Source organism: Gadus chalcogrammus, chromosome 9, assembly GCF_026213295.1.
Source record: "Gadus chalcogrammus isolate NIFS_2021 chromosome 9, NIFS_Gcha_1.0, whole genome shotgun sequence".
Classification (NCBI taxonomy): Eukaryota; Metazoa; Chordata; class Actinopteri; order Gadiformes; family Gadidae; genus Gadus; species Gadus chalcogrammus.
The window spans coordinates 4,578,174-4,650,262 of record NC_079420.1 but is presented as its reverse complement, the minus strand read 5'-3'; the positions used below and the strand labels follow the sequence as shown (position 1 = coordinate 4,650,262).

The following is a 72,089-nucleotide window of genomic DNA, read 5'->3' as shown; positions in this document are numbered from 1 at the left end:
TTGAAAGCCCCACATTAAGACGTAAGTTACAAGTCAAATCACAAATGCGTGACGTTGGAACTGTGTCCATCGTGATCGTGAGGTGATCAATGGTGATTTTGGAGGTCTGCTATTTCGATGGGGGACTCTTGTTGGAAGTTGTTGGGCTCCAGCGAGTCTGACTGCGCCACGAGCTGTTCCTGTTGGTTGTCATGGCAGCTGGGAGAACACTGCTACGCGAGCCCTTGGCCCTTTCCTGATCTTGTTAAGCCCGTGACTCGTTTCCTGTTTAGTTCTCAGCGAACCCAGATGCAAGACCTGTTCCGTGCTTTAATGCGCGACCGTAACTCTCCACAAGATGGAAGAAAGCAGTTTTTATGTCTTAAGGAGGAGGAGGAAGGAAGGAAAGGAGGAAGAGGTTATCCTGCATGTGCTGCTCACAAAGAGAAAGGCAGCAAGGGGATAAATTGTTAATGTTGTGAGTTTAGTGTCAGAATTTCTCCTGATGCAGCAGAGAAAGACGAGCGCAGCCAGATGTTCTGTAAACGCTGCAACTGCACCAAGCGAGACGACCAACAGGATTTACGTTCAAAGATCGTAAATCGCATTCAGCCGATTAAGATTTTATTCAAACTATAGATTTATTTATGACTTGTTGTGCGTGTTGCGTCAGTCTGCTTTGGCAGTGATCCACCCCAAGGATTAATATTACCCCGGCACCACTGCCACCGCCATCGATACCCGGCAACAGTAAATTATCCTGCTTTAACTTGCATTTGCATTCAATTTGGAAAAGGGTGCATTTCTTCATGCAGTGCTGAGGTTGAGTTAGAACCGGTGTCATCGTGTGGGTGTCTTCACCTGTAGTTATATTAGTGGGGACCTTTATTTATATCCTACTCTCCCCAGCAACCAGATGAACTGCCCCCAGCCAGCTCCCCCCCCCCCCCCCCGGTTGCCCTTTGGTGCCCAACACGCGGAGATCACATCCATACCATACCCATCTTTTATGTCAACAGCCACCCACACACACACACACACTCTTCTCCACGACTCTATCTGTAATTTCTCCAGGCGCACAGCAGAAGAGATTTAGATAGCGTTGCTCTTAAGGCTGACGGATTCAATAAACCACGGAAACGGCGGCAGGTATGTTTGCAACCTAGCAGTGAACCCAAAGGAGAACTATACAGGGTTTGAGAACGAAACCAAAACATCATTTCATTGTCCAAGGCCATGTCAGGGTTAATCGTTGGCGGTTCCTGCATGCATTATGCATCTGTGTTGCAGGATTAGATGCAGTTTCATGGAAGGGAATTATGCACATAATTAGCTGGGATAGATTCAGCACCTTGTTATCAATCTTAAGGCAGGATTTGTGTCATGTGACGTGTACTTATTGCTGACAGGCTTAACGTAGCAGCAGTAAACAAAGTGCAAGCATTTCATGTTGGGTTGGAAGGGGGGTGCATACAGTTGGTCGTGATGGCCATCATAAAGATATGTTACCTGACAATAGGACAAACAACAACATGAAAACCAAAGGGATTCAAATTAAGTAATATGTGGGGTGAAAAAGACTAAGGGAGAATACAATCAAATACGATAATCATAATAAACGAATAAAACAGCGGTTACCAATGGGCAACATGAGGTGACATCTGCCTTGGGCAATGCATTCTGCTCCCCGTCGTTTCGTTCTATCTAGTGGATCAAGTTGACTATTTGAAAAGATAAACCATATTTTGTCTAGCAGCTACAATTTTAAGTTTTGTTTTGTTTACCATTCAGTAAGATTGAATGGTTCTCAAATGTTTTTGCTGCCCTCCTGAAAACAGACCTCAAACATTTCCTTTTCTTAGGCGTGTTTTATTTAGCTGGGTTTTACCTGCTCGCAAATTGAAACTTGTTTTTCATTTAAACTCCCTCCAGTCGACAATGCCTGGCTGCATACAGATATGAGCCTTTGTAGAAAAATGAAGACCCCAAAAAGAGCTTTGATGGGAAAAGGATGGATAGGAGCTGCTTCCTAAACTGGTATTGCATGGAAAAAAGTTTTGTAACAAAATGATGACATCGATTCCCTAAATGTTGAATTTGCTATCGCAATAACTCGGCTAAAATGTGCTTTTGCGGTTAGTCCTTTTTCTTTTTTCCTATGTCCCTGCTTGTAACCTAGCCTCTGGGGGAGAAAAGGACTTGCCGTTTGACAACTGTAATGGATGATAGAAGGCTACGTGCACGACCCTGCATCAGTTTCAGACCTAATGCGTTTACCTTGCTCCGATTGCTTTAAAATTGAACTTACACAACGACGGGTCTAATCGCACCGTCCCCAGGAGCCGCCTGTGAGTCATTATCTTAAGAAAGTTTAATTATCTGTAATGGCAAAGCCAAGGTCTGTGCGTCTATTATGAAGCGAGGTCCATTCTTCATAAATGCTCTGCGGTGTTGCGTGTGGAGAAGAGCGGGTGTCGTCTCCGGAGTTCACGAAGGCCGTTTGTCATTAAAAAGTGAGATATAAATACAGGGACAAGGGTTACTCACACAGATGGAATCAGTAATCAGTATACGGAGGGTATTTTGGTCTCATTAAAGAGACATAATTGTTTTTGACCAACGGTAATTAAGTGGAGAACTATATTAAAGTACACAGCTTGAGTGTTATAATTACTTTCCATTGCAAATGACAGCAGAAGTTTGTTAATAAGTTCTAGTAGTAGTATTACTACTACTAGTAGTAAATATTTGACGTCCCCCGGGGGGAGTTTAGATGGCAGTAGACAAGGTAATTAGGGTTAGAGAGTAAGACGACAAGACAAGTCATACAAATGAATAAACCAAACGACAGAACCACTTACTTAATAGAACTATAAAAAGAGATACATACATAATGAAACAAAATGTTTAAAAATAAATAACATATATTATGAAAGACAATACATTTTAACGTATCAATTAAAAATGCAATTCAAATCCTTATCCGACAAGATGCAGGAGACACCAACACGGTGGACGTCTGCAGATGTCCAAGCAATTCGTCGAAACAAAACTAAGTGACGATTCTGTCTCTGTCCCCCTTGCTGTGCACCCATTACAAGCAGGCGCTTTAAAAAAGGGTGGTGGTACCCCACCTTTTTCTGAGGATGACCGTGGAGGAGGACCCGGTGGCGTTGGACCACGTGGCTGTGGCACGGTACCGAGGTGACGGCAGGCCGTGAGGCGGTGGAGCCGAGGGCCAGCACAGCTCTCTCCCCTGGCTGCCCTGGCCGCTGTCCAAGGTGCTGAAGCCCGACAGCTTATCCCCGGAGGGGAGGCTCCGGTTCAGCCCGGGAGGCTCTCTGAAGCACAGCGGCGCCGTGCCCACTCTACACCCGGGGGCCCTGGCTATGGGTTCAGGGAAGTCGAGGTTATTTATTAATGATTACTAACGACTTCATTATTTGCTCATTATATGTGCTTTATAAGGATGTGATGAGGTCTAATCTGTGTATTGTTTTCCACATACTGTAATCGCCGCCGTTGCCATTTGTTATTTTGCGATTTTTTATACATTTGTTTCTTTTCCTTTTTTCCTTTTAATGTAGCGTAGCTTTTTGTTTAGTTTGTCTTCAATTATTTGCCTGGCTTGTTAAGTCCCCATGTTAATTGTTGACATTTTCTACGTCCAGATATGAATCAGCCATGATTTTTGTTAAACTCACCCACTCTCTTCGATGTAGACGCGTTCTGAAATTGGGCAGTTGCCGATCATTGGACATTCGTTGTATTCCAAACAAGTATTTTGCAGCTCCAATAGCTGTACCTTTGTTTTGTACAACCCAGGTAAGTGGAACCAAGTGCCCTGGCTAGCTTTCTCCAACAGTGCGAACAAACAAACAAATCGACGAGTTTTGATTCTGTGTTTACATTCACTGCTCATGCTCACAGACAGAGAGACTGATGCATGCGGTTAGTATTATGTTCAAAGACAGTGTCTGCGTTAAAAGCAGTCTGATAGTTCTGTATTCTGGTTACACAAGCATCATGGCCAATTTGCATCTGGACAATGTAAATGATCAACCTGGCCAAATCCATGAACTGTTTATTATTGTATTATTATATACACCCTTTAATCCTTGTTGTACCTGGGCATCACTTGTTCTTACCTAGGCTAATCACAGGATGCTGCCTTTGTAATGTATAATGTGTTACCTGTCCTGAAAAACCCAATAAACCGATTAAGAGGAAGGATTTTCTCTTTAATTTATTTAGCAGCCACTTTCATCCAGAGCGACAGGTCATTCATTAAGGAGCAGGTAGGGGTTAGGCGTCTTGCTCAAGGAGCCTAGAGGGCTTTGTAACGTTGGCCTGGTTTGTACACGTGAGGCCGTAGGTTCCCTTATAGGAGCTCCTTCCCCCTGAAACATCCCCTCATCCGGTCCAGGCTTGGCCCGTCTGGATACACCGCACGCCACCGTCGAGTGCTGAGGTACTGGATATCTACCGAGGTGTCATATGTTCTGTCTGTGGCAGGCACGTGGCATGAACCACCCCCTCCCCTCCCCCGCACACTCTCCACCGAGCCCATCGAGCACCCCTGTCCCACATTTCTTGTGGAGACAGATATCTCATCTCCCTTCTCAACCTCTCCTTGCACTCCCCGTCTCTCGCTCCATCTACCCCTCTGCAAGACGAGGACCTGCCAGAAGACACTAGGTTTGAATAGAAACTTTGACTTCTACGTATCTTATAGTAGTATGAATGATTGTTATAGATATAAAGCCTAAACTATTCAAATAAATGTGGAGTGGATAAGAGCAATTCACAGGTAAAAGACTTGCAGTTTTTACCACCCTTTAGGCCCACTCTCGTTCACCTATCATGCTCCCATGAAGCCTCACTTTTTTCTCAACGCTGCCCCCTGTGGAAAGAAGGGCACTGCACTTCAGTCTTTCGGATTTTGAATGCTTTCCTTCCTGATAAAATAAATAATTTGGATTTCCATCCTCAGCTTGTAACTCATCTACAAATCTACATCTACAAAGAGCAAAAACAAAGTGAAAACGTTTGAACGGCTGTGTACTATTGTAATATGTAATAAGTTCACAATACAAATTGAGAATACTGCAGAGTAGGTGGCACATATTCAACCTACCCTTGGCATTCAACACTAAAAGAAGACAAACCAAACATTTGCATCACTGCTCAGTCAAGCGAAGGAGCTTGACTGAGCAATCTTACATAGAAGATATACACGGCGGTTCGATGCCTTCTTTACAAAGATATGCAAAACGAGGCGATGTGGTAGATCCATGTGACAGAACCTGTGTTGTTGCAGCCCAACACATTGTGTTCTCTTTAACACAAGGAACTGCTGCGCAAAAACGTTGGCTATGCAAAAATGATTGAAAAAGGAACATTCGTTCTTTAGCGGGTTCATTCTCTACCTGCCACGGACTTACCTCGACTTATCTTATAGAAGTCGAAGAGAACACAATCATGGAAAAGGGGGGAAAGTAATGAAAGAAAAATAAAATTCATGTTATTCAAAGAGGTGAAGCTGGTTGGGTGTATGTTCAGCAAGCAGAACCAAACTGCCCAGGTTGCCTTTGTGTACCACTTTCATTGGTTTCTGCACCACCATTCAGGCCTCACTATAGAGAACGTGAATGGTCATTTGGGGTAAAAGGTTTCCTTAGTTTGTTTCCTTAGAGGTACAAAGACCCGAGGACATCCAATTCAGGAACAGGAGTCCGGGTTTTGGTTTCTTTACTGAAACCGTCTTCCTACTCTGCATCACAATGATTTCCATTTCCTCCAAAGGTCACGAGGTAGGGTATATTATACAGTATCCACTGATTTCTTTTCTGCTTCTTGTCTTGCCGTGAGTCAACGTTGCATGACGAAAGTTAACTCTTTTAGGTTCAATAGAAACATCCAAGTATTTACATCTTCTGAAATAACTTTGCCACCTCAAAACTGCTCAGAGGCCTAATGCACTTGGAAGAAATAATTTATACTTTCTTTCTAAGCACAAGGAGCATAACAACATGAGATAATTAAGGCAGCAATATCTTGTAGCTTGAAATAAAAACCACCATCAAAAGAGAAATGTACAATTATATAAGAACGGATAAATCGAGGTCAAGCCATGTCCGTAGTGTTTTACCTAATAAGGACGGAACATTACTCTGACCGTAATTGCTGTCACCCACAACAACACATCATCATTAGCAGGGTGAAACAAACCCAGCTCTGTCACTGGGAATTTAACCCTCAAATTATGCTACACAATGATAGGAAGAGCCGCCTTAGAAGGATACAAAGGCGATGTTGGCAGTAGGAACATTGCATCCTGAGGTCAGTTTAGATTAAATCTGGGAGGAAGCCACCCTACTGCGTTATAGCAGCACTTCTGGGGGAACTAGGCCCAAAGCTTGGGCTGGGAACCAACAACTGAATGGGGCGGAGTCACACCTTGCTTCCTGATTCGTTACAGATATGTATATTCAACCGAAGAGAAACTTATTTATGAAAGGGGATGAAGACTTTCAGAAGGGGATTTTAATAAGCGTATTTAAACAGTGGCCAAGTGTCCATTGTGTTCATTTGAAACCTCTACAAACACTTTTTTATAGTTTAGTAATGCTGGCCTAGTTTGTGCACACTGTTAATAGCCAATCTTCCGCTTACAATCCCCCGCCTTCAGCAACTTGATGGTGACACGGCGTGAAAAAATAACAAAAACAAAGTAAAAGACGCCCAGTTCACCCAGATTTGAGCTTGTCGCCTGTTAGACTTTCGATTTGGGGGACTAGCTTAGATGAGGACCCTCATTCAACCGTGTGTTTGGCAAGGAAGACACCGCTCCCTGAAGCGCAAGGTCTTTCCATGTTATTGTGCAATCCAACAAACAACCCTATTATTAATTCATTTTCACAAACGTCTTCCTCCATTTCCTGGAAGCCTCCTCGCCTTCTTTTTTGATAGCTTTTTTAAAATAACGGGAAGCAGAGAAAAGAAGGGGAAGAATGATCGTGCTCGTCTTAATAGCATCTGCTGTGGAGATGGATGTTGTGCGAGGGCCCAAACAGCTTAGGCGGTGCAATACACATACAGCTGTGTGGTGCCATGCCTGCCTTTGTACAGCTCATCTCGTGGCCCTCAGTCAAATAATGAAAGTCAGTGTGAGGCTTTCACATTGTTTTTTTTTTTTTTTAAACCATCCACTTTAGACACTGGGGGATTTGAGTCTCAGACTAGCAGTACATGTCAATTGATCAAAGTCAAATTTTCGCAATGGTAAGCTGGTGTAAGGCACCCTTAAGTCATCGCAATCCACGAGTCTACCTGGTAGGACTGTGAATTACGTGTGTGGGTGCTTTTGCTCCATTTCAATGTGCAATGGGTTTACTCAAAGTTCCGTCATCTATATATTAAGTATAGTATAAATCTACGTCAACAATTGTGGTTCCCAGAAGTATACATTGAACAAACCGAGGGGGTTGCTCCCCCTTAGTTCCTCATCCTGCTTGTATACAACCTTGAGCGAGCTGACCTACATGCTCCTTCATGAAATTAACTTCAAGTTGCATAGGATAAAGGGTAATAATAGTAATAGCTTATTGATCATTTTGGCTACTTACCATGAACGTATGCTTCTAATTGCAGTCAAACTGGGCGGATGAGTGAGGCTGACTTGAAAAACGAGCCCATGATTGGCAGCAGCTGTGTTAGGGTAGTCTTAATTGGCTGCAGTAATAGTAGCATTTGCCATTGCTTCTATCAACTCTCTGGACTAAGCTCTAATATGTACAATGATGTGATAGTTACTGCCTCAGCTTCCTTTGCTTCGGATTTGAGATTAAAACCATGTGCCTAAGAGTTTCATGCTTACGCTGAAATAGTGAGGGGGCAGGATAATGGAGTTGGAAAGGTGGTTCTTCACCCAGCCAAAAAGTGCTGGGTTCGGCCCCTAAGGCATTCCTAAAAACGAAGAGCAGCAAGTTCAGACTTGCTTACATGGTAGTTCTGAATTGGCGAGTTGGTTTGGTGGTTGCGAAGCGCATTCTGGGTAACTTGGCTGTCACGAGTCCGCACCAGTCACCGTTCAATGTATCCTTGTTAAATTGAGTTTACCACTGGACGTGGCTAGATGCAGACTTTTGAATGGAACAATCCTTGGGCTGCGACTGATGACGTCTCACTGGTCTACAAGAAGACAAGTACAGAAAATAATGCCGATTGAATAAGGGCTCTAGTGTCTACACTTTCTGCCTACCTGTTGCCGTCCAGCACCAGATGCCCAAATCAGGGGTCTGAATTCTTCTTGGGGGGGTTGCTTTGGACAAAGGCTTATTTTTCCTTTTGCTTTTGGATATTTATTTATTTTTGCATTTTGAGTTTCCTTGACTCTGAACAGCTGTTCTGTATGCAAGAGGCGAGAAAACATCCAAGAAACCGCAGAATGTGGAGTCTGTTTAGTGGTTTATTAAAATTAAGCGGAATAAGCAAAGTGTGAAACAAAAGCTGAACTGTGGACGAATGCTCAGACGTCTGAGACTTGCTGAAGGTATCGCTGCTGAATATATTTCACCTCTGTTGCTTTATCAAGACTGATAGTCACGTGGAACATATCAGTGTTAAGGACCGCTATTGATTATGGTTCTTTTCTCCTTCTCAGGGTCTGCAATACACCTTGGTTAGTTGACTCCCAAGCCAATCAATGCCAATTGATCAATTAGCTGGCGGACTGACTGGACTAATCACCCCCAGGCCCAAGGAATTAAATGACCTTGGGGGATTAGTGCTTCGATTGCTGATTAACATAAACACACTGTAGTTGTTTTTCTTCACTCTTCACACCCTCTGTTGGACCCATGTAGCATTTTTTTAAGATGGATTTGAATGAAAGCTCAACAGTGTTGAATTGTGTTATCTTCTTTGCAGCTTTCCTCTAAGCATTCATGTTAATGTGTCACAGTTTACAAAAGCCATGTCGTTTCCCGATAAATAACATGTTAACTTGTGTTGATGGTTAGACAACAGATAAAACTCCTACAGGGAAGATTATCATTGGATGTCATATCGACGAGATATATGCCATGTTTTGTCTTTCACTGAAAGAGAAGGCGGCGGCATTTAAAGTATCGCATTTTTGTCTCAGTGACTAAACACAGATTTAAATTTTTCAAACAGATAACAAGACAAACCGTCTCCGTGAAATACGTCTAGGTGGCAAGCAGAACCACTCCATATGGAAATAGATGGGGAAGGTAATGGGAAATGAAAGCCATACTTACCAGCCACCATTTCCTAACAATGCCTGGAAATGAGAGCGTGGCTCTGGTTCTACTGCCTTCATCAGATCCCGATATCTGTCTTGCATTAGCACCTGTCCCGGAAGCTCTGCAGAATATCCGCTAACGGCCGTCCTTGAGCCAAGTAGGGTAAGGGCAAGTCATTCGAATTGTGCTAATACGCAACAGGCCCCTACAATTATTCCAGTCTGGCATATTTAGGCCTCTCTGTTACCCAAAACAATGGGCGGTTGTAAACTAATTAATCAAATAAATAAGCTCCTTAGGTTAATTACCCAACTCACCTTGAGCAGAACATGCATGTCGTCATTGAGGTGTAAAATGTGCATGTCACGCACCGCCCTTCAGCCTCGAGCCCCACGGTCAAACATCTAAAAATGGTTTACGTGTTTGTCGAGTTGTAGCATTTTTTCCCCCGAATGGCAAACTCATGACTCTTTCATTAGTCTCTTCAATAAATAAGAAGGTTAAATAGAGCTGCCCATCGAGAGAGAGAGAGGCTGTGGCATATGGCCCGGGCAAAAACGAGAGTCCCGAGATTGCCTTTTTGGACAGTTTCCTGGCAAACATGCGATAGCCGCGGAGCTTGCCAAGAGTGCGGAAGAGGAGAAAGCCAGTCAAAGGCGGTTAAGTGTAGGGTATCTGATAACTTTAGCGCCAGCGGTTGGGGCTGAAGAGGGAATTACGTATTCCAGAGATACCTTCAGAATATAAACTAGGGAGGTCTCCTAGAAATGCTAATACATGGATACATGTGAGCATTCAATGTTGATTCAATAGATAGGGGCTGGGGATTCACAAACAGTAGCTCAACGAGTAACGAATGATTTGGTACAGAATTTCGACTACCATCAAGTCAATGGTAGATTATATACAAGGTTAAAAGGAGGGTAGGACTATTGATGTGTGCATTATCAACGTAATTAGGAATCTTATTTGAACAAATTTATCTAAATAGGTTTGTGTGATTTGTGTGCTTTTAAATGCTTCAAATGTACTCTTGTATATTTTGCCTTGAGTTATTGCATTTAATAGGCTAAAATAATATATGTATGCAGGCTTGGATAACAGCTTCTTTTAGGTTATTTTATTTACCTTATTGTTTTACTTGTTTTGTTAGCTATAATGCTTTTATCGACTTTATGTTAGTTCAAGAAAAATTGGTACAGGAAGTGAACATTATGTAGTTATTAAATACATACTTCCCACTATCATCAAATTATGACGGAATATATATTATAAATCAATTATTTTATGGGATATTTACATTTGGGTTTGAGTGGATTAATAATTATGGGTAGGCTTCGAAATGTATTATTGTAATATATTGCCTGGTAAGATTTGTATACACTGCCGTTAATAATAAATTATTTTCAGAGATAATCTTAAAATAGCTTACTGTTAATCTTGATATTTGCATTTGAACATGTGATTTAAATTATACAATTTCCATCAAGCCTTACTCTTGAAACAAGGTTTCATGTTTCAAGAGAGGACCATAACCTAAGCACCAATTACAGAAGCTTCAGTATTCAGCTGTAAAGCGATAAGTGTACTCTGGGAACAGGATAGGGTCAACAAAAGAATTGGTTTGGGTCAATAGTGTATACATTACACACCAGGTGAGCAGGCTAATAGCGGCTAATAGGATAAGCCTTATACACAGAAGAAACTGACATCTCCAGTGTAAACATTATCCATTTTGAACAAAAAATAATGGAAATAGTGTTTGAGAGAATCTGTAGGTCGAGCACCGGTAGCATGGAGTATGCTAATGTGACCAATCATAGCCGCTCCAGAGAGTGTATTCTTATCATCCGCACATTAGCTGCTGCATGATGGAATGCCTTACAAACCCTACATCAACGTCTTAAGTTTGATTTCAACAATCCTGGGAATCCATCAGCACAGACGTTGACCTAAAAAAAAAATCAGGCATAACTTCGATGTGAGGAATGAAAACAATGGGTTTTCCATCATTCCCAAGGCAGACCCGAGACTAGCATTTCTCTTCTTCTGTTTCTTCTGTGTGTTTTCAAGTGAGAAGATAAACGAGCGTTCTTTGATACAGCTTGAGGGAAGGGAGAAAAAAAATACTGTCAAGACGTCCCCCTGGATTGCTATCCGAGAGTGGAGAGATGTAAAATAAAAGCAACGAGACGGAGCTCCAAACAGAATGCGCGCTGAGCTATGCGTTATGAAAGTGTGCTATTCTCGTCATATCCCTGGTCATTTCCCAGTAACCTTCAAAAAAAAGGGTTACCCAATTTGTTCATGTTCCTCCAAGAAATCGGGCCAAGCCTGTTACTAAGCAAGTCTTTTCTGAATTCTAATATGCACAAAAGGGATATTTTACGTAACCATATGAATATACAAGATTGCAAACTGCAATGGTAATCTCTCTATCAAAGTGACCTGCTAAGAATGGTGTAAGTGAGCAGGTTATTTTATGTACGCAATTTAAAATGTTATTTCTGGGACATTTTAAGTATCAATTAATAATTTTCTTGTTCAAAATCACGATACAAAGATTGTGTCTTTTAAAAAAAAACTCCATAGATTGTTTAATACAACATACCATATTGTCAACAAGTCAACATCAACAAAATTTTGTTAATTAAAAAAAAGAAAATCTGCATATTACTTTATTGCACAGAACAATTTGAAGGTATTTTTTTTCCATAGAATTATTTTTTTATATATATATCTTTTTGTAAAAAGTTGTCTTTGACTACATAGTTCACATAGTCAAGGGTCAAAGGAAAAACGAGAAATAAAAAAAAGCAACAGGGGAAAAGACGAAAAAAAACAACAAAAAAATCAATCCCCAGTATGTTCCTGGACAGTGAGGGGCTGGGTACAGTAGCCACAGTAGGAACAAAGGGAGCATCCGTAATCAGCAAAAGGGAGAACCATAAGCCATAATCACTGTTTTTTTTTTTCTTCTTTCCCTCTTTTTTTTTTTTTCGGTCCTTTCTGCAAAACGGATTACACCAGGGCTGTTCGAGAGCGCTTCACGATGGCTGAAACCATCTGTGTCACTTCATCCTTCAGCATGTATCCCGAAGTCCATACTTCCGGGGAATCGCAGATCATTATGGTGACGTTTGCTGTAATGTCATCCCTCCTGAATGACTACGGTCGTCTCCTCGCACACACGGACACAAAGTCCAGCTGTCCACAATGTGTGCGCTTTTTAAAAAAGGTAAATCTTGTGATTTTTTTATATGCAAGGACTGTTGGTTCGCAGGAAATTCTGCAGTTGTTTGTATGTTGTATCTCCACAAAAAACACCATGGGGGTAGTGCTGTATACCAAACCTGTAGCTCGTCTTCAAAGTGAATTTCCACGGGTTTGATCAGGGGTATATAACGGGGGAGGTGTAATGAATTTATTGATTCAAACCAAAAACAATATTACAGCTATGACCACCAATGAAAGAAATACTGCAAGTTGCTGAGCACATCGCAAGTTGTGTTTGTAATACCATTACATAAGGTTTGCTACCATGCAGGTTTAAATGGTCCAATGTTTAAGCGGATGCTAGATGAAAGTGCTTTGCCTAAGTATTTTTGTATTATGTGTGAGTGCTACTAGAGGTTCCACACGATAGGTGTGTGGGTACAGCAGCTGCTCTCCACATCACACTCCATCAACTGTCCCTATTGTCAATTAAATGATTGGTTTGGGGCGCCAAAAGGGATAATCTAATATTGAATTGAAATGTTATGTTATTGGCTGACCGATAAACATGGGTCATACTTTATACTTTATTTTGTCATGACAGTCTTCAAAACACAGATGAGGCATTATGTAATTCTGTCATGTTGACCGAGCCATGAACTCATATTGTTGTACATAGCATTCATTCTTTATATACATAATATACTAACACATCACCAAAGAATTTGCCAGGCTGTAAAATAAGCCATTCATTTAGATTAGTATATTATGTTTTTGTGTTAGTGGAGCTAGTGGTTTGGCATCCATGTGTTGGTAGTGTACTTTTACAGGAAACGTTAAACAATTACAGAATTGGTTAATTTCTCAGTTTACATGTGGAAGAACATTCATGCATTGCTTAAGTGTTTTGAAGCATCAAATCGGGTATTGAATTATTGTCAATGGAACCATTATGAAAATGTAGACAAAAAGATTGATGACTTAAGAAAGAAGAGAATCTTGCTATATTCTAATAACTAGTATTGGCCAACGCATGTTAAAATTCAGAGCAGCAGTAAAAAAAGTCTCATTGAGGCGAAGGTAAATACTCTGCAGAGCACTTTTTTGATTTCCTCAATTGTTAATATTTGTGAAATGCAATCAGAATACAAAAATAAAATCAGACCAACACTGACGTAGACGGCAATTATAATGAAATCATTTTTTTATCTACTGATTGTATGAAGTGGCAGCAAGTATGACATTATGTAAAGGTATGAACAATAATATTGCAATGTGCTCACCAACCTTAATATTTCTTCCTTTCACTTTATGCAACCATTGCCTATTATTTTAGATAAAAGAATGCTAATTAAAATACAAACAGAAGCACACCAATGGCCTATAGATCATCTGCATTCTATTTTATTTCCTTCTATCATTATATATATATATATATATATATATATATATATATATATATATATATATATATATATATATATACATATATATATATATATATATACTGTATATGCAATGAATCCCCAGATATTATCTGCTTACCACAAAAATGACCTTCAAGCCAGGCCTAGAAATCCACAAAACCCACTACCATCCTCCACGCCAGATTCACCTTCACTTAAAAGCCAAGAAAGGTCCTCCATTGATGTGTTTCAGTCAGAAAAAAAACAGACTCCTTTATGTTAACAGACCAGGGTCCACAGGTTCATAGGAGCGGCAACCAAAAAGTCTTAGTAATAGTCTTTCCATTGTTAATCTTTTTTCATAATGTTCAACAGTTCATTGGCTCGTCCACGCCTGCCTTTCCTTAGATCATTTTCATGTTAAATTTACGGGGAGCGTCCGCAGTGTTGCTGCTGCTAATCCCAGCGTCTGACTTACGGGGCACGTACTCGATCTCAATGTTGTGTTTGGTGTTCCCCTTGCCTCTGCTCCACAGGAAGAGCAAGACAAGGCAGAAGAGCACCACGCCGAGGAACGATATGAAGCCCATCGTGGTCGCGATGATCAGAGTCTTGATGTCGAAGGGGAACGGGGCGTTGGCCCGCGTGCCGTTGGTGCTGTTTTCCGCGGGCTGGTTGAACATGAAGGCCAGGGTCTTGTTGGGCTGGTGTGGCCAGTCGGGCGAATAGCTGTGTATGTGGAGGTGGGCCGGGGATGTGTCGTTCCCGCCCGCGTTGCTGGCCACGCACACGTACGTGCCGTTGTCCTGGACCTGGGCGTAGCGAACCTCCAGCGTGCCGTCTGGCAGCACGGAGAGCCTCCCGATGGTCTTGGTGGTGATGTACTTCTTCTGCGGGGAGAGCCACATGATCAGGGGCGCGGGGTCCCCGTCCGCCTGGCAGGTGAAGTGGACGATGGCCCCCTCGTCCACGAACTTCTGCTGGGCTTTGCGGTCCCTGATCCGGGACCTGCGGCACGTGAAGTAGTTGGGCTTCAGCACGTCGGGGAAGTCCTTGAACTCCTTGCCCTGGACGAACTCCGGGGAGGCGCAGGTGGGCTGCTGCTTGTTGAAGTTCAGCCTCCACCGCCTCCGGAACACCCACAGCAGGCGGCAGTCGCAGGCCAGCGGGTTGTCGTAGAGCGCCAGGGTCTCCAGGTTCCCCACCGAGTGGAACGCGGACTCCTCCAGCGTGCTGAGGGAGTTCCCGGACACGTTGAGGATCTTCAGGTAGTTGAGACCGCGGAAGGAGTAGGGCTCGATCATCGCCAGCCTGCCGCCGACCAGGTGGAACTCCTGCAGGCGGAGGAGATCGTGGAGCTTATTCCCCTCGATGGTGTGGATGGGGTTGTAGGACAGGTTGAGAAAGCGCAGGTAGACCAAGTGGCGCAGGGCCACGTAGGGGACGGTCGTAAGGTTTGCATTCCCGATGGTGAGCGAGGTGAGGTTTAATCCGTACAAGCAGTTCGGCGTCATAGTATCCAAGTAGGGCCAGTTGGCCATCTCCAGCACCTTGAGCCGGTAGAGCCGCTTGAAGGAGTAATCCCGTATGACGTTGATGTTGAGGTGGCGCAGCTTGAACGTCACCAGGCTGTGGAGGTGGGTGAAGGCCTCCGTGGGCACCGACGACAGGTTGCACTTCTCCAGGCTCAGGTGCTCCAGGCTACTGAGGCCGTGGAACGCCCGGTGCGAGATGAAAACCAGGTCGTTGTCGCCCACCTCCAAGGAGCGCAGGCTGTACAGGTCCTGGAACATGTAGTCCAACAGGATGACGATCTTGTTCTCGCTGATGTCCAGGTGGGTGAGGTTGCTCAGGCCCGTGAACACCCCGAGCTGGATCAGCTTCAGCTTGTTGCTGCGCAGGCCCAGTGTCCGCAAGCCGTACAGGTTGTTGAACGCCCCCGGCTCGATTGTGGAGATGGTGTTCTCGTTGAGCTCCAGGTGCTCCAGGCTGGGGAAGCCGGAGAACTCGTCCGGGTTGATGGTGCGGATGCGGTTCTTGCTGAGGTCCAGCAGCCGCGTCTCGGCGGGGATTCCCTCCGGAACCGACATGAGCTTCTTGCGGTGGCACAAGACGGCGCGCTCTTGGACGTTGCACTCGCAGCGGGACGGGCAGCCTGTGGCGGAGCCAGACAGCACGGTGCCCAACATCAGGATCAGAATCTGCTGCCAGCACGCCACGTGGTAGCTGCGCCCGTTCGCACCCCTGGCCGCCATCTTGTTAGTTACCTGGGGAGACATAAAACATAAAAAAAAAGGCTGAGTGGGAAAAAAGCTAAACTCCTGTCGTTGGTGTCCTTGGAGGGTTAGTCCCAGCTGTCTGAGGTAGTAAAGTGTTTTTTATGGTCTGTTTGTTTTCCGAAGCAATATTTGGAGTTACTATCACATCAAATATGGCAGCTGCAACAATTTACAGCGGTGAACACAAACGCTTTGCATTGGCTATCTATTATGTAGAGCGGTAGTCATTTGCATATCTTCATTATTTGGCCTGTGCGTTTGAGTGAGGGTGTGCATGCATTTGTTGAGAGAAAAAAAAAAGAGAAATGCAATTCCGGATATCATTAATCTAAATATTGTATATGGCCTCTTTAACCGTCATTACACAGACTTCAATTAGAGGACGGCCACTGACTCTGGCAACTCTGCGTCACAGAAAGGAGAGAAGTGAATGGCTCCGTTTAAACATAAGGGCGACGGCGGTCCCAGAGATTGATGTCAAAGCACATACAGTACATATATGAATATATATTTTATTCCGACAGGCAAAAGAACCCCCACATTACTGAGATGGTGTTACACTCCGCCTCATTCCGAGCAGCAGCCTGATGCCCAATTCCACGGCGAATCAAACGCGGGGGGTTTCGCCGAGCATCAGGGCCCAGATCAATCAGCCCGCAACGTCACCTTCATATGAAATGATGGTCTCTCAAAGGGGTGCCGGGGACGAGCTGAATTAACCACATTTCTCACGAGGCAATCCAATCCGCCGCATGTCGGGGAGACACACGCACACGCACACGCACACACGCACACACGCACACGCACACGCCACAAAGGACGACCACATCTGCCCCCGCCTGTCGCATGACAATAAAAGTTGCTCCTTCTACCCCTATCATACATTTATTATTTCCCCGTGTTATTTTCTCCATCCATCCCATCTTTGCTCATTCCCAGCCCCGGTGGGCCGCCGGACGGGGGTAAAGAACAGAAGGGGGGGCGGCAACAGCTGGGGGACGCAATCAAAGATGGATTGTGGCCGGAGGTGATGTATTGGGCGCTGCCTGACACCCGGCTTGGGCAATCTTTTACCATAACATATAGTCCATACGCTGGCAGGGGAATTGGATGCGGAGAGATAGATACTGGCTTTAGCCGGTGGAAGGAAACAAACCGTATTTAATCCTACACCCGACTGTCTCGGGCCACGTAAGCGCCGGGCTCCGTTCTATTATCAATATAACTAACTGATGATTTTATCATCAGGGAGGCTGAGGATTCGTCCACAGTGTAATGGATGAAGAACGTTCCATTCCACATTCCAGCTCAAAAGGGCGTTGGTTCCCCCCCCGCCGGGACATGTTAAGAACGTTCTTACTCATGCGGTATCGTTCCATCCTGATTACGGTATAATATGTTTGGGTTACGACGGACAGGGTGAGCAACATAAACGTGGATTGCACCCAGAGAAATCGTTCGCAACAACCAGGAAATTAAAGAGGTTACAGAGCATGGGAGATAAGCAGGGAAACAAGAATTATTCAAGTGGTTGTTTGAGGTTTCATTGTTTTTTTTTTATGCGTTTGATTGAACATGGCACTCAAATAAGCACTCAAATAAACCATTGCCAAATAAAAAAAAAGTGTGAACACCAAATACATGCTTTACTACATATTCAATTTGACTAAAAAGTCCCTATCTACATTTGTAAAAAACAAGTATCAACATAGAGCCCCCACATTTTTACGAGTACTACTTCACTGTGTATAGCATTGTAGATAACACACCGTTGTTGTTTTTTTATCTTTACCACCCAGTTTGTTTTGTAGCATGGCCTTGGAGGTAACACATTGTATTTTGCTGTAGTGGATTTAAAGGCCCATATTATTGGTGATGGGCTGAGACTACAGGAAATGGAGTCAATGGTTACGCTTGGCAGTTAATTACAGGCCGACATCTAACTGCCATTGTGGCCACGACTGATAAGTTTGGCCACGGAGCCAGACAGAATGCCACCAGATTCCTCAGCAAAGATGGAGCACTTAGTGTGTGTGTGTGTGTGTGTGTGTGTGTGTGTGTGTGTGTGTGTGTGTGTGTGTGTGTGTGTGTGTGTGTGTGTGTGTGTGCTAGTGAATGTGCGTGTGTGCGGTGCTGAATGTTTCTTTGTGTGTGTGTGTGTGTGTCTGTGTGTGTGCTAATGTGTGTGTGTGTGTATGTGTGTGTGTGTGTGTGTGTGTGTGTGTATGTGTGCGTGCGTGCGTGCGTGTGTGTGTAGTTACATTGTGTAAGTGTGTGTGCTTGTCAACGGGTGTGTGTCTGTGTGTGTACTTACATATGTTTGCATGCGTGTGTATAATGACATGCATGTGTGCATGTTAGTTAATGTGCATGCCAGTGAATGTCTGGGTTAATCAACGTGTGTGTGTGTGTGTGTGTGTGTGTGTGTGTGTGTGTGTGTGTGTGTGTGTGTGTGTGTGTGTGTGTGTGTGTGTGTGTGTGTGCGTGGGGGGGGGGGTGGGTTGGCTTCCTCCTTATTTAGCCTCTTTTCATTGTGCTCCTCAGCAGTTGGGGGTGGAGGTCAGCGGGGGGGGGGCTGTGGTGATAACATCACTAATCAGGGGGACCCCCATCAGGGAGCCCAGCTGAGATGCTGAGACTGCTGACCAGGCAGGTGCCTGGGCGCCACGCGGTGAGCGCTGCGAAGGTCTCTCTATCGCCCTCTCCATCTTTCTCACTTTATTTCGCTCTCTTATTCCCTCGATTTGACTCTCTTCTCCCTCGCTCTGATTCTCCCTCCCACTCTATCGTTCTGTCTCCATCTCTCTCTCTCTCTCTCTCTCTCTTCATTCTACCCCCTCTCCTCTCTAATTATTTCTGTCTGTCTCCATCTCTCTCTCTCTCTCCATTCTACCCCCTCTCCTTTCTAATTCTCTCTCTCTCTCTCTTTAAAAACGTCTCCCCTCTCTAATTCTCTCTGTCTGTCTCCATCTCTCTCTCCCTATCCCTCTCTTTAATAACCTCTCTCTGTCTCCATCTCTTTCTTGTGCTCTCTCTCCCCCTCTCGTTCTCTGAGATACCTAGCGATAAATGGAACGGTTGAGCTCCAGGTCTCTCCCCTTTTTTCATCTCACTCGTCGTCTTCCTAAGAGTGTCTCCCTCCCTCTTATTATCTTTCTCAATCTCTCTCTCCCTCTCTAGCTAACTCTCTCCCTCTAATTCTCTTTCATCCTCCTCTCTCTCCATCCAACACCCTCTCTCTCTTAATCTTTCTCAATCTCTCTCCCACTCTCTCAATCGTCCTCTCTAATTCTTTTACTCAACATTTCTCCCTTTCGCTCTTAATCTAACTCTCTAATTCTCTTTCTCAATTTCTCTATCTGTCTGAGATGTCTCGGGATGAATGGAGGGGGAGGGAGGGGGTGATTTCCGGGGGGGGGGGGGAGGTTACAACCAGCCTCCTTTCATCTCTCGCCCTCTGGTATGTGGCGCTATGACATATTGGTTATCGCCTGCTATGAAGCCGTTATGTCCAACTCCATTACGTTGACCACTGAAAACCCAATCAAGGAAATGATCGAGTTATAAACCCCTCCTCGCCCAATCTACTCACACATCATGCACGCCCGCACACACACACGAACACACACACACACACACACACACACACACACACACACACACACACACACACACACACACACACACACACACACACACACACACACACACACACACACACACACAGTCTGTAACTGTAACAAAGAGTCCTTAGACCCTTTTACTTCCCTTTTTATTAAGGGTCAGAAGAGCCTATGAAGTAATAACTCTGTGATAATGGTTTCATTTCATCAGTACGCATTAACTCATCTCTTTTTTTGAACCGAATCCTCCTAAAAATCACCGGTACGGTGAGGCTGAAGTCCTGGTACCCTCCAAGCCCTCACACAACGCCGAGTGAATAACTGGATTACACTCGGCTCAAGCGCCTAAATGTTCCGGGGGAAGAATCAGGAGAAGAGAGGAGATACCACGAAAGGTATTACCATGAAAAATGGTATCCTTTGGTTCAACATTAAGGGTCGCCCCCTCCCTTCTCTTAATGATGTGCCGTTATCGTTCCCTCGCAGGCACGCAGAGCTTAATGTGATCCCTCTCCTCAATCAGGGCTCTGGGGAGCGTCCGCCGGAAGATGGTTAATCGTCGGGGCCGAAATTAAGATCAGGTCGGCTTCTTCCGCAGCTGAACGGGAACAAGGCAGCGCTGCTGCTCATTCAATTAGAACCCAATGGAGCCCAAACAGTAGCTGATTAGCTGACTGGCTGGCCAGGTGGTGATGCGTACACAGTGGACACACACTTAAGCACACACTTACGCACACATACAGTACAGTGTTAAGAGTGGCGCTGCTCAGTGTACTCAAACACGAGTTGTCTTAGAATATCGTGTTGTCTGAGCGTGTGCTGTTAGGTTGTGTGATTTGTAGCCTTTTATGCCAATTGTATTTGTTTGATTGGAGCTGTGCGCCTTTATTGATCTGTATAATTTATTTATTACAATTTTGGCTTGCTGTGATCTCCCTTTCCCTTTCACTGTTTTGCGTTGGCCAATGTTGCGTGAAGCTGTTTTTCGTCTTTCGTGTGAGAGGTGAAACCCCAGGACGACGAGCTGCCGATCGCTCGGAGAATGCGGATCCTTTAATAAACCATCATCAACACATTTATCTCGCGCCGGGAAGAATGATGTACTTACAGCATGATCCATGTTCTGAGAACGTTCAGGTGTAAGGGAGAGCACACGGGGGGGCCAAGAGGACTTATTCGCCTTATTCACCCCCCGGCTTAATTTGACCTGTCACAAGAGATGAGTGGCGAGCCGCGTTAGAGCACTCTCTGCTTAACGACCTGTAAGCCGAAGGAGAAAGGGGGAGCGCCCCGATGCTATCTGCAGCGCAGCGTGTTCCACTACTTAGAGCTAGCGCCGCGGCCTCACTGCTTAGTCAGCTAGCAGGCTAATCCCGGTAGCTGCCCACCCACCTGCTCAAGAAACAGCCCCACGACCACCCCACCCACAGACACACACCACAAACCCCGACCACCCCACACACGCACACACACACACACACATACCTGAACACCCAACACACACACAAACAGACGCACATACCTGAACACCCAACACACACACAAACAGACGCACATACCTGAACACCCGACACACACACAAACAGACGCACATACCTGAACACCCAACACACACACAAATAGACCCACATACCTGACCACCCCACCCACCCACACACATACACATGACCACCCCACACACACAAGTGACCACCCCACAGACACACTCATGCCTGACCACCACACACACACACACACACACACACACACACACACACACACACACACACACACACACACACACACACACACACACACACACACACACACACACACACACTCTCTCTCCATCCCTGCTGTATGTTGTTTTGCCATTTATTTGCATGAATCTGATCGTTTGTTCTGGAGAAGTCGTGTCTGTGTCCGCCCACAACCCCCCTCCCCCGGGTCTCTGAACGATGACAAATCGTGAACAACTAAATGTTATCGTCGTTGATCGTTACTTTCTTTATATAAAATAAAAAGATGCTCCCCCCCCCCCGCCCCCTCTCTTTTACTCCTACTTCATTCACCGCAAATCAATCCCTCGTCTTGGATGCACCGCGCTCACACATCCACTCGCTCTTCCTCACTGCGCGATAAAAGCATCAACTAACACCCTCCCGCTTCTTTTAAAAACTCAATACCTTATTTTTCCAGCCCCCGCAGATAGACTGGTCTGCGAGCATTCCCTTCCGCCGTGACTCAAGGAGCAGGCGGCGGGAGCGAGAGGGTCATAAAGAACCCCGGGCCGGTGAATCGGAAGCATAGATGAAGCGCGGGAGGCAAATCCATATCGCCCGGGGCATGAAACGCTATGAAAAACAGGGACAGCGCCGCGGCTCAAATTACTCCACTCGCCATAGTGCCGCGTGGCTGGGACGCGCTGGGGAAAGGTTACCCCCCCCCCCCCCCCCCCCCCCGGTGTCATCGCGATACTAAGCCCCCCTGCTAGGAGGACCTCGTCGGGGGCCCGGCCTGTGAAATGGCATGGCTTAAATGTAATCCGACACCAGCCAGATGGGCGGATGAGCTCTGATGATCCGGGTTGGGGGGGGGTGGGAGGGGTGGGGGGGCTGTTTGGGCGGTGGGGGCGAAGAAGATGGTCGGCGCTGCTACAAGGTGGAGGATGCCGACGGTGGCCAGCTGTTTGTCCCGGGACCCACCCGTCCCCTAACGGCGCCACGCCAGCCACCACCAACCTTACCCCCGACGGTCTCAAAGGTGTGCCACTGGACATGGAAGACACGGCGTAGTTCAGGAACTACGCCAGCGTGGTCGTAGAAGGGCCCGTTCACACCCATGCCAACCCCCCCCCCCCCCCCCCCCGCCCACACACACATCAGGCCACGCTACATACTCAATGGACATAAACATTTATCTATAATCTATGAGGTGTGCATTCTTTTTGTAATGCTTGATCTCCTGCCCTGGTTAAAGAATGGATGGCTGATGGATCACCGATGTCTTTGTCCGGGGTACACAAGGCCTTGTTTACATCCTGTGTGACTTGTGTGTTGAAGATTGCGATAAGCTCTGAGGAAGCTCCTGAATATGTTCCAAGAACATCATTTGTGAAGGGCTGAAAGAAAAAACTCTTGATATTCACTATGCTGAAAAGAGGCACACTAAATGTGAAGCCTTCAAATATTTTCATTTTGCCTGCATAACTGTTTGTCTACTTAGGGTCAGGACCGATTTGATGACCAATGTGGGATAATGGACGCTCCACAACATGAACGCTGATGTCTGGCATTACCTTCATAAACACTTTGTGACCTGCATACATTTTCAAGACACAGTCATCGGCCTACTCCCCTTGCATTCCCTCCTTGGTTGACTTGTGTGAAGCCGTAGATTTACCCAACATACATGTTCCTTACAAGCTCTTACAACAAACAACATGTCACCCCACAAAACGCTTGATGCAAGTCTTTATTAAAAAATACTGAGCCAGATGTCATCATGCTGAAATATGTGCAATAACGGAACCACTTAATTAAACTCCACACAGGATTAATGCATGTGTGATTAAGCATTCCATAATTACCTCTAGTCTACAAGTTCTCAATTATAAGTGAATAGAAAGACAGAGGGACTGACAGAAAAGACAGATGGATAGCTTCAGAAAGACGCTTTAGAGAGACAGAGATAGAGTTATCGATGGGTAGATAGCTAGATACATAGACAGACAGACAGACAGACAGACAGACAGACAGCTTTAGACGGACGAACAGTCACTAGATTGATAGATACACATACTGACAGACAGACAGACATAAAATACTGGTAGAGATAGAGACTTAATCGATAGGCAGACACAGAAAGACACACCAACACACAGACACACACAGATAAAGAGATAGATAGACAGACATAGGAACCGACAGACAGATGTCAAACACGACACTTAGATCTGTCTCCTGAAAACAAAAAAGGTGTTAGGCTCAGTTTTTTCTATTTTTTTTGTTCAATCCAAGAAGACAGAATGTCCTCATCGCCTCCTGGCGTAATGTTCCCACTCACTTCAGAATGAGCCGAAACACAACGTTACGAGTGTAATGAATTCACAGACTGTTGAACGGAGGGCAGAAGGAGCCCGGGCAAATAAATAGGCTCAACAATGGCTGCCTTGACAGAGCCGGCACCAAAATGAGCACCTGCGTGACCAGAGAGCTGTGCTCCTTCTCGTCCACAGAGAACTTCATTCCTCTTCCTTTTCTGTGATCTCTCTCTCTCTCTCTCTCTCTCTCTCTCTCTCTCTCTCTCTCTCTCTCTCTCTCTCTCTCTCTCTCTCTCTCTCTCTCTCTCTCTCTCTCTCTCTCTCTCTCTCTCTCTCTCTCTCTCTCTCTCTCTCTCTCTCTCTCTCATACTCACACTGTCACACCGTCTTGCAGTCAGTGCGCTGAGATATGCATGTGATACAACAATATGCAAGGTTAGTGCTTTCTTTGGAATAAATGGCTTTACACTCTTGACCCTGTGTGACCCTAATATACATCTCTTCCCCGGGAAATGCGAGAAGTAATATGGAATAAGGTCTTAACCCAAATGAACGGCATCACTAAAGTACAAAAACAAATAAACAACTTCTCTACGCCACCCTTTCCACTGGCACATCCAAACTCATTTGAATAATCCACATTTTGTCGCAAATTAATTATTCATGAGTGTTAAGCTATTATTATTATGCGGCAGAATCAGGCCTCTACCCCTTCCACAGCAGAAACACACTCTAACATTGGAACATGAGTGTCAGATTTACTGCATAGGATTTGGAGTAAGGTAGCATTAAAGTGGACCTCTTTTAAAGTGGCATATGAACTGGCAGATAGGTTTTGGGGAAAAATTGAGGTTGGTGCAAACATATGGGAGAGAGGGTTTGAATCAGGTTTGGAGAAATGCATTCGCTTCTTGTGAGCGGCATGGGAAGCTAATTGCTTTTTACACTCTGTTGGAGCAGAGATAAATATCTACTTTTGCATTGAGTGCATTGATTGCTCATGGTGTCTGGCGGGGGGGTCGGTGCGGGAGGGGGCTCGGGCCTCGATAGCGCAGACTTATCAAAGCCTTCACATCTTTCCCACCGCTTTGAACGCAGCCAATCACATTACAGCAGAGTCCCCGTCGGTCGCGGGGAATAGGTAGAGTCAACATGAAAACACTGCCTTCATCTCAGCCAGAATAATTAAGGCTGCAGCTTATCGTTTTCATTGGTCTTGACGTGGCCACAGCGGGGGGTGGCAGGGGGCCGTAGTGACTCTAATACTGACTGGCATTTAAAGGATCTTTACTTCCAGTGGGGCAGAAGAAAAATGTCCCCTCTGCATAGCTGGGGCCCTGGTGCCCCGGGAGGGGGCGGGGGAAGAGAGAGAGAGAGAGAGAGAGAGAGAGAGAGAGAGAGAGAGAGAGAGAGAGATTTAAAGAGAGGAAATGGGAAATGAGCTGTAATTAGTTGATGGAAATGTGACCCTTGCACACGAAATGCCACACAAACACAAGGGTGTTTCAAGGCACTGGGAAATACCACACACATCATATTGCTCATACTACATAGTTACTCTCGGTGATAAAGGAGCCATGATGACATCTTGAAATCCCATTAGATCTCTTCGTGTTCTGTTCCTGTGTATGCCTAGTGGAAGGCTCCCACTACACCAGAGGTTTGAATTACCCCTCAAGACCTCGGGCCTGGGACGGACAGGTCTCGTGGTCGGATAACGGCTAATATTGGGATGGGGAGTAAGCTACTTTGTGTGATAATCTGAATGCAAAATGTGTCATTTCATATTTAACCTCATACTTTATGTATCAATCCATGGTGATCGGTACATAAGGAGTTAATAAACACAGTTTCGCTTCTGTGTTGCGCTAACAATCTTTAGTGTAGTAATGAACTGATTTCTGTCATTTAGATTCCTCTGGTAAAAATCGTTCACAGTACATCCACAGCATTTACAAAACACAATGCAAATTCAGACAGCATAACATAATTCAAACACAACGCATTACAGAAACACGCTGCAATTACACACAACGATAACGGAAGGGTTCGACACTTAAAGGGATGAACACATCTGGACATCGTTGTTTTCGCCACGTTTTTTTGACTCCTGGCTCATTATTGAAGCCAGCTATTCGTAAGTGATGTTGACAATTATCTTAAATGTGTGTTTTTTGATTTTTTCTTAAAATTGTTATTGCATGAATCAGATATTGACTCATAACACAGATGTAACAAAATGAGTCAAAGACTGTGGCAACGACAAGCAAATCCCTGTTTATCACTTAATCGTAAGTGTTCTCTGGAAAATCGTCAGTTTTTTTCTTTGGTGAAATTGCAGAGCTTTTCTGTAATGTGATGTGTCTGTATTTTGTTGTGTGAATGTGTAGCGCATATTGTAAATGCTGAGCATGTATTGTGAGATGTTTCCTTAATTTTCTGTTGTTTTGTCTACATAAATGCATACGTTTCCTTAAGTTGCAGTTTGTTGAAGTCAAATAGCTGAAGAAGTTTTCTAAATCTGTGTGTTTTGCCTCTTTGTCAGCGTTAGTGCAAAAAAGTTTTTAAGGTACATTTATCCTTTATGCCTAGGTATCTTGATTGAGTAAATAATTACTTGTCCAGTAGATCATAAACGATTGCAGCATTTTGCACCAAATATATTTTTCACAATCTGCACATTACAAAGTATCCTGCACTGCCCTCAACAAAAGATTAACTAAAACAAAATTTGACTTGATACATGATTTTCCAAATCCATTAACGTTTCAAAATGTGATGGACGGTTATTCAAAAGTATGGTAAAAGAAAAAAAAAACGTTTAAAGTAGGTAAATGCATGACAAACACCAGAACTTCAGGTTGTCAAGCCCATGTTCTGTGTAAATAAAGATTCTAACTGACATTCCATATGGATAAATGACTAGAAACTATCAACAACAAAAAACGTTTACACAAATTTAGACCGTCTATACAATACCATTTTTTTATATTTCCTTCATCCCTAATAATCTTGCAGATGCTTTTTTAGCTTTTTAGCACTATGCAATTATTTCTGGAAAGGGAAAAATGAATTAATTCATCTAAAAATAATCATCACATTAATAAATATATGATTACAAAAACATCACACTCTGTCCGCAAAAAGAGCAGGGGATTAAATTATAAAATGGCTGAACTACTCTCTGCTCTCTGCTTATTCCTGCGCTCAGAACGTCCAGAAGAAACAGCAGTATTATGAACAGGCACGTCTCCTTCCTCCGAAGGCCTCCCACCTACACCCCTCCACTCTGTCTCCTCCTTTCCCTGTCGGCAGAAAGTCCTTCACCATGAATCAGAGGTGAAAGAAATAAAAAAATAACATCCTGCCTGGCCTAAGCCTCATTTCATTTTTCTTACAATTGGAAGGCTATTTTCTTAATGCTATTCTTTCCTGCCCTGAAAAACACATCCTCTGTGAAGGTGATCCGAGTTCTCAGATAGATGATTGTTATTCATGAGTTTTAAACAGGGGCTGGTTTAACCTTACTTTCTTCAAGGTGACAAACTACGAGATTCAAAACATATTTTGATCTAAAACGATCCCTGGATTCAAAAAAATCCAGAAATAAAGACGAACATATAAGCTTCACCCTGAAAAGTTCTTTAGCAATAGGACTTTAAAGCAAATTGTTCTTCAAGAATATATAAAACTGTCCTAACACAGCCAAATCTGTTCCAAATGTGTTCGGTTTATCTGCAATTTGGGGTGTTCAGGGAAAATACATCGACAAAACAATTGCTTTATCGAAAAAAGGGATGCATTATGAGATTTGGATGGACCACAAGCAAGGAGACAGGCACTGAAGCTGCCTCCCCACAAATCAAGGTGAGCTTTGTTTTTCTCCCCTAATGTCTGTCAAAATGGCTGCCGGAGCCTCCCACACAATCAGTCATGAGTTAGGAATATGAAACTACGGTGGCCATTTTTGTACCATATTCTTTCGCTTTTCTAAATATCTTTAAAGTGCCCTTGCGGCCTGTTTTTATTAAATGTTGACCTCTATCTTGACTTTTATCGGCTGTATTTTCAACATTGTAGTACAATAACAGCGAACAGAGCGCCAAACACAGCACCCAGTCAGTGGTATTCCCCACACCGTGGTGAATTAAATCATCTTAAGGTGAAGTTCCATGAGGTTATCGATTCCAGAGCTCCTCTGCGAGCCTGGAGCAGACAGACCATGGACAAACCGTGGCCGGTCATGAATTACAAACGACATAATACAGGAGCATGCTGTATGATTACTCACAACGGTTGGAATTCAGAGAGCTGATACTACCTGCTTGAACATGTTCCATCACCATTAGCATGCACTCCATCACAGAAGCACTGGCGTGTTCCTCAGCCCTTGGTGAGTTTGACGATAACGAGTGCCCGACTGGCCACTTTAAGTCTGATCCGAACTTGTTTATTTCTGTTCCTAACTTACGATTTAATCACTTTGCAAAGATACAGTGTGAATGCAGATACATATCATCTAGCAGCATGTAAGGGTTATGGGCGTCTTGCTCAAGGGTACATCGTGGATCAAACCTAGCACTCCTTCGTCGTGCTTCAAATATCCCCCTTGCCCCCCCCCCCCCCCTTCGACATTCTTAACCACACGCCACCTCTAACTTTCTAATGAAAAATTCCCCAACATGAATTATTCATCTTAACCACCACCCCCATTACCACAGCATCCTGCGTACCAGTGAACAGTGTGCTGGTGTGAACTCACCGTGGCTCCACTACGGAGATACCGGCGAGGGTTTTTTAATCCCATGTCCTCAGAGAGATCGATGAAAAAGATGAAGCCTTAATTAGCCCGATAAAACCCTCTCATAACGACGGGATGGCTACATCCTTGTAAGTGGAGCGGAGGGTAGAACAATGCAGAGGGCTAAATTGCAAGGCTACGATACTGCTAGGCCAGCAGTCAGTCCCGGCACAGTGAGGAGGGGAGCCGGTCGCTCTCACTCTTAACAGCCGGATTGGTGTATTGTCTTCCAAGCCCCTCACCTCATCCAAAGGCTCTGGTAAGAAGCTTAGAGGGAAGTGCTGACCTTCATATAATTAAAGATTATGAGCGGGAAAACAACAAACAGTTTTGGATTGCTTAAGAAATGGCACTCCGGGGAATCCTTCAGCAATTAAAGGCAAAATTACTTGACTAAGCTGTCCTTGCACTGTGCCTTTACCCAATCTCGGCTGCGCTCTTGTGCGGGAGCGGGTCATAAAGATAGCACGAGGAGAAATTGCATCTGTTCCGCTAATCCTAAGGGCTCCCGCGCAATCTTGTTTTCAGTAAGACAATCTACGCATTGCACATACTAGTCGTGGATCAATGGCAAGGTGACCCCTGTAGGGGCAATAACAGATGGCACTATCGTTGACACTGCAAATCCGTGCCGTGTACGCGCGTGCCTGCGAGGCCCCTAAAGATGAAAAGCAGAACATGAAATGTCCGGTAAATGATGAAACACAAGGACGAATGTCACAGCTACGTTTCTATATATATATCGTTCTTGTGAGCGTCTCTGCGGGGGCTGATCTGTAGCGCCCAAAGAATGAAGGCAGAAAGAAGAGTGAAAGGGGATCTGCTGGGGTCGATCCACAAAGTGGCTCTAAATATGCCAAATTGTGTGAAAAAACCGAGGCTGAGAGTTGAAGGGAATTACCTCATTTTTTTCTCCGAGTTCCACTCCTACGGCTCATTACCGACAAGGAATGCGAACAGCAATGAGAAAAGCCCCAAAAGGATCCAAGCAAATTATAAATTTGACATTCAAACATCCAGCCCAGGTTACGGCCAGGGTGGGGGTTGGGGGGGAGGGAGCGGGATTGTATTATTAGGAGAGATTAATTCTCAGGCTTCCCTTTATTTATTTTTTTAAAAGGTATAAAACCAGCTTCGACATTTCCCAAAGCCTATTACGTGTCATCTTAAAGCATCAGGACGCTAATGCACAGAAAGAGCTGTTGACAGACGCCGAGTTACATCACATGAATAATACAGAGAGCACACACCCGGAGCAGAGACACATTCGTTACTTACAAAGTCATCGCAGCGCCTCCATCTCATCCCCAGTTTCCTACTTCGTATTGTTTTACCTGTGCACAGGGCCACCTGCAAAATAACTAATTATACCCCGGTTGGTGAAGGGAGGGCAGGAAGGGAAGGGCGGAGGGGGGGGGGGGGGGGGGGGGGGGTGAGCACTGAGCAGATGAGTCATGCCCCAGAAATAGGCCCTCTTCCTAGGCACTGGTTTCATTGGTACCCAGGACCCGTTTTTTTGCCAACTTTCCCCAACATCCTGATCCAGTGACAGCACATCCACGGCACGTCACGTCACTCGTCAACCGCGCGTGACAAGGTCAAGCGCCATTTCATTTTGTCTCGCCTCTGATCCCGGGGATCTTTTCATCAATTCCCGCCGACGGACACCTCCGCCTACGGCCCTAGCCCCCGCTGCGTCTGCGTGTCATTGAAAGCACATATCCCCATGGATACCACGGCTCTGATGGACAGGTTGCATCAGTCATAAATCCGCCCTGATTCTCCAGATGTAGAAAAATATCGGGAGAAAAACCCATTAGTGTTCTGAGATTTAAGTCGGATGGGGCTTTCGGACGGAATACAAATGCGCATCGTCCATTGCCGGCATACTTACACATATGCACACACACGCACAGTCGGACTGACACACTGCACACAAAGACACACACGCACACATACAGGCTTCTTTAAGCTCAGTGAGTATTCCTTCCTCCTGATATCTAGCAAACAAACATCTCCTTATGCCTTCTCTGTCTCGTCAATAATCTGAAACCCAAGCTCTTGTTTCCACCCTGCACTCTGGCCCTCCATCCATAATATTACCGCTCTTTTTGCAGCACGCTATCCTTTGCTCTCTCACTCTCTCTTGCTCGCTCCTCTTCTCCCTCCCTCTCCCTCTCTCTGTCTCTTCCGCCCACTCTCTCTCCTTGTGTCAGTCTCTCCCTGTCTATCCTCGCCTCTCACTCTCTTTACATTTATGTCGGTCTCTCCGCCTCTCTCTTATTGTGTCAGTCTCTCCCTGTCCATCATTGCCTCTCTCTCTCTTTATTATTTCATTCTCTCTCCCCCTCTCTTCTTGTGTCTGTTTCTCCATCGCGCTCTTCCTTTTTTCTACTGCACTGTCTCTCTCCCAATCTCTCTCCTTGTGTCTGCCTCCCTGTGCTTCTCTCTCTTTCCATCTCTCTCGCTCTCTCTCTGTCCCAGTCTCTCCATGTTTTTCCCTCTCCCTCTCTCTCTTCCTTAGTCTCTGTCCCTTCCTCTCTCTCTTTCTCTCTCTGTGTCTGGTTTTCCAATGGGAGGAAGGCAGGATGACAATACAGATACAAAATAGAAGTAGGAGTGAAAGGCTAGTAAACAAGAAGAGTGGGTGAAGAGAGGAAGTAATAAGAGAGGGAGACAAAGATAGAGAGAGAGAGAGAGAGAGAGAGAGAGAGAGAGAGAGAGAGAGAGAGAGAGAGAGAGAGAATGAGAGAGAGAGAGAGAGAGAGAGAGAGAGAGAGAGAGAGAGAGAGAGAGAGAGAGAGAGAGAGAGAGAGAGAAAGCAGTTCAAGTATTGCAGCAATTCAGACCCGTCAGCCATACAAGGAATGAAGACTATGAGACTGTCTATGAATAAAAAAGCTGTACGAAAATGATCATCCAAAAGGGAAGTTATTTAAAGCTGGGATAATATTCAAATATCAGAATAATTAGCGAACACTGTAATCTTATCAACAGGGGGAGGTGGGTCTTTCTGTTTTTCCGTACTTTGGGCAGTGTTTGAACAAGAATCCACACGTCTCTATTGAAATCTAATGGGATTAGGAGCCATTAACCGAGCATGTTGTGAGCGGGAGATAACAGGCGATGTGCTAGTTACGTCCTACTGAAAACGCATTAGCATTACAACATAATGCCCGGCGGCGTTCGGGCTTGTCAAAAGGGCCTGAGCAGATGCAGTCCTTCTCCCGTACGGTGCCATTCGGTTCAGGGAAAAAAAGAAGAAAGAGACGTATTTTTGTAGAGCCGGATGAATATCCACGTGGAGGGCTCGCCGCGGACCCCGGGAGCTCGTCTGGGTCCTTCAATGATCGTTGAGTTTTGCGAGTTGGGTCAAAAAATGCAACCCACGTTTTCAAAGAGGAGTGTGCTCCGCTCAAGTGCGGGCGGGCAGAAGTGGACCTGATATTTTGCCTCCCATTGTTTGTGCTCCCCGGGCTGGCCTGGCTGCACGTCGGCCCCCGGATGAACAGATTTCAGAACGCGAGGGGTTGGAGTTTGCGCGACACGACGGCACTCCAAACGCCGACGCGGAGCTAATTGAAAAGGACCGAAGCTCAGAAAAAATGAACGGAACAACATGAAAACTAGAGCTGGAGATGACAGGAACACACTGCGGCAGGGGAAGACCCGTGCATTGCCGTTCTACCTCCCGTTTGGGCAGTCGAGGTAGGGACATCCCAGTATCCCTACCTCGGCCCAAATCGAAGGATCGTGTCGTGCGTCGCACCACCACGCACAGACGCTGCCTGTGGCGACGCGACTCGTTTGGCAGATTCTCATTCCCGCTGATTTTGCCGATCCCAGCTTTATTAACCCCCTCCCTGTCAGTTCTCTTTGCTAGCGTCTTCCCCACCGAGGCACCAGTCCGGGCCACTTAACACCTCACCCTCAATCCAATTTACAGCCCCAGTCGTTGACACTCATGTCAGCCACACCATCATCCAAATGATGGGTGTCGACGTTTAGATTCACCTGGCAACACACTGCATCAGCGGAGCCATTGATTGGCTGCTTTTGTGAATACAGATTTCCAGCTGCCGCGAGCGCCGCTCAATTGAGCCTTAGTAGGCACAATCACACCCCCTTCCTGAACTCTGACCCCTCACCCCGTTGCACCATATATTTTACCTTCATGGTAAATGCTCCAATGTCATCGAAGAGGGCAAACGCGTGTGGTCTGGTGTTTAAAATGTATAAACATATAGACGGAGATGCACACACATACACACACAGCCATACACACTGATATAAATATTTAAAATCATACCACTGCTTCTATAAAAAAATGTACTGTAGTAATACTGATAATAAATATAACGTCAATAAAAAGTTCAGGTAATATCGTTATAAATCAAGACTTCTTAGTGCTATCCTGCAATAAATGACGGTGGAATTTGAAATCCTGGGATAACTCGAAACGCGAACCCTTTGTCAAACTAGTTATAACCATTACCCACAACTCTTTCGGAAGCATAATTACCACAATACATTGATGTGAGAAGAGGAATGGGGGGCGAAGAACAGTTTCCCCCCCCCCCCGCCAGTCCTACAAACTAAATGTCGAGATGAACAAGAGGGTGAAGCCGTAGGATAGTTCACATTAAACATCCACACACACACACACACACAGACTACAGTGGCATCCCTTTCTGCCGGCTACTGCCATCACAGGGCTGCTGTGCGGCGCGGCGATGGAGCCCTTTCTTGAGGATACCGTGGGGTTTTGCATGTGTGCACTGCAGTAAGGGCCATCATCACTCTCTCGTGGCTCGTATTGTGCGGCCCCGCGGCGCCCAAGGCACGTCGGGCCCCAGGACGTGTGAGGGGGACGCATTAATTAACTGAACTGCTGCAAGCAGCCTGTCCAAGGCTTCCCCTCCTCGTAGAAAGGTGAAGGCTAACCTACGGGCTACTGTGTAAAGACCACACCATGAGGAAGGATGGGATGCCGCAACACCGCCATCCGCTCCCGCGTGATGTTTGAGGATCACGCTTTTTCTTTTGGGTTTTTTCTCCTCCACTTCACGGGTACTCTAGTGATTGGAAGGACTCCCGCCATGTTAGACAAAAAGGCTGTTCACGGTAGAACGGGCCGTGGGTACATCCTCCTCATTTTCATTAGTTGATGTAAAGGCTAATCTGCTACCCCTGGCCTGGTTCTGGCATCTGGCCGTACCTGATAGTCCGGATTTCATGTTTCTTTTTATTTAGACACATCAAAAAATGTATAGTAGTTATGATAGCATCGTCAATATTTTTTGCTTGCGTTATTATTATGATTACAGAGCATTATTATTATATCTTCTTGTCCAATGTTGTTTTACTGCTGTAACACCTACATTTCTCTCCCAGTATTAAAGCTAGGGTATGCAATTTGGGGGATTGCTAGAGTAAGCTAGATTCTGAAAGTATCCAACAGAGAAAATCCAAACCTTCCCTTCAGGCCTCTATCCAAAGCCACACCCCCAAAATCTGTGGGTAGCTCGCTAGCTTTAGAAATAGGTCTGGCTAGCCTTGTGGAAGACCCAAGTCATGTGCCATGAGTGCACTGGCAACATGCCCACATGTAACAAGTTAGGTAGGCAGACAGCCTGGTAGGCCATTCAATTGTTCCTTTCGGGCACAATTAAGTGATTGGACGAGCCTGCGACAACAGAAAAAGTACATCTACTTTTTTCTCAGAGCACTTGATTTATCAATTGCTGTCGGAATGAAAAGAGAAATTCATCAAATCAAACAGAAAATGGTTCTGAAATAGGTTGCCTACCACTGGCTTTAACAAGGTAGTATGTTATCTCCTCTTTACAACATCAAGCTCAAAAAAATTTGAAAATATCTGGTGATTGGACCCCTCTAACCAAGGCTCAAGGTTTGAAACAAAAGTGGTGTTGGCTCATAATAACATTAACGTAATCATGGTTGCGTTGAATGTATTAATGTCAGTTCATTGCACAAAACTAGCAATGTTAACAAATAATGTTTATGCTGGTGCCCTGGCATGCTTAAATGAAACCCCAACATCAATACAGCTACAGCTGTGTTTACCCTAATATGACACAAATGTGGAAATCCAGTCCATTACACTACAGACTAGGAAGCAAGCCATGCTTGAAACACTTTGCTCCAAAGCTTGACTAATGAAAATAGTGAACAATTAGCAGATTGGATACAACATGAGTCTATGATTGTACTCCTAATGACTGAAACACGCCAACGATACTTTGTCATCTAATCGGAAACATCCACTTCATACTGAATTTCTATTGCTGCTTTCTCCTCAATGATGTTTAATAAAAACACCTTGAAGGAAAGATATATCAACCAAACTGCTCTGTTATAAAGTAAGCCACTAAATATGTGTTTCTTATGTCATTACACTCTGCTTGGTGAGTTTAATTGGCATGGACATATTATATAATTCATGTTCATAGGGACTATTATAGGAATGAGGCAGCAGTAGAAAAATGTGCAAGAAATTATCATATTAGATCCGTTTTCTAATGAAGATATGACAATCAATGCAGAAAAGTGAATAGATGCCTGCTTTTTTCTCAGAACGGTTATCTCGTTCAAATAAAACTAAAACTATAAGCCTACAGGGGCAGGATATTGGATGTTGGGTCCCAGAAGAAAGTGACCAGGATCAATAACCCATGACTGTAGTCCACCTGTGTAGTCATCCAAGATGCCCACAACTCCCTTCGTACTTGGTCATGACATCCTAATTCACTTTGAGGGGCTTTGGATAACATCATCTGCCCAACGACTAAATAGTGAATATAATAAAGACACACAAGAGCTATGGGCCGCAAACAACCAATCACATCCTCACCGATACTATTATGACATGAAGGAAATTATTTGATTGATTTGTTGACAAGCTCTGTGGACACATCAATATGACGATATTATCCTTGCATGATAATGGAGGAACTTCCTTTCTCCTTGAGAAGAAGTGATGGAAATCCACTTTGCTTCATCGCTGCATATTAGTTGATTCGAGTGTGATTGTGTGCGTGCTTTATTTTGAATGACATGTTTTTCCATCGTATTTATGGGTTTCCAAATGGAAGCATTGTTCTGGCTTTCACAAATTGAAAGAGACAATGGCTTGATTTGGTCCAAGAAACTGCAATTGGACACAGCAATCAGCCAATTTCGGGGCTGGAAAATGTGTATAGAAGGTGCATTAATCCGTAATAATGTACAAACTCAGGCAGGGGGAGGACCCATCCATGTTAAAGTGGGATTCCTGTGAGGCGAAAAGGGCTCATTACGTTGAGTACAAAGATCTACGTTTTGTACAATGACCAGTTAGACGTAAACCCATATCAGTCTTTGGATTCAATTGGTTGAAAATTCCAACGCTCAGAGTTTACTCAAGAGGAGATATACTTAAAAACGACTTCTTCAAAGTCACAACAACAACAACAACAACCAACAATCTGCCTCAGGCCTCTCTCTCTCTCTCTCTCTCTCTCTCTCTCTCTCTCTCTCTCTCTCTCTCTCTCTCTCTCTCTCTCTCTCTCTCTCTCTCTCTCTCTCTCTCTCTCTCTCTCTCTCTCTCTCTCTCTCTCTCTCTCTCTAAGCAGAGGTAGAACAGGTAAAAGCGTCCCATACGGAAATAAAAACAAGATTCTCATTCCTAATTGGTCTTCCTCGTGATGCGACAAAAAACTCCAGTGTGTTGAGGAGCACAGCAGCAGCAGCATCATGGTCACACCACCGGGACCCAATAAACACCTTGTCCACTCGGCAGGTGTGGTCTCGCACACTGGGACCCTGTGTAACCAGGAGACGACCCGAAAGGTGTCGCAAAACAAATGTCGTCATTTCAGATTTGACATGTTGTTTCACGCTAATGAGAAGAGAAGCAAAAGCAATCAAAACCACCACTGTCATGTGTGCGGAGAATAACCACTTAGCGATACTGCTGTGCTGTTTGTCTTGCTCTAAAAAATCTCTGTCGTAAGCACTTAAGCGGGGCCCGCTCCACACACACACACACACACACACACACACACACACACACACACACACACACACACACACACACACACACACACACACACACACACACACACACACACTAGTGCAGCAGGGTACAGGTCGGGCTCGTGGTCGTGGATCATGCTTGGATCACCAGTCTCAAAGTCATTGTATTAGAAAATGACTCCCCCCCCCCCCCCCCCCCCCCCCCTAGTTATTCTGGGTTATCTCCAATCTCCATGTGATCGAGTTACAAGCAGGACATGAAAAACACACTCAACTGAAACACAATGCCGTTATTAAGCACATACTATTTCTGTGACATGGGATAGTGCGTCATGTGGTCAGCTATGAGCAGGTTGGAGGGGATGGGGGTTTATTGCTTGCATCTTGATCAATGCGCAGTAATTCGATAGAGAATGTCAAAAGCATCGGGCGGTTGGGGGTCGGAGTGGTGTGTGCGCCTGCCCCTGTGCGAGACCCTCCCTCGAACCTGTGTTGGCCCCAGAGTCCCTCGGCGGAGCACCAGGGTGAATCATATTGCAGCTCGCACAACACCAAGGTCAGTGGTCCTGCGTTTAGTTAATGACCGACGGGCGTTCGTGCAGAGCGGCTCGCCGACTGTAATGTCGAGCCACTGGGCTGTTGCAGGCAGCCGTTCATCGATTAAGGTAGGCCTATAGGCCCAAAAAAAATAAAAAAAATAATGATCGTATATCAAACCAAACTGGCTGAAGTTTAAGTGAAGTCTCTTTCTTTTAACGGAGGTGGGGGAAGGGGCTGTTTAGGTAACGCACACCGCACACACGGCTACACCGCACCCTCGCCCGTGTACACTGCGATATCTCTCACCCACATCTACCCGGGATTGTGTGCTGAGATAAATAATGAGGCGGTGCTGCTGCCAGAGCCCTACAGCAGTCTGCTCCTATTCTGTCTCCCCGTTCCCTCCGGCTATTTTTAACCAGCAGCGAGCTACAGCGCTTATGAATGTCCGCAGGCGCAGCATCAAACAGTCTTCTGATAGCAGCATTTGTTGTGGCACGGTGCATTCTGAGGAGACGACGAGGCGACGTTCATCCGCCATCGTCTTGTAAGCAAGGCGTTCGTTCCCCAAACGCTGTTTGGAATAGCAAATCGCTGATGTGCTGCAGCCGATCTATATTAACCTGGGCCGTCCCCCGTCCCCCCCACCTTCATCCCAAAGTTGTGAAGCGAGGGGGCTGAGTGGGTCTAGGACATGTTTCCAGAAGGGGGGCTGCGCATGTGTTTTCTAAGCGACTCGGTTAAAAAAGACAGCGATTTGAATGGTCCGGATCGATGCGATTAAGGAGAGGGCTGCAGACGCCCGAGCGCTTGATAGAGACATGTGCACGGTTTCAAGGAGAGATTCGCCGTCTAATAAAAACGACTTGTGACACATGAAGGGACCCGTGGGAATAGCCTATGACACACATGAACCAATAGAATGTCTAGATGAATATTGATCATGTTATCATATTTTCTGGGCTCAATGCATTTTTTTTTCTGGGATCTGCATTTTTTTTGCACTATCAACAAAAAAAAAGCCGATTCAACCAATGACACGTATTTCAAAGGAATTAACGCGTGAACCCATTGCATGGAGACGTGTTTTACCTGCAGAGTCGCCTGAGCCGCTTTAGTGCACTAACGTCCTCCCTGGCGTTTCTGTCTACCTATACACTCCCCGCCGCCCAACTCCGCGCTTTTAGGCGGGTCGCAATCTAAAAATACCCCTCCTGGCGTGGGGGAAAAGACGGTATGAATGTTCATGCCGACGGAGAAAACCATCCACATTCCGTCTTACATCGACGACACAAAGTTGTCTGACATATTACACATCTCGCCATCTATTAACACAAGACTTCCGATAAATAAAACGTCCCCTCGGAGAATCAACCCAGATCCAGCTTCCCTAAAATGTGTCATTTTGCCTCTACTTTTTTCTCTCGTGTCAATCGATCAATCCGTCTCCTCTTTCATATAATCAGACTCAGAAGTCGTCTGGAGACTCACCTGCTGTAGTCCTCACTGTTCCCGAGCATCCTCACGCGTTAACTCCCCAACGGCAACTCCCCAGCCATCGACACTCAAACACACACGCGGCGGGTCTCGAGTCCATGCCCGTTTGGGGAGGGGAAAGGAAGAAAGAACGAGAGCCCCTCCGATCCTCCCAGACGGTCCAACTCGATTCTTGAATGGGAACAGTCCGCCCGCTAGAACAGCACCGAGCCCAGTCGTAGACCGCACTACGTGCTACAAGGCGTGCCGATCGCTCCTCCAGAAAATGGACCGACGCGCCGCTCGTGCTCCTCGTGAACTCGTCCGCGGAATCAGATGAGCGGGAAAGCGAAGTGCAGGTAGAGAGAGAGAGAGAGAGAGAGAGAGAGAGAGAGAGAGAGAGAGAGAGAGAGAGAGAGAGAGAGAGAGGAGAGAGAGAGAGAGAGAGAGAGAGAGAGAGAGAGAGAGAGAGAGAGAGAGAGAGAGAGAGAGAGAGAGAGAGAGAGAGAGAACAACTCCCACGCGCTCGTCTCCAAGTGCAGCAGCGAGCGTTCCTCGTCCACGGCGCAGCCTCTACTGCTGCAGCCCACGGCCGACAAAGCTGGGACCGTGCGCGCGAGAGAGACAGTTGTGTTCGCATTTGTGTGTGTGTGTGTGTGTGTGTGTGTGTGTGTGTGTGTGTGTGTGTGTGTGTGTGTGTGTGTGTGTGTGTGTGTGTGTGTATGCGCGTGCGTTTGATGTGGACTTGCTCCTGTAGGGAATGGTGGAGAGACGCACCTCTTGCTGGAGGGATAGGGACGATTGTAGTAGCCTACACTCAGCGGAATGTAGTACTCTCGCAGCTGTCGTTGCAGGAGAATCGTATGGCGCGCGTATATGTGTGTGTGTGTGTGTGGGGGGGGGGGGGGGGGGGGGGCGCATCCTTCGAAGACGAGATTCATATTCATAACTCCTCACGTATGGCATCACACCTTTTCGTGCTCTAATCACGATCATTATGTATGCACACACACACACACACACACACACACACACACACACACACACACACACACACACACACACACACACACACACACACACACACACACACACACACACACACCATTAACACAGAGCAAGACATGGCAGATCAAAGTATCGATTTGAAGAGCAGCAAAAAGCTAATGATCTGCGATTTATAAATCACTACAATTAATTAGGTCAGTAAAATATTAACGCAACCATATAAATGTTGTTAATTGCCGTTTGTGCGGCTTCATATATGTTCACATGTGCTTATGTTAGAGAGTCTGGAACAGCCAAGAGTGTGGGAAGATTCAGATCAGAAAGAAGCAATTCCTCTTATGAGGGCCTGGTGGCACTGTAGGCCTCAAATACCACACACACGTCACCAAACACACACGTTCTCAAACAAACACACACACACACACACACACACACACACACACACACACACACACACACACACACACACACACACACACACACACACACACACACACACACACACACACACACACACACACACACACACACACAACCTAACCAACTCTTACACTTACACACATGCCACCATACAGACAAATACAACAAAACTCTCGCACACAGGCACAAACAGGCACACACACACACACACCATTTTTGTGTAGAAAACCCTTTAAAAGAGGAGTCATCAATTGTCGATTGTCTGCCAGAAATGGCAGGGGCCCTACTAATTGCTTACCAATTTCGATTCCTTGCATGTCAAACATAGAATAGGCCCTTTTCACAGAGGTGTCATCATAAGACCCACACAGTTGTCAGCCGTCATAATGATAACGGCTCCTCTACTTGTATGTACCAGGGAATGTTTATTGGAGGTTATTGGACTTATCTTCACTAGTCTACTACCCGTGGCCTGTTCTAAAGAGCAGACCATTGATTGGTTTTATGAGGGGACAACTGTGTTTAACCTAAGACGATGCCTCTATTAAAGTAGATCCGTCGTCTTGAGGTAAAGGTATGATCACATGAGGTGCTTTGAACACCTTGAACGCTACCAACTCCATTGTTTTCCTACGGGGAAAGTGTCAATGCAATTACTGGGGCAGGGGGGAAACCTGACCTTGCAACGTGGTTGCCGTCACCGGGGATTTCAACATTGACCGCCGCTTGCCGCCGCCGCACGATGTATAACATCAACCCACAGAATTCCAGTAGTCCAAAAAGGAAAGATAAAAGGATGTACCACTTATTACAGGGTTCTTTTCAATGCCATGGAACGCTCCGTTCACTTGCATGGGCCCTTCACAACTTCCGGCAGTGAATTATATTTGATAATTCACCGTTGCGGTCAAGTATAATTGACCGCTGTCAAGGAAAGTGGATTTTTTTGCCGTCTGTCGTATCACTTCGCAAGTAGTCCGGTAACTTATCAACCCCAGCGTACTCGGTTGCTAAGCGACGTCGTTGGCGGACTATTCCTCTGCTGATCAACACTGCAAATGCTGCTAACAAATAAATTGTAAAGAGACACACCGTGTGAAGTTATTTTTTCGTTTTGGCAAGTAGCCGTGTAATAAGCGGGATAGTGTCGCTGGTCATTATCGAAAATTCAAGGCGAGGCAAGACAGCGAAGTAGGCTGGTTCGCCCTGTTGGGGCTTATTTCCCCGATAATGACCGGCGTTCTATACATTATCCCTTACATAAAGAACTCTACCTGCTAACCCCTACCTGCTACTTAATTATATATAATGATAATAAAAGTATAATTAATTATATATAAATAAATAAATAAATAATGAATGCAACCTAAATCAGCCAAATGACTTAATGGTGACCGTGGTACTGTTCCAGCCATGCCTAATGGAACATGTCTAGATCATGAATCTATAATGTTACATAAATAAACATTCCTGATAATGAAGGCCAGCTTCACCGTAGCGGATGAGTCTCTCTGTGATCTTGGACAAACTCCCGGAGAAAATGAACCCGAGCGCTTCCAGGTAGCGTTGCGGTATCGCTCACGGGTAATCACTGGAGTTCATTGATTGGATGAGTTTGTGGGAGGACAGTGCTGGAAGCACGATCCGTCTCTTTCCGGGGATTTGGTCGTTAGCGACGTGCAGCCTTGAAGGAGAAACGGTACCGACGCCCTGCTCTGATTGTAAAGTTACGCTGTGGAAATTTCCAGTTGTAGCCGTGTGTTTGGTGCGCTGAGGAAATCGTCCTTCCGACAGCCAGTATTCATAGATTTAATCAAATTCCAAATACAAAGACGAGGAAAAACATACACAAGGTTGTTCCTCCCCTCCCTTCCTGAAATACCCTGGCCCTGTACATTTGAATTCAGCCATCCCCAACCTTTCTCCCTCCCTCCCCCCGCTCTTGTCCTGTCTGACGGTATCTCCACCACCAGGGCTGCTCTGAGCTCTCCTGGGAACACGTAAGGGGTGGAGGGAAGGCAGTCCCTCTCATACCAAGACAAAAGCAAAGGGCTCTGCCAGGATCACCGATCGGCTGTGTTGTCATTCTAGCCATCACACAAGCTGCATTGATACGAGATGATGGGCCACACCAAGCAGGCCATGCCATTGCCTCCGACCAGAATGAGAGACTGAATAGTCCCCCGAGCATGTGCTGTGTGTCTGCGGTAGCATGTGGTATGCAGGAAGGACGTTTTCTCTGCTGTCTGGAGTCTTGCTGGGTGACGACCCAAAATGTATCTCCTCTTCCCTCCTCCTCTCCCATTATGGTCATTGTTAACGGCCGCTTTGAGAGACAAACTTAGTGCAAGCTGTATTACATACCGTGACTTTATATCTACCAGGGGCAGGTGTGTGTTTATGTACTTCATCTCGGGCAGAGGGTTCTTTTAGGGTTCCGGTCTTTGGCGACGGCAGCGCAGATGGAGGATTCCGGCTCAGTTTGGGACAACACTGACTGGGAACACAGCGGGATTGGCTGGTTCCATTGTGTGCTGGATCCCCCCCTTTACTGACCGTTTCCCATCCAAGTACAAGCCACAACTCGATTGTACAAGTTTACTATAGTCCCTCGTCAATACCCCTGCTGAGTGGACTCGCGTTTCTGCTTCTCTTCCCTCTACTTTTTACTTTTAACCATTGCCCTCCACTGAAAGCCACTGGCCACTTTGTGTTGATCGATATTTTTTTCGCAATGCATGAAAGTGGGATGCTTTATGGATGAGGGGGCTAAACATTTGTTTGTGGTTTTGTAATCCGAGTTCGTGGGGCACTGCACGAGTGGAATGCATATTTCATACGAGGAGAACTCACATCATGTCAAAAGCCGCGCTTTATGTCATTATGCAGTCATTAGCGCATTTCCACACGAGGCCGTTGTCGTCGTCAAGAAAACCTTTGATGCTTCAGATCTCTCGAAAGGACGCTGGATTTAGTCCTCCCCCTGCGAAGCATTGTAGCGCAATCCACAAGTCAATGAGAGGTTTGACTACATTTATCTCTCCCGCAGAATAATATGAGCAAAATAAAGTATTTTTAGTAGCTCTGGCGTTATGACAGCTACAGTGTTTACAGTATGGGGCATCGCTAAATCCCTAGCCGCAATGACGTCCCACACTTGAGATATTCCAACAGAAAGTCTGTTTCACGCAATATTAGCCTACGCAACCAACCACCCCCCCCCCCCCCCCTAACATAAACCCAACCACACACACCCACACACACACACGCGAGAGCGCTTCACCCATGTCTTCGTCTAGTCGAGGTCAAAGCGTGTCTCATGCGCGTCATGCATGCTGAATTAAGCCAAGCCATGTGGGCCCTTGGTGGAGCCGAAGCCACTCAACCATCCCAGCTACATGCGAAAGTCATCATGGGCATCTGTTCACGCATGGCCACAAACCCCCCCCCCCCCCCCACACCCCCACTCCCCCTATGTGTGTGCGTACAGAGGAGACACTGCTACTCACCTCAGACACAGCACCTCCTCACCGTCACTGGCACCGACCACTAATCCCTCTGTTGCTGGGTTTTACCGTTTCAATGAAAATAATACAATACTATTACCCGGCAACATCCAGGCATTCGAGTCCCTGCTGCGTCCCTCATAACAATGACAAATATCCAAGCGTACTCCCATATGACGTCTGTCGTTACACAGCTTGGCAGCCCTCAGCAAAACCTGGCATGTACACAGTAATAGAAAGAGATGCTGCAATTCAGCATGACTGGTTCATGTTTAAGATTATATATAGATTCTTGAGGCCCCGATGAGGACAAAACCATGAATCAGAATAAGCATCGGATGACGCTTTAAATGATATTCAGCTCACGTCTTGTAACCCCGTGAATCACACCTATTTTAATGTGTCCTGATCGCCTCAATGGGAAATATGACGGGATGGGAAAGCGTGGCCTGTTTTCCTCTGGCTCGCCCTTTCCCCCGATCGGTCTTATTTTAGTACCTTCTCCCGACCCCCAGGACAACCACCAGCGAGGTAACGTTGGATACCTAGCGATGTCACGCGCTGTGCAAACGTCCCATCAATAATGCATGTGTTTTGTAGTCTTTCCTCTCCATCGCAGCACGCATGCCCCTCGACGTACACACACTGGAAACGTGAGGAAATGTGTTGTCTGTTGTTCTTTTTTGTGCAGTGTTGGTCGACTGCTTGAGATAAACCACCCTTATTTTTCATGTGATTATGAGTGATATCGTTTCTCAAATGCTGCCGTGTTTGTGTTGTTGTTGTTTTTGGATACAGAACGTGCAAGGAAAACCAGTTAGATCCCACTACCACTGTCATATTTTTATCCCCCCCTTCTTTATTATTCATGTATTTCCACTGTACTATTTTCAAACGGTACGAGGAATTGACTGTTGTTTGAGATCTGCCGTGATACAAAGTCATTGAATAACATTGAGTCATTTGACTCAGTAAGGAAATTGAATGTAGCAACGTCTACAGCGTTTTTTTGCCACGAGGACAGTAGGAACAGTTCAGCTACCGCAAGGAACAGACTGTGTAGGCTGAGAGGGGATTTTGTAGCGTTATTCTGGTGTTCCGCCACGCAATATCCGGTCTCTTACTTCCTATGAGCCGTATAAGTTAACAGGTCCCGGAGCGAGGAGAATGAGAATATGACAAGCGTAAACAACACCAGCAAGCAGAATAAATATGCCGTTTTCACCCAAAAATTTACAGAGCAATATCCGAAACACGGAGGGATATCCCTTTATCTAAAAGTCTCTGTCACTTCTCTAGCCAATAAGTCTAATTTGGAGCATCCCGTTCTAGGGGGTCCATAAGGAGATGAGACCACCCTCGGATTGAGGTCAGAGTTCGTGGCAGCAACACCATATACTGTTTTGAGCGATTCCTACCGAGCAGCCATTTCTGTGAACATTGTTAGAAGTAGGAAAGGGAAGTAGGGGTTTGATTCTATAATGTAGGTATTTTCAGGCAATATTTCAATGCATTCCTCACCTCACCTTTCCAGCAGCGGTGAAAGAAGACTCCTCAACCCAGACCAACGCAAAATGAGTAGTAGGATAGCTACTTGGATAACTGGTAATAACTGATCCTTTCAAGCAAAGCAAAAGAGACTGGAAAAAAAGTGAGTTAAAGACATCACATAGCATCCCATTAACAGAATTAACTTGAATTACCTTGATTCATTTCTGTGGATCATGAAGAAAGTCAATATTCTGTAGCAATGGGTATAAATCGTTATATTAAAAAACCTTTGGGTTGCTCTGAAAAATAGCATTCACTGCAACATAGTTGTTATAAAATTCTTCATCTTTCCCACAAAATCCTAAAATGTTACCATAACTTGAATCCACAGTTTGGTGGACAACTTAAGATAAAACTTTTGTGTGGCTATTTTTCTTTCCAAGAATAACCCAATTACTTCAGCACTTGGCTTAAGTCCCCTGATTGAAAACATTTCACGAGGCAGGTATGTATATCCAACCTAAATGGTTCTGGAAAAAGCCAGAAGTGGGATTGTGTGACTCAGATTAAGCATGGCATATTGCCGGAGAACTACTGCCAGGGCTCAAAAGCTGAAGGACATTTGCTTGTCACTTGCTAAACAGACACTCAAACTGTAAGTCCTGGTGCAGTCTGGATTCGTCCCCAAAAGCCTTTCCGTGTGTTTAAAGTGCTGAGTCATTGTTTTGACAGAACCAGTCCCCATAGAATATCATGTTGCATTCCTCCTAGCGTTTGATTGTGTTGTCCCCGGTTATTTCTGCATAATTGCCTTGGCTCATTCAAGTCAAAAAACGATTGAAAATATATTTTGACATATTTCCAATGATGTACTTTTTTTTATCATTATTTTCCGTTTAACATAATGTTGAAGAATGCCAGGCTGCATCACAGAGATAGTCTTATCTTGTATTCAGAAACTGTACACCCAGATAGTGTCTGAGAAGAATTATTGGGGGATTGAACACGCAGCTGTTCGGGCCAGCTCGTTTATCCTTGCTTAACACGAAGATAACCATCGACAATGTTTTCTGCATCGTTGATGAGCACCTTTTCAAACAGGGAACACCCAAAAATACACTCGGTCGATGTCCAGTTCGGCCTAGCTCAGTTCAGCTGGCTGCCTCCAAAAACCTGAAGAAAGTATTCATATTGCTGGCCCTCCAATGACATACAGACACGCATGCATCCACACCGCCTACAGCACACAGGTGGACTGAGGAGTGGTTCCCACAGCAACCGGGACATGGTGACTGGAAGTGCTAAAAGATGGATTCTCCTTGACGCTATTGACACACGGTTTCGAGTCGTCTGAACAAAGACAGCCGTCTCCGAACGAGGACGTCGGCTCCCATTGAGTCGCCGAATTCATGTCGAAAGCGTTCAACCCTGTGTTTCCTTCGGCGGTTCACTTAAGCGGTCTACAAAAGGTCTTCGTGTGAAAACAAAACACGCATGTTGAGTCAGAGAAGGCCGCCTGAGAACAATGGCGCCTTTTTCTATTTTGTGTTTCAGAACTGCAGACGGGAGAGCTCCCCTCTGCCCATGACCCCGCCGAACAGCCCCCTGCCACAGCGGGGGTCTGGGGGCCTTAACCACCCCACACACAACACAAGAGTTGAAAAACCCACGCTGAACACAGGGATATCGACAGAGCGATTGTCAGTTCCCTTCTTTATTTTTGTCCAGAACCAGCATTTCTTCCTCACACACAATCAACGCTGGGGCAGACCGTTCTCCAAAGAGCCAGACGGAAGATCTCAGCCAGGGGTAGCCAAGTATTTGGGTCAACTTTAGTTCCTCCCTCAACGCTTTAATTTTATTTGTAGTCAAACGTCATTAAGGAGCAAGTTAGGGCATCTTGCTCAAGGACCCCTACAGACAGTGGGCCTAACACCTCACCGCTTTATGAGGCCTGTTACATAGGGGTGTTGCTTGCCTGCTTTTTGTATTCGCCAAGGTTGTATTTTAATAGTGATGTGCTAATATTGAGTCTCTTAGTTCCGTGGCGTTCCACCAAAATATCCAGGGCTGGCGGTTGTGTTTCAAAGCTATCAAAGTAGTATTTGGGCATACAGCGTTGACTCAGAAACACGAAGAATTCATAAATATTCAAGAGGGACTAGTACTTTTTTTGGGGATGCTAACCACAAGGGTTTCCAAGACTAATAGCCGTAAGGCGTCTTAAGGTTCACTGCACATGAGATTACAGAACTAATGTATCCATCAACTAGGGCACCCTCTATATCGATGTGATTGTATTACTATTAGTATTTTAGTTATTATTCTTGGCATAGGGTTGGCCCTGGGGAGAGGGCATCATGCATGTAATGGACTTTGAGAACCGTGTGTCTTCCTCATTATCTTCCCTCATCCTTTGTTTTAAATTCAGCGTCCAGGCGGCGGTTGCCAGGGTCGTCTCCCGCCGTCTCCCGTCTACCCGGTGACCGTCTCCCAGGACCCAACCCAAATAAACAACGGTCCACTGACGTCTGCTGTGACCTTGCAACTCAAGGTACGTCAATGGCATTGAAATTCATGAGGTCTTTTCTGCATCCTCATGCTTTTACAAGCAAACAGTATCTGGAGAATACACTGAGACGCAGAGAGGGGGTGGAAGGGAGGAGGAGGCAGGGAGGGGGGGGGGGGGGGGGGGGGGGCGTCTTGTCTGTCCCACTTCCTCTCATTTTGGTCTTGATATGCACAGTCACGCACTCAAGCACATAAGGAGTTTCACCGTGGTGCGTCGTTCGTTTCCGATTGTTGCAAGAAGCATTTCCCGTGCATTATTAATCCGATGCTGATTTCTTGTCATATTTTAGACATCATCCTTCCTTGTCACAATGCTAAGGCTGGCAAATACGTACGAGCGGGTACAATGTATGTATTCATGTATTTACATTCTATTGTTGAAAACAATAAATGATTACTTCTCATTCAATAGAGGTGGAATGAGATATCATTTGAATAATTTGGTTAAAAGAAATGATGTCTATTGTGCTCTTGTCCGTTTCAATAGTTAAAGCAATGGAGTAGACTCTCTTTTCTGGTTATTTCTTACACAATAAGGGAGAGCTGATGGTGACTGCTCTTTGTCTGTTTGTCAGCCTTTGCCTTTGAACTGTGTAAGAGGAGCAGTGAAAAAAAGGCAGTGAATAAAACGTAATCCCAGCGCTACTCGCACAATGCTTTGGGCAGACTATTAAACTAATAACAGTGAGACTCTTATCGCTCTCAATGTCTCGGCAAAGTCACTTCCACTCTTGAACAAAACGCTACATCTCTGAATGCCAGAACTCGCACTACTTGACTCCTAGGATACACAAAGAAGTTGTGTAAGTTTCTAACACTATAATTTCAAGTTGAACGGCAACAGTAGCATTCAAGTTGCAAGTTATTACCTTTAAATTATTCCTCAACAAATCAGCACATATTGTAACTGCAAAGGAGCATGAATGATTCAGTCTCATAATAACACGACTCAAAGAACAAGGACCAGCTAGTGCCGAGAGTACGCTACAAACACTGCAGATACGACACATCGATCTGGGACAGGATCCAGATCCTCAAAGCCCTGGTGTTACTGCAGGGGATGGAGACATGTGAAGGCTTAGGGGCAGAACTGGTACCAGCAGTGAGGCAGCGCGATGGTCATATATATAACCATGATATATTTATAAATCATATATATATATATATAAGAAACATTGAAAAAGGTATGACAGCTAACATCTTTTTCACATGGAACATTTCAATGTTAAGGTGTCCAGCCATGTTAGAATGAAGGCCAGTGTACGCTTTCCTCTCCAGGACAAAATGGCCTGGAAAGTTGCAGGAAAAATACCAGTGGATTGTTGCCCCTTAGATTGGTGAATGAACAACAACAAATAATAATGAATTCATATACTATCATATAAAAAATACTGACAAAGATTATTGTAAAAAACGTGTGGATTTTTGTATGTTCGAAGAGGTATGAAGAGATATGTGCAGGAACATGGAAGATATGATCCAGTTCTCTCCGTAAATGATGATTCCCTGGTATGAGAATTGGCATAGCCTGAAACAATACCCCCCTTTTAGTTTATTGGTTTCCCTAATCTGAAGGCCGCAATACTTTGCTGACAACGAACCACTCAGACAATATTGTTTCCGGATTTATTCATTCTTACAATATTCATATCGGCCTAATCTAAAAGGGGTTGAAGTCCCCACATTGCACAGAAATTGACACACACATGGTCGGTAAAGACACACACACACGCACACACTTCTTTGTTGTGAGCGGGATGTCTTTAACGATGCTGAAGTGCCAATTCTTTCTTTTTCAAGTGTGCTGAATTACCACATTCAGGTTTCATCCTTTCCAAAAAAAGAATCATGACGGTGTTTACACTCATGATTACGAATTTCACTCTGTGCTGGGAAGTCATTAAGGCAACACTTTCATCCAACACAAGCTACTGTGACTTCAGACACATGCTCGTTTGGAGTCCACCTGGCACATGACATCACCCTGTCACCGATCAGTCCAACGTCGTCACCGGCAACGCAGTGATTGGGAACCGATGACGAGTGTAGGTGATGCTTCTTCAGACTGTATGTCGACCCAAGCGTAAACACATGCGACTATGAATACATATCTACGGTCAGGTGTTATGTACTGCCAAGAGAGTGCACTGTCTTAGCCCAACGTCAGCCTGCTTAGGCTCGAGTCACATCAGACGGCGCATTGCAACATGACAAACTGTCACCAGGACGCAGAGAGCTTTTGTCATTCGCCTCGCATTAGTGCTGCACCAGGGGAGGGGGGACGGGACATACAAACGCATCACTGCTCCTCGCAACATCGCCAGCATCCGGATGATCCATGGCATGCATTATTTGTTTTTCCTGAACTGAATACTCTGCACATCGTATGAATCACACGGTAGGTATGCAGAGTGTTACTAAAGGGCAGCATAGCGTTAGGGGGGTTCGGTTGCTCGGTTCCCAGCCGGAAGGTTCCGCGTTCGATCCCCTGTGTCCGCAGTCCAACCGATGTTGGCATCCTTGAGCAACATGTGTAAACCCTTATGACCTTTATAATAATTCACTCGAACACTTTTAAAATATCTTCTAAACGCACTGAATAGCTAACCCTAACATGGACAAACTTTTAATCTATTCCAATGACTTAGTGGCAGTATTTGTGCAGAGGCAGTTTGTTTGTGTCTAAAGCTGGGCAGACAGCCAAGGCGTTTCATACCAAACCAAGCTGATAGCACCACATGACCTTTGTGTTAGCCCGGACCTTCACATCCTTCATCGTTGCATTAAAGCAATTTTTTTATGTTAAAAAAAACAAAACAGCCATTAAAGTGTTCCATGCGCCATTCAAGTGCAGCCCACACAAACAGGGCTGCGACATATGAAACACTAACACCCCCCAAACATATATAAATTAAAGATGATGAAATAGAATGAAAGCAATATGTGGAATGTAACGAGACAAACAAAAGTTAAGTGGTTGTTCTTTGGGCCCCTGGGAACCAGCCACCCTCCATAAACCAACAAGCCGGCCCGAGTCCTGTTTATTATGTTAGTTCAAGTGGTGACCTCGTCGCTTTTCTCAACATGCCTTCTCAATTCCAGCGAGAATTAAGTGTACACTGCTATGGGCTTGGAGAATGTTAGCAGCCTTAAATAGGCTGGAATATAATGGTACACATCGCATGAAACATTTCGCTGGAACATTTAAGCGGAAACCATTTGGGGTAAATTAACTCCTGTGCTGGCAATTCCTTTCTACAACCAGGTTATCACAATGTATGAAGGCCATAATGTATTTAGAACAGCACTCTTGAATTATTGAGTGAATACATTTGAACCTTTATAAAGGCATGATCACCAACAATTACATTATACAATATAGCATAGAATATATCAGGTACACTGTTAGCTTCAGGTACATTGCATTTCATTTTTGAATCCTGCCCATAGGCGCCCTAGTAATAGTATCAGTTATGCTTTATTCCATTTAGCTCAAATCTTCCATAATTCAATCATAATAATCAATGCTCACGTAAAAATGTACAAAAAGCCAACACTTCCAATAATAAACATCCCAAAATGCTTCACAGGCGGTCGATTGCATACTGCATGGCAAAATTACAGTCAGTATTAACAAAAAACGATTGAAGCTCAACTCTTCTGCAAATTTGGCCAAAAATTGGGAAAAGTGTTGAAGATCACTTTGGCGGTAACGTGGTGAGTCACACGTCAGTACATCGTCACGCCAGCTGCACAACAACAAACGAGAGGAATCCCCCTGGTCTAGTGCCCTAGTAGTACTACTACGAATGCTACCGCATGCTTCAGAGGAAAAAATGCAAATATATCGTAACGCGCAAGCACCCTTGCTATCGTTAGCTGCCGCGGTGTCTGAAGCCGCGGTCGTGTCAACAGCACTTAGCTCTGAGGTATCCTCTCTGAATCCTCCTCCACCTGTGCGCTCCGCACCGGCCCAACAACGGCCCAACGCAACACAACCGAGAGGGCCAACAGATGCAAACCGGTTGATAGGGGGAAAGCCGCCCAGGGCCTGGCCACGCTGCGGTTCCTTCTCGGCTAACGCTGAGCCCTCTCAGGTCCGGCGGCGGCTTTCACATCCTAATGGGCCTGGAAAACTGATGCAACGCATTCCATTATCCTCATAATGGTATCACTTTTTTTTTTTTTGAGGCGAGGCCAGAGTGTGGAAACTGGATCTCTGTGAAAATATCAATTTCGTGTTGAGATTGTCGGTGGACTGTTTTCTTTTCGTTCCGGGAAATAAAAAGAGTTAACCTCTTGAAGCCGTTTAGCCTGGTGGCTGTATGCGCAATTCACAGATATTTCAGCGAGTCTGTGGAATATAGCCATCGCAGTGCGGGCACGGGCTTGAAACGGCTTTCATGGAAGTACGTCATTGACATGCAACTGCCCAGCATAGCATTGGCTTATAAAAAATACTTGGTAAATAATTTTCCCATTGAATGGTTTTGCTCGCTTCACTGGATGGGGTCATTCTTCTTTGTAGCGCACTCTATGATAGTGAGCAGCCCTTTCATGGTGTGTGTGTGTGTGTGTGCGTGCGTATTGTGTGAGTGTGAGTGTGTGTGTGCATAGAAACTGCAACTCAAAGTTTAGACGAAAAACAAAAACGGAAAACAAGATGGCAAAATAGGTGTCACCTATTCAAAACAACCGACGAAGGCTCCTGTGTCCAAGGGGAAATGTCTTTTGTGTCCAATTTCAGTAATTAGCGGGAGCTGAACTAAACAGCATTGTTCACAGCACGTCTGAGAACAAAAGGAGGAGCTTTGCCTCATTCCCCAGCACACACTCCACAATCCCAATCTCCATTTCCAATGTCCTCATTTTCTCGCCGTTTAATTGACTCATCCTAATGCACCCTCCGACTCGGAGACAAGAGAACTTCTCCCTGGCAATGCGTGCTAGTGACGTTTAATAGCCACATTAGCCACACATGGGAATCTGCAGTGGAGCAATGTTGTACTCCAAGTATATTGCATGCCCTGTGAGCCATTGCCTGCCCTCCAGCAACACATTACATAAGGGGGCAATAGATAAATAACAGTTAAATAAACCCAACAGCAGCAGAAAAGCACCCACCAATGGGGCAGGCTTATCTTACGCTGAAGTCAAACAAATGACATGGAGCAAAACGGAGGGAAATCCATTGAAAAGCTCCCTTTTTGCTAATACATTGGTATGACGCTAAATGCTATGCTATTATACTGAAACAACCTCCAATTTGGTTAATTTGGCTTAAAATTAAAAAAAAATGTAGAGTTTGGTCAAAGGCATGCAGGCAAATGCACAGTGGGATGTGCTAACATTACTAAATAACAAGTTGAATTCACCCTAATGAAAAAATAATATCTATATATAACTATTGGTCTGAATGATTTGTAAAAAGCTGAACCTTGTTCTATGCATACGACACTAGACAACGCGACAATACAAAACTCCAGACCAGGATATTCTATACCATTCTATACTGTATTACTATATACTATTGTGTATTGGAAAATACGTTTTCAAAATTGTTTGTGATAACTTACTTAATTATTTACTTTGAATAGTTAAATTCAAGTTCACTTCAACTGTTTGCTAATTTGCACGGGGAAGAGTGAGTCATTAAATAACACTTCCAGCAATTCAGAAACAGATCATAGGGATTAAGTGATTTCATACTGCTAAGACAAGTACTATCACATTGACCGTCAATAAAAACTCACATAAAAAAACACATATAAAAGCCCAATCACTGCTCCCACTTCTCTATACACGTATGCAGACATTGGTAAAGGAATCCGCAGTTGCTCTCTCAACTTTTATATGTTAACAAAGCCATCACGAGACACATCGGAAGAACGTGTACGATTAAAAGCCTTTCTGTGCAGCTACAGCGGTACAGTTATCTAGCTCTCCCTAAGTACGCCACGCTTGCCAGCGCTGACATTAAGCGCATGGCATTTCCTACAAGAATACAGCCGTGGCATACAGGCACTTCTGTTCTCTGAGTTGAATTATTATTATTTAGTAATAACCCAGGCAGCGAAAGGACCTTCTCAAATATTAAATAACACAAAACCTACGAACAACTGGCTCGTTCCAAAGGCCAGCAAAGGCTGTAAAGATTAGCAGGGGACTTGCTCCCAGGTCCTTCCTCGCATTAAGGGGGATGAGGATGAGGGGATGGGGAGTTAAGGTTAATGCCAAGAGGGGGAATCTGGTCTATATAGTCGTTTCACAATCCCTGGCACAAAATGGTTACGGCTGGCTCGAATGCCGAACACAATAAGGGACACAACACAAAGGTTTTAAGTTCTTCGTTTTGTTTATTGACAACTAAACATAAAGTACCTGAAAATCACAGGAAACAAGCTACAATGGTGTTGCTGCGGTGGAGTTGAGAGAGAGACTGGTTAATTAACCAAAGTCACCATGTAAAAAACGAAATTATGGTCTCAAATCGTGACCCTCTCTGGTTAGATATTACCCTCTATCTCTGAGGAGGTGGAGAGAATCCTTCAGCCCCTACACACAATAAACCCTCACACTAACCCTCCAAAATCTTCATAGATCCTGAGATTTTACGATATGGGATTTTACATTTCTCTTTGAAATCATTGCCTTTTAATGTTTGTCCTTGGAAAGCAATCAGAATGGTCTTTGTGTTTGAAGGTTGCTTCATGAAAATGCTTGAGTGTTCATGGGAATATTGATAGTACATGAATTTAATCTTCGCTGCCAAATGACAGCAGTGTGACGATAATGACCAGAGGTTCTAAGTACTATTAAGTTGCACTTGAATGAGATATGAGATAACCAAAGATCTGTGCCATCACGTATATATTTTCCACTCTTGTGCAGGTGGGTGATGAAGAGAGTTCACCTGTTCTCACAGATCACCGTGACCATACTGCTGACTCATTACAGTTGGCTATCAATAATAACGCCAATGCACAACATTTACAATACCACGCCCTTTAACTAACCTTGAGTCACAAACTAACCATCATTTACATACCTTGATTCAGTTGATTAACTTTCCATGAACTAACCTTTATACACTTGATTAACTATCGTTAATAACTTGAAAAAGCTAGGGTAGGCAATTTATTTTAGATTTCTTTTTCACATTTGTTAAAAACGTTCTTAACTAATAAATCAAATGCTCTTAAAAAAGGGCAAAAATCCAGATCCATCTGTGGCTGTTGTGGGCCAGCTGCAAGTCATCCAATCATATCATCAGGGCTGAATTAAATGATTGGATGGTTTACCTGTTGGTCTACCTACCTGTCTAGCTTCCTACACATACTCAGCACTCACCAGTGCACTTATTGCACATGACCAGAGTCCTCCACAAGGCCAGGCAGACCTACATCGCTGAAGCTAGCAAGCTAGTCACATGTTATGGGGAAGTGGCTTTGGAGGGAGTCATTTCTTTCCATCTAGCCTACAGGTTTCTCCAAATTGCCTAACCCAACATCTTGATTAATGTCTTGATACCTTGATTATCGATATGATTTAAAACCATGTCGTAGAAGATAGGGTGTTTGTCTCCCCAATATCCGCACACTATCTACATAAGTCCTAAATTATTCAAAATGTGACTGCTAAATTACTCGAAATAACCTTGATTTCCTTACCCTGAACCTTAACTTGGCATTTAAACTGATGCAGAGAACATTCCAGAATTGACATGAACAAAGACAATGCTCGCACTGCCAAAGTTTGGTTGGCGAGTGGCAACAGCAAGCTCATATTTTCCAAAAACAACTCAGGAAGAACCTACACCTCTGAGGCCTCAAACCGTCTCCTATCATGCACGTCCCCACATTGTGGAAAACAAAGAGTTTCACATGCACCAAGGGTGGCGGGGGGGGGGGCCTGTGTGGATGTCAAACAGAGAACAGGGCACTGCCAGCGACTTAAAATGGTATCGCTGAACTGTAGTCAGACCAGACCCCCATTAGTGTCCTACTGATACCAAAGCCAATAAACACTTGCCACTCACAGTTGGAGACAAGCCAAGACCCCGGGGAAGCGGATGTATTTAAAGGGCTTCTAAGGGACTCATAGGGCAAGCTGTTTACACACGGGGACCGCGTGTGATGTCACATGTGTGAGCGTCGTGTGGCAGATGTCAAAAGGAAAATCGAAATGACTGGGGTGTGACGAGTTACTTGTTACAGCAATAGTAATCTGGGTCCAGCAGTGCTACTATGTTGCATCAGATAATCTTGGAGAGGGGGGACGGCACTGAGGCAGGGCCAGGAACCCAAAACCGTAAGGGTCGGAGGTACCCCTGGTTTCCTGTTTTGTTACAGTGATATTCTGCAAAAGATAAACGGGTTGCTGGTCGAGTTTACAGTCTACAGAGTTTACAGTCCCTTTTAATACTTTACTACTTCTGGCCGAGTTTCTGTTTGCCAATTACGCTTACTTTAATCACAGATCCCTGCCTCTTTTAGGACGATTAGACCAGGAGGTGGTCACAATACCCCCGGATGTAGTTGATCACTGAAAGTCACCACAAATAGTGATTCATTTCAGTATTAAAGATATCCCTGCTGTGAAATTTACCATGATTGACGCACACATACGAATGGCAACGAGGAGGAAGCCCAATACAGAAATAAAATGCAGCCTTGGATTCCTACCTCTCAAAGTATTAATAGATAAATGAGCAATCCATCCTACACTTGTCATGTCGCACTCAACTGGGAAGCACAGACGACCATCTCCGAATCCGCAGAGCGGACAAAAGTGAAGCCCTCATCTATCCATGTTTTTTTGTCATTGTTGAAGTGGGTTGTTATTCGGCTAAACAAACATATTGGGTACTGTGCCAAAACAGTGTGTTGCAGTAATTGAGTCTCAGGAAAAAAAAAAAAGCATACGAAAATGACCACTGGTATAATTACTGCTCTTCACGAGTAGAGCTAGAATCGCAAAAAAACTAAGTTCTGTACATAAACACTAGGTATTTATGGATGAATGAGAGGCTTCACATGGCTCAGAAAGGGTATTATTGACGTTGCATCTTCATCCTCGTTGTGCTGAACAATCGTGTGCCGGAGAGAGTGAAATCACACACTCGACACTGTGCACCTGCTCACATTTTACGAGACTGCAGCAGCACACCGATCTGCTTTTTCCATTTTAAATCGGTCTGCTCTTTACCTACAGCACAGAGAGCTTTCTGCTCAATTAATTTCTCGGCATTCCTCTTTTTCATAAATACAGACATCTATAGTCGTCCCAACCTGGACCTTGACATGACATTCAGCGTCCTCTTCATTGGGTACTGATTTGCACTTTAACATCAGGCATATGAAAACAATTCGGTAAAAAAGGGCTTTTGCGAGACAAACGGGAGGTTTTGCGAGACAAACGCTCGACAGCTTTTGTGACAAACCCCCTCCCCAAAAGCCTTCCCCCCTCCCCAAACCCCGGGCGTCTGATGGGATTCCTGTGATAGCCTTTTTTTATCCTAACATTGGTTTCACCTTGTTACCCCGATGGTGTTTAGGACTGCAAGGCATCATGGGTACAAAAGAGATTAGAAGCGATTAGGCCCTGGATCACGCTGATGGCACACTTTGCAAATGATTCATTGTCCCTCGATATTCTGTCGCAAACCTCTTTCCAGATCATTACAGCAGATTTGCACCTTCTGAAGCCCCCCCACCCACCTCCATTGAACAGCTTGGTATTGAGAAACCATTCTTCAAATTCCACACAAAAAAACAACTGCAAATGGGTTCTGAATAGAGGGACGGCGAATCACTCTTCCGCCTTCAACGCCATTTACTTGAACGCCACACGCACTCCCTTTATTGCTATTTGGTCATATCTCAGGTGATTGGTCTGCAGTATGCAGTCGCACGCTTATGGCCAGGGAAGGATTTTGTTCCTCTCATCTTTCTGCATTGTTACTTTTTTCAAAATAGAATCACCCATCAGGGTATACGTCCTTTTTTCACTTTCGCTCTACATAACCAAACACAAAACCTCGAAGAGACTCGGACAAGCGCCACGCCGGGATGAAAGGCAAAGCGCAAAGCCGTCACGCAAGAAAAAACATCTCACACACCGACCGTATCCCCTCACGCAGCAGGCTTTCAACATAAGGAGTGTGGTTTTTTCGATTAATTATTTCTGACATCAGCGCTTCACAAGGTGATAGAAGGCTGTGTGTTCTTGTGTCCTCTTCACACGGTATTCAACCATTGAGCGGTCGAGGCCATTAGCCGTACCTCGTGTTCCCATCCAGACTCCCTTCTTTCTCTTCATATTGCCCGTCACTCACGGCTGCCAAAACAGACGCAAGAACCGGTGTCCTCCATTAGGCCAGTTTCAGTTGAATGTTGACATGGTGTACTTCAGTAGCCCCTTTTCCTGCCGTGTTTTTGTGCGGTAGTTCAGAAACGGTTCAGTCGTTTTAAGAGGCGAAAGTTTACATGCTTCGTGAGGGTAATTTTTGGGCTCATTTTAGACAACCTCTAGGTCACTTTAGCTAAGTAGACATTTTTTGTCCTTCTTTTCACTCTTTGTTGTATTTCCTGAATGGACCATTTTTTTTATCATAATCCTTTTATAAAGAGAGAGAGAGAGAGAGAGAGAGAGAGAGAGAGAGAGAGAGAGAGAGAGAGAGAGAGAGAGAGAGAGAGAGAGAGAGAGAGAGAAAGAGAGAGAGAGAGAGAGAGAGAGAGAGAGAGAGAAAAAATATGAGTGACAGATAATTTTCAATCTCTCCTTTTTCAGCTTCTGTTCCGTCCCATTTATTATATCTATCGAAAATACGATGGTCAATAAAAATGTGAAAAATCTAAATGACATCAGCTGCATTTCTGTCATGATTCCCCATAACGCTTTCCCATTTAGTCTTCCATCACTGGGGGATAAGAAAGCAATTACATTTTTTTCTCATTTTCTATACCTTTAGTCTTGACCTTGTGTTACAATAAAATGGGGTCTATTGTACCCGGTGCTAAACACACACTGTCAATGGAGAGGAACCCATTTTACCATGCTATTTTGGCATTCACCAAAATCTTACTGTTATCCTAATTATGATGTGTGTCTTTGTGCGCATGCAGGCCTGCATGTGTGAGAGAGTCGGGAAATATGGTTTGTTCAACCATATTTCTGCTTACCGTGAGGTAAAACAAAATAACTAGGTTTTTTCTTACTTAAAAATGACATTGTAAATTAATTAACACAATTTAAAATAAATATTCACAAGATAACCGTGGATGCTGTAGTGTTTGTTCATTTTGGACACACTTTAAAGCCATAGGGCCCTATCTTGCATCCGGCGCAATTGACCTTCTCACTGGCGCATGTGTCGATGCTAGTTTGCAACTGGCGCAGAGCGTTCTTTCCCTCCTGTGCCACTCGTCGGTAAATTAGGGAATGATCTTGTGCCCCAAGGGGCGGTTCGGCGAAAGGGGGGGGCGTGTTCTGGCGCAAACGTTCCCTGGTGCTACTTTGCAGTTTCAGAAACCATTTGCGCCACAAACCAGGAAATACCTGGTTTAAAGTCAGTGGCGCGTTGTTCAGATGCTATTTTAAGGGCGCATGCATAATGTTGCTTTTGCACCTCGCGCATACACTTTGCTTCTGTCATCTACCTAGCCACACATTCTTGGTAAATTATTTGGGAAAGAACAGCTGATACAACGGTAATAAGTTGTACTTTTAAATCAATGCATCTGCAAACACCGTACAGCAAACACATATTTTCTTGACACAGACATCGTGTACATGCCCATAACTTTTAGGATTGGAAGAAAAAAACCTTATTCCATGTGTGAACTAGGCCATATTATTTGGCCATAAACTGAGCCATTTGAAGTTTGAAATGCATGTGCATCCGTCTCATCGGGGACTGCAGACGCGCTGTCAAAATATCAACTCGTCAGATTCAAATGCGCTCATGGCTCTTAAAGGGGATGGGAGCTGGCACTCTCATTGGTTTATTGCACGTTACGCCCAAACCACACCTACGGGTAATTAGGCTACTTCAGACCAACCCTATTTAGATTTAGGCCGGGCGCAAGAGTCATTTATGAAAAAGATAACAGCACAAGACGAGGTATACATCACACGTGTACATGGAACCTGAATTGCATCATGGATTTAAAGCATTTGTTCCAACGTGGCTCGGAAAAGGACGAATGCAATGTTTTGAAGGGTTCACAAGACGAGCAAAAGGCAAAATAGAATTTGACATTTCGGTCGATTCCTCCTGAATTTCAATTACCTTGAGTCGATAGAAAGCCTTGTGTGGGCTTACCACACATGCTGTACCACTAGTTGTTTTGTACAAGCCACAGGGAGTAGTTGGATTTAAAATAATTCCCTGGACCTCACTATACATGAAATAAACCGATCCTATTTTAAAAGCAAAGGATCTGGTTGCGAAATTTTTGAGGCAGACACTGAGAGACTATTCCTACTACAGTGCTGCCAGGGTCCTGAATGAGGGTGCGCAAGCATGACCACATCACCCCCATCCTGAAATCACTGCACTGGCTCCCTGTCCCACTCAGAATTGAGTACAAGGTCTCCCTCCTCACCCACCAGTGCCTTCACGGACTTGCCCCCCTCTACCTTCAGGAACTCCTCACCCCCCCGACAAACTCACGTACACTCCGTTCAGGATCCACTCACACCCTCCAAACCTGACATACGAAGCTGTGCACCATGGGTGATCGGGCCTTTTCTGCTGCTGCCCCTAGACTATGGAACGCCCTCCCTGACCACCTGAGGGCTCCACAGACTACAGCTCTTTTTAAACGGAACCTCAAAACCCATCTCTTTAAAAGAGCATTTAGCTAAACTTTCTTTGAGCTTTGATTTTTTTTCTCTGAAGCACTTTGAGATTCTTGAATATAAAGTGCATTATAAATAAAATGTATTATTATTATTATTATTATTATTCCACACCACGTACATTGCTCAAAATAATAAAGCATTATGGACAACATGGACTGGAACCATTCCGTCTTATCCCAAGTGTACGTGTGTTTGCAACACAGACCAAAACGCACCGATAAGGCCGTCAACATGGGATTAATACCAGACATGTTCAAATTTGATGGATGAGAGATTATCAACATATTATAATCCTGACTGTCTGGCCAGACTGTCTAGTGCCCACTGTAGTCACATCACATCCCAAGGGGTGTCGACTGATAAACACATCATATGTTTTGACAGGTTCAACTGAGGGAAACATTATGTTTGACCTTGGGCCAAGGCCCCCCCCCCCCCCCCCCCCCCGCCGCCCTCCCAACGGGGGACGTAATCTCTGGTAGATGTGGTGATTCAGGAGATCTGAGATGTGATGACCTTCACACACTGCTGCTCTGAAATCACCGGGCAAAACCTGCCCAAATAAATAAATAAACACAAAGCAATGCAGCATGCCCGAGATAATGCTTAAAGCTGCCTCAGTGCTGGTGGTGATGATGGTGCTGGGATCTGATGGGGCGTAGCCTTACAAATGAGTCAGAGTAAGTAGCCAGCATGTGATGGTAATCTGAACCTGAATCAACACAACCAAGGCCTCAGTTGAACGATTTTACGGTGACTTTTAATAAAGACACATCGCTCGTTTGGAGGTCTGTCCAGTTGTAGAATAAACCAATAACATTGAAATCATAAACATATTGATTGACACGTTTATAAGTATGTGTTCAATATATTTATTTCTGTATGCCTCAAACCGAGAGTGACTAATATGAGTTTTACGCATTATCCTTTTTGGGGTTACAATATCACATAAATGATTATTTAATGCTATAAAATCAAATGTTCATATTAGTGGAGCACAATAGGGCTGAAACTAGTACAAATGGTCAAAATGGGTGACTGGATGTTATTACCAAAACTGGCCGCTAGGAAGAGTCTGTCACATCAAGGAGGATTGAGTGTAGGTTCCCTACACTCAGTGTAGGAGTGAGTGTTTCCTCATCAGTTTGGTAAAATAACTTTAACCCAATAAAGCCAACCAGCACAACACTGGCTGCATACAAACACATCTGTTCCAACCACACTACAACACTCAATGCTATTTATGATAAAAACAATAAAACTACAACACCTAGACCGCACCAATCAACATTTATACAGCGTGGGGAAGACCAAGTTTGGATAAACATTCAAAAGAGACAATCTCTCACCCAGCAGCTCACACATACATGGGGAGAGAGAGAGAGAGAGAGGGGGAGAGAGAGAGAGAGAGAGAGAGAGAGAGAGAGAGAGAGAGAGAGAGAGAGAGAGAGAGAGAGAGAGAGAGAGAAGCTCAGACAGACATGCCAGAAAGCTAGGAGAGAGAGTGAGAGGGAGGAAGGGAAAGACGGAGGGAGAAGAAGATAGACGAGAGAGGGGGAGGGAGGGAGGGAGAGAGGGAGAGAGAGATCCCCCTCTGTGTCTCCAAGTGTTTGCAAGGGCGCAGGGGGACACTGCTGCACCTCTAAACACTAGTTTATAAATCCCGCTCCGCATCGGGGAATACTCCCACCCCCTCGCTTCCATCTTTGGGAAAAATCTGACCTTGGCTTCTTGTTGTTGTGCCATGAAGCTGGGATTAAAGGAAATCTTTCCCCAACACACATTTCGCTGCGAGAGATCTTCGTCTTTTTATGACCCAGACTTTCATTTCTCTATTTTGAACTGCAATCTATGGCTATTGACAGAGAGAGAGAGTGAAAGCACATCGGAAATGGTGGATCCTACCTTATTATATTCCTCATTGGACCATAAGTGGGTCACAAGACTCAAAGTCATCCTGTAAAGTCGCACAAAGTTTTAGAGACAAACTTTTGGTCTATACTGCACTGCTGTCACATCAAGGTTGTAGAAACAAGCTATTCTACAGGTTAATACAATGCCCAACGTCCACAACCTACCTGCAGGTTAATGACAGTGAAAAAAGTCTATGCTATGTGACTAAATAGGATAATAATATACAAGAACACATCCTTGGACAATTATTGTGATGCAACCCACTTTGACGGACATATTTGGGGTGGGAGATAACAGCTTTAGTGTCTAAATCTCGGATTTTGAAAGCCTTCTAACTCCTCGTTATTGCAACAAACTCAGCCAGTTATGTATTCAAGCCTATTTGTGAGATCTGTCCTAGGCTTCTACATACTATCACATGTATATGTGTTCAAACATAACCCGAACCTTTATAGCTGTTTCCGTCACACCAGAAGAGACATTTCTGTATGGGCTGGCAGCCAATGTGGCTAGGAGTGGGATGTTGCACTAGGATGTGAGCTAGCATTGGAAGACAAGAGGCTCTGCAAATGGAACCGTTTAAGCGGCACTGTCATGCTTTGCTATTTTTTTATAGAAGTGTACTGCTGCATCCACGCTTAGTGAAAAGATGTCGGTGTTCAAAGTAAACTGGCCCCGCAAGAATTATCGCAGAAAAGTTTGACTGCTGACACTGTTGATCACCAAATTACGTCAAAGGTCAGACTCTCTAACATTTTCACAAAAACCGAGTTCATGTTGGCAGACCATAAATATTTCCCAATAGGCGTTTGAAGTAGTACTCTCTTGCATCTGAAATGTGGCCCAGGGTGACAGTTCCCCTTAAAGACTCTGCCCAGGACCTGTCACATGTTGCAGGCTTGCACTTGGCCGTCAACAATTACCACGGTCGATCTTGATACTGCGCAATTATGCGCTGCCGTAGATTATGGTTGTCTCCCCCCTCCCCTTACTTTGTTTGCCTAATTGTATCCCCACGAGAAATTGGTTACTCCAATTTCGACGGCACCTTACTATAAGAAGACGTTATCAGCATCAGGTAACTTGACACCGGTAGAGTAACAACAATTACTTTGAGAACGATGTGTTGGTTGACATGAATCCAATATGGAAGGGGGAACGGTATGTCAGTGGATGACTCCGAGCGCTGAGCAGGGAACCCAACGCTCAGTGACTCACTGCGTTGATCCATAGGCGTTCCTCATGGCATTTGTGTGTGTATCTCAAGCACATGTCACGCTGAGCTGTTATACGGGGAATTTGGGTATTTCAAGGATGTGGTGGATATATTCTTCAAAGAGCTTCATTTTGACACACACACACACACACACACACACACACACACACACACACACACACACACACACACACACACACACACACACACACACACACACACACACACACACACACACACACACACACACTCAGGGGGGGGGGGGGGAAGTGTTCTCGGCCAAGATAATCACCATGCATTTCAGACGGGCCAACAGTCACATCCTTAAACACTTAAACACCGACCTCAACACTAGCATTTTCCCAGCATGCAAGGCGGTCCACCCACCCACCCATCCTATCGGATTTTTCTCTATTCTCCCCTGAGCGCTTTGTGTTCCACACAACGGAAGCTCCTATAGATTTGTTGCCGGCCGCTTCCTCCGCCGACGGAGGCCGCAGCGACCGACGATGAATTCAATAGGAGTGATAAGCGCCGCCGTTCTCCCTCCCGTCACCGCCTTATGGCCGCGCCGCAAATAGAATAAGAAGAGGAAACTCCCGGGCCGCCTGCGTCCGTCCGCCATACATCTCCAGCCATGCGGGAGGCCCTCCGTCAGCTTTACTGCACATTGCCTTTCCATTCAGCCCGCCCCGCGATGACTGATGGCGCCGCGCACGGCGCCGGATAACTACGGCAGTGCGGGATGATAAAAATGGTAAAACACACATCCTGGACAGGAAATTGGCCGTTTTGAAGCAATTGACACAGAGGCAATTGACAGAGCAGCGGTGGCAGGGGCGCCTCTCTGCCACCACTCCTCTCTCTCTCTCTTTCTCTCTCTGTCCCTCCCTCTCTACCTCCCTCTCTACCTCCCTCTCTACCTCCCTGTCTACCTCCCTCTCTACCTCCCTCTCTGTCCCTCCCACTTTTTGTCTCTCTCTCTCTTCCTCTTCCTCTTCCCCTCTCCCTCTCCCTCTCCCTCTCCCTCTCTCTCTCTCTCTCTCTCTCTCTCTCTCTCTCTCGCTCCTCCCCCCCCTCCCTCCCTCCCTCCCTCAGTATCCCTTTCAGTCGTCTCTTAATGGCCCGGTGGCAGGGCACCCGATACGGCCATGGTCCATTGGATGCGGCGCTCACTGCTGAGGTATTTCCCTAACTACAACATTGATATGCCTCCTCACGTATGGATGGTATAACACTGCCCCTGTATGGCGCTGCAGCAGGGATCAATGGAAACCGGGTTGCAGACGCTGAGATAATGGGCGCGATAAGACATTGGAGGAGGTGCGATGAAACAATTACCTGTTAGGGGATCAGTGTTTCAATGGGGGAGCCCTAAACCCACTGGGAAAAGTAATCTCAAGGAACAAACGAGTACACGGGAGAAAGTGGGTGGGAACACCGATCGGCAGAGATGAAGCTGGCGGGAATTAGTCATGGGTGTTTCACAGATCACATGCAATTGTATTGATACTCTGTCCTTTTTTCAAATCAACCATGGGGTTGACTGGTACCTTTCGGTTATCAGTAATCACTTTTGGTTTAGGGCGCACTTAGACGCATCAAATGTACATAGTCATAGTCCCTCGCTGGGACTCAAAGGAGCGTCGTCGATGTGGCCTCTTCGCTATCTTCTAATATGAGAGAGTACTTCTTCATACGTGTGCTTTGAACGATGCTGTGGCCTGCAACATCAGCTCCAATTCCTGGATGAATGAAATCATTGGTCCAACTTTTTGAAGATTTTTTTGTTGAACCTGTGATGCAACCAGAGTTTCACATGAATGAGAAAGAACGTGTATGAAGCTGTACTCGCTTAAATCACAAACTGGCAGAGTGTGATTGTTTTCCATTTTTGAAGAGGCGGCAAACCCAAGGTTAAAATAAATATTTGTAGGTTCCATATGTATACATACATATACATATATGAATAGAAATAATATCTTTTCATTGTATTCAAAGATAAGCCACCAAGGGCACAGTGGAGCACGACAGAGCCGACTTTCTACACTCGCACGCAGGTAGATCCAATGTTTCGCATTTTTTAAAAGACCAAAGACCGCTTATTTCTTTGGCGGCACAATAGAGAGAGAGTATCTGCGTCGAATCCTCTCCCGCTTTTCAGATCAGTGTTCAAAAAAAGCGATGATCGTATTGTACCACGCAGGTACTTAAAAAAGTAGGAATAGCTGCAATAGAGGCATCATGGCGCCCTGAGCACCAGACTGGGTGCGATAACTGTGTATTCATTCACAGGATGTTTTTTTAACCCACGGCAGCATCACTACCTTGAGAGATGACAGGGTTGTCCCACAACTCCCATCCCTCCGGCAATCAACAGTTTTTTCTCCCCTTAAGAGCAAAACAAATTGCTGGAAGACATTTTAATGCAAACTCTAAACTGGGAATTTCTCCAGATCGACCCCAGGTAAAGGCAGATAATGTAGGACGATACGTGTGTACGTGGCAGAGCAGGGCATTATCCCCTTCAGGGTACGGTTGTATGATTCCCATCCCAAAACAGTATAAACGTGACTTCCACAATCCGGATTTTCATGCATGTTTCACCCAGCAGACACGCTAGAAACTTAAAAAAACCTTTCTCTGTAGTGAATGGCGGACGCTCGAGTGTGGAAACGCGGCAGATCATAGATCATTCTTGAGGCGGGCGGCGCCAGCTTCAGGTATTACTCACAAGCAGTAAGTGCTGTCCCACTGGTCGCCGACAAGGACAGAGCGGCTGGCTGTGAAGAGGCCGAAGTGGAGAGGTGGGGACCTTCTCGCTTCAAGCCACATGCCCTCCGTGCATTCCACCCCTTTGCTCCCCCTCTCCACCTCGCCCGACGCCTACCTGTAATCACAAGTAAACAGTGGAGAAACGTTAACCTCGGCCGAAAGTGAAGCAAGTTGGGAGAAAAGAACACAAGAAACAAACGTGGCGTCTCCTGGTGCTCCGTTTGATGTTTTTTTTTCAGTAGCGGTGACCATGACTAAGTAAGTGCATGAATTATACATGAGTTAAGTTGCTGGTTTTGGGCTTTGATTAAAACAGAGCTGTGTACACTTTGCCGAAAATACATTCTTTGGGTACAATTCTTGTATTCAGTGATGCAAGCGGACATCCCGTTTGAAAAAATAACAATGCAATACTTCAAACACAGATCAACGTGTTGTGTTACCATGATTTGACGTGATGCTACACTTATGTATAGTGTGCTGTATGGTCAATGTGATTTGACATTTCATTGATAATGCTGGAATATACTGTTAAAACACATTACATATATTAACATTAATTAAACCAAGGATACATGTACCAATGTTTCCCTACATCTCTTGTAGGGAGTCAGTCAAATGAAATGACTATTTCAGCCCCGAGCCTGGCTATCTCCTTAATAACCCCTCATAATAATAGACTCTGTCATTCTCCACGAGTGGCCAATGACAACATTTGGAAATGCCAAAGACATTTGCAACCTAAGGTTTAGCTTTAGAGACATTCAGGATTTCGGACAGTATTAGTATTTTTTAAATACTTTCAAATATAATCTCTTTTAAATTTGAATTCGTCGGTATCAAGGCTCTGGTCTTGATATTCTTAACAGAATGTTTATTTATTGCTCTCTACCACAGTCTGCAGTTGTGAAACTTGGGAGGCTAATTTACCTCTTCAAAGCGAGGGTTGTTTGTCTGGGTTAAGGTAAGGATTATTTGGGCAACCGAAGGCTGGGTTTATTGTTAATTCGGATGATTAGCTGATGAGACATTGTAGGTATCAGAATATGTGGGGGGAAATGTCCTAGATCACTAACTCTACAAGTTATATATGCTTTATGATAGAGTGAGATCGACAGAAAGAGGGGAGGACATACAGCAAAGGACCATGGGGAGGAGTCGAACCCGGGTCACTGCGTTCAGGAGTGGACTGAGCCTATATGGTTCGCGCTCTACCTGGTGAGCCACCGGGCTGCCCTCTAGATCACTAACTTCACACTAACCTGTATGCAACCGGTTTCCAGCAGAACACGGAAGCATCCCCCTTGACGTCTAAAGGCTCCCGGCCGCCCACCTCGAGCACTCTGCCCTACCTGACGTGACACCCTGGGGGGGGGGGGGGGCATGCTGCAATAACGGACATCACATGCTAGGCTCCCCCTTACGCAACACGCCATGAGTCTCAATGAAAGCTCCATGCGTCACGCGCCAGTCTGAGCCGCTGCGGGCTATTTAGCTAAAAAAGCAGGGCTGGCTGGAACGGGGAATTGAACCGTTGCTTCCCCAACTTGAAGGCCGTCAGAGGCGGCGTGGTGAAATCATTCCTGCCACTCTTGTCACGTTGACGGCACCGCTGGGAACAGCCCGGCACCGTGGGTCCACCTGGCGCTGCGATGTACAGAATGGAGAGTTGCTCATTTATGCTGAGAGGGCAGTATGGCGATGGGCGAATGAGTTGTGCTGAAATAATAACAAGGGGAGCTCAAAGCCCGGGGAGTCAAGAGGGGTGGGGAGATACGGAATGCAGTTCCTGTTCCGCCAGAACCACGGATGGAAGGGGCATCTAGGGGGAATATAGGCTAGTTAGGGTGTTCCACCGCCAGCTGAAAAGGTACTGGGTTCGAAACCCCGGTGTCTTTTCGTATTATTAAATAACCAGACTTTCCTACAGCGTGTCCTGTGGACTGTGGACGTTACGCAAGACGCCTCACCTCGAGGAGGTCCTTATGACCGGTGGCTGAATTCAGTGCAGCTGCGTCTGGGATAAAAGCGTCTGCTAAAGGGACTTGATGGGTAAATGGCCAGTCTTTAAACGACAAGAAAACGAGGCGATTTTTCCACCCCTTACTCTTAAACATCTTTGAAAGAAGCAAAGCAAAGGACTAGTGCTGTTGAAGGACACCACCGGGGAGGCCAAAGGAAACAGACATCTCAAGGGTAACAAAACCTCGGAATAACAACTAAAAACCAACACAAACACATTACCAAAGGGGCCGCAGAGCCAGCGAGCACCGACCCCTCCGAGGTAACGGAGAACCATCCCACTAATTGTCTTAAATCGCCTCTCCGAGCCGTGTGCCATAGCCGCCGTTCGAGACGCTTTGGCTTCTCCCCTCTCTCGCTCCCTCTCGTCGCCGGTTGTCTGTGCCAAGATTAAGCTCTATCTCCCCGCGTGCACATGGATGACGGGAGTCTCCAGGGCTCCGCGCCGCACCGCGCAGTCCCCCCGCCGCCCTCCCCCTTACACCCGGCACTCCACCAGCCCAACGTTTCTGTTTTCAAGCAGGTTAGCTCCCTCTGCCAGCAGCCGCCTGACAGGCCGGGGCGTCACCGGGGCGGCGTGCACCCAGCGCTACCCCGCAGCACCCAGCAGGACGCAGACGAGGACCTCCTGACTCAGTGGAGACTCCGGGCTTATGCTCCAAAGTCCCCCTGCAAGTGGAATGGAGTCTACTCTGTGTGTGTGTGTGTGTGTGTGTGTGTGTGTGTGTGTGTGTGTGTGTGTGTGTGTGTGTGTGTGTGTGTGTGTGTGTGTGTGTATCTGTGTGTGCGTGTGTATGTGTGTGCCTGTATGATTCTGTCTGTCTGTCTGTGTGTGTGTGTGTGTTAGTGTGGCTGTTTGTGTGTGTGTTAGTGTGGCTGTATGTGTGTGTGTACGTGTGTGTGTGTACGTGTGTGTGTGTGTGTGTGTGTGTGTGTGTGTGTGTGTGTGTGTGTGTGTGTGTGTGTGGGTCTGTGTGTGCGTGTGTGTGTGTGTGTGTGTGTGTGTGTGTGTGTGTGTGTGGGTCTGTGTGTGCGTGTGTATGTGTGTGCCTGTGTGAGTCTGTCTGTCTGTCTGTCTGTCTGTGTGTGCGTTAGTGTGGCTGTTTCTGTGTGTGTATCTGTGTGTGTGTGTGTGTGCGCGCGTGTATTTGTGTGTGTATGAGTCTGTCTGTCTGTCTGTCTGTGTGTGTGGCTGTGTGTGTGTTTGTGTGGCTGTGTGTGTGTGTGTTTGTGTGGCTGTGTGTGTGTGTGTGTGTGTGTGTGTGTGTGTGTGTGTGTGTGCGTGCGCGTGTATTTGTGTGTGTGTATGAGTCTGTGTGTGTGTGTGTGTGTGTGTGTGTGTGTGTGTGTGTGTGTGTGTGTGTGTGTGTGTGTGTGTGTCTGATGAAACTTCAGACTTCAAAAGGAAGGCTGAGTTTTAAGACCTTAGCCAAGCAGGGTTGTTGAGTCTAAATGTTTAACTCCAGCTACAGACATTTTTTGTACAGCCAATCATGTTAGAGGGGACAGATTATGTGTCTGAGTGTGTGACTGAGTACATATGTGCGTGTTGGTGCATGCAGCTATACACGTGTGTGTGTGTGTGTGTGTGTGTGTGTGTGTGTGTGTGTGTGTGTGTGTGTGTGTGTGTGTGTGTGTGTGTGTGTGTGTGTTTGTGTTTGTGTGTGTGTGTGTGTGCATGCATTTATGAGCGTGGGTTTATGTTTCTACCAGTGCATTGGTCCCTGTGTGTGTGTACACTCGCGTGTGTGTGGGAAAAATGTGTGGGTTTGTCCCTGTGGCTGTGTGTTTGTCCCTGTGGATGTGTGTGTCGCTGAGTGTGTGTGTACTGTACGTGGGTGATTAGAATTGCTCAGGGAAGGCAGAATGAAAGATTCATTATTCAAATAAGGCTACATTTAAATAAATAAAGGAAATGCTTTATCCATGAGGTGTCAGCAAACTACTGCATTATAGTAATATCCCAGTAATACTTAGTCATACTTCTCTCTGTAATCTTATACCAAACTCACAACCAGGGATTCCATATTAGTTCATTTACCCGTGTTTTAACACAGACAAAGATTTGAGATTTGCGAAGATTATACCATCATGATATTATCCAACTTAAATCTGCCATTACTGGAAAAGAATTCCAGTCACTTCCATAAATGTGTGCATCCTGATGAAAACCCCCACAACCTCAGCCTGCATTAAATATTTAGTATAAGTATCTTTTTTAACATTCTGTTTAAAACCGCAGAATCTCAGAAGAAAAACTAAGAAAGTGTAAGAGTGGTGTACACATAATTAGTGCGGTTTATCATGCGTTCGTCATACGGGACGTACATTACACATCAATAAAACATCCGATATACTCAATAATTCATTCATGGCTTATGTACAGTTAACCTTATTGTGCATGAGAGTGATTATGCAAATGATCGTTCCCAGTACTGTGGGAATAAAGTAACAGTCCCATTAAGGCTAAGTTCAGCCCTGTGTGTCTGGACTGTTGATGGACAGTCACTTGTCATTAGGGGCACACACGGATATTATAGGGTAATAATGGAGCGTATATGCAATGGAGACTGTGAGGAAAAACCTTTTCAGACCATTTGTCAGCACGCAGGCATGAGCACACAATGGCTTTGAAGGAGCAGAGTAGCTCTCAGGCCAGAATTAATATTACATGACCAGTGTACTGCTCTGCCCAATACACACACACACACACACACACACACACACACACACACACACACACACACACACACACACACACACACACACACACACACACACACACACACACACACACACACACGTGTACACAGCAGTTTCATGCACACACAGACAGTATTGCATGGCTAGTACACTCCCCCTGCCCAATCTACAAACACACACACACACACACACACACACACACACACACACACACACACACACACACACACACACACACACACACACACACACACACACACACACACACACACACACACAGAGAAACACACACATACACGTCGCTACACAGCTCCACAGACACAACGGCATGCACAGACACATTCATCCAAATACATGTACATAGCTGCACACACACTGAAACAGCTGCATGTACATGTATAAACTCACACACACACACACACACACACACACACACACACACACACACACACACACACACACACACACACACACACACACACACACACACACATCAATAATACAAAACAAAAACAAAGGCCTCTGAGGTAACAACTATGTAAGATGCTAGCATTTATTAGCAATAGCAGGCCTCACGTTGTCTTGTTGCAACCAAACATTAAAGTTGCTCTTGCCTTTACCAATTGGTTTCCTGTTAGAAAGAATTATATTTATTATTTCCTTTTCATTTTTTAAGGGTTTTTAAGTTTGGGTTGTAATGGGCTTTTTAATGAGTTTGATTTACCCCAGGCAGAACTGGAGACCTTGCCTCAGACAAAAAAGTTGTCTAAAGCATTTTGTTTTAGAAAGTAAGTGCCAAGTCAGCATAATTTGACCTTCAAGGCTCAGTAAAAAATGTTACCTTGTCCTTCATAATTATACCGTTGCATACATAAACTGTATGGACCTACTAACCTGTAGAGTGTTATTAAATCAGAACCAAGCCTCCAAATCAAGGTTTGTGTTGAAC

General features: G+C 45.2%; 1 protein-coding gene across 2 annotated transcripts; it reads right to left on the bottom strand.

Moving 5' to 3' along the window:
• Positions 1-13,968: 13,968 nt before the first annotated feature.
• lingo1a (leucine rich repeat and Ig domain containing 1a) lies at positions 13,969-66,500 on the bottom strand. Of its 2 annotated transcripts, none has more exons than XM_056598361.1 (2): positions 66,375-66,500; positions 13,969-16,137 (listed from the first exon to the last, which is right to left on the bottom strand). In XM_056598361.1, exon 2 carries the CDS (start codon positions 16,123-16,125, stop codon positions 14,275-14,277), a length of 1,851 nt encoding a protein of 616 aa, XP_056454336.1. In that variant the 5' UTR covers positions 16,126-16,137; positions 66,375-66,500; the 3' UTR covers positions 13,969-14,274. The 2 variants fall into 2 exon arrangements, with proteins under 2 accessions (XP_056454336.1, XP_056454337.1); XM_056598362.1 differs by lacking the exon at positions 66,375-66,500 and adding an exon at positions 38,663-38,835.
• Positions 66,501-72,089: the final 5,589 nt, after the last annotated feature.

Coding starts and splice junctions, on each gene's coding strand:
- lingo1a (XM_056598361.1), bottom strand. CDS start 16,125: ATGGCGGCCAGGGGTGCGAACGGGCGCAGCTACCACGTGGCGTGCTGG.